Here is a 66,017-nt window from a genome sequence, read left to right as displayed (position 1 = left end):
CGAAACTAAAGTGATACAGCCCCAAAGACAGTTTTTAGCGAATTTCCCATATAGGGAATAAGCTATTACCGTAGTACTCACGGTAAGACCTGGACCCGGGACCGATTTTTTTTTCGTTTTGAGGTCCCTAGAGGTCAAAAACACCATCCGTTCAAATTCATATATATATATATGTGTGTGTGTGTGTGTGTGTGTGTGTCCGTTAGCGCGATAACTCGAGCAAAAATGATCCGATTTTGATGAAATTTGGTACAAACGTGTAAACCTACGTTTATTCGAACGAGTTCGCGAACCAGCATGATCGGACCATGGGAACGGGGGTTTATGGGGGCTTTTATGGGGTAAAAATGGGTTTTTCCCATTTTTGACCCAAACAACATAAAATTTTGCAATTTCTTTTGAAACTATTTTGTAGAGCTTAAAAAAACAAATAATTTAGTATATTGAAGCGTTGTAATGCGCCTAATGGTTACGGAGAAAATTCCAAAAAATTGTAAATTTAAAATTCCCATGTTATTCTTATGGAGAATAAGTAAACTGTTGTAGTTTGCTTGTTTCTAAACATATTTTGCCCAAATTTGGAAAATGTTTTTATTTCTTACTAAGTTAACTATTAACATTTTACATAAAAAACACTTTTACCCTCCCTGTTGCAGCAAACCTAAGTATGTTTTAAACTGATTCTATTTAAATAGGGAATAAATGTGATATTTTTAAGGAGACATTTTAGTGTAAATCCATTCAGGGAAATGGAAATTCGCTTAGTCTGCAGGTTTGCTGCGGCTGGGGTATTTTTTTGTCTTCTGACGCTAGGCACGAGCCTGGGATTGTTTTTCACATTACTTCAGGCTAGACCTAGGGTTTGCGGCATTATCACTCAGATAAAATAGCCGCATAGATAGTAACGAATATAAGTGTAATCTTATTAACCTGAGTCACATAGAGCGAACCCACCAACAGCATTAATTGCATAAAAAGTTAGTCGGCCGCTAAGCCAGTTTGCAGGGGTTGATGTTGATATGATTGGTTTACCATGAGTGCCCCTAGACCCTTGGCTGGAAACTCTGTTGTATCATATGTAACACTGTTACTGACCGTTGCGAACAAGTTCCAGATAATAGGTTACTACTAACAACTACAAACACATCATGCTCTAAAGGAAAAGTTGAGTATTAATTCAGTATATTAAGTGTTTAGTGTTTTAACGTCTATACCGTTTAAAATCACAAACAGATAACTCTTGGATTTGTGTAAATGCGTTTAATTTTTACGTTTAAGTGTTTATGGGTGTAGAAGTTCTTGAGTAAATATTGACATTTCTTTATAACGTAGACTTTTACACAAGAGAAGCCATATAATTGGTTAAATTCTGATTACAGCCATTTTTTTTCTTTTTTTCATTGTATTAGTTCAATCTACATCAAAGTGTTTTTATTCCTCGCGTCATTTTCCATTTACTCAATCGACTATAAAAATACTAATATGATGTAACATACAGTAATAACATTCCAAAAACCTAACTTTTTACAAAACCTTAACCTTCTCTAGAACAAGGGTAAGGTGATCTCACCGACTATTTTATGTAGGATTTTCCCTAATCAATAAACAAACACGTGTTCTCTGTTACATAAATCAATTAATTAAAAGTGGATACTTATTTATGATTAATTGTCTCACACTCACAAGTTTCAAGATTATCCTCATTCAACCAATTGTTCCATTTTTCATAGAGCATGAGAGAAATTTAAGAGTAAACTAAACATTCTTTCTTTCATAAGTAAGGTTAGGTTAGGTTAGGATAGGCTAGGTTAGGTTAGGTTATGTTAGGTAAAATTATTTAAACTATTGATACTTTTGGGAGAAAATGATAATATAACGAGTTTTAAAGCCCGCATGAAAGAAAGAATAAGAGGCTAAACATTGAGGCTAAATATAATCCATTTTCCAACAGTATGAGAGAAATTTAAGAGTAAACTAAACATTCTTTCTTTCATAAGTAAGGTTAGGTTAGGTTAGGTTAGGTTAGGTTAGGCTAGGTTAGGTTAGGTTAGGCTAGGTTAGGTTAGGTTAGGTTAGGTTAGGCTAGGTTGGGTTAGGTTAGGTTAGGTAAAACTATTTAAATTATTGATACTTTGAGGAGAATTATAATTTAACGAGTTTCAAAGTCCGCATGAAAGAAAAAATAAGAGGCTAAACATTGAGGCTATCTCTTTCGTCACCCCGACATTGTAAGGTGGGTAGCGTCTCACACGACAGGCAAGTCAGCTGATCAATACAAGCGTTTTAATCCAACCCTTTTTGAACGCCTCTCCGGGGGAGGGGGTCAGGAAAGGGTTGCTAATTGTGTTCTTGGACGCTGAGTGCTCTGTAATTGTCCCTATCTCACTAGGCCAAGACAACATAACAGGGTTACGTCACGGCTTTGAGCTCTAATAGGCCCAATAAGACACGCTGTTTCCTTAGGTGATAATTCGCTTAGAAAAAGCTACTTCTGCAAGGATTGGTAAGTTTGTTAGCTGGGGTGTAAGAGTAAAGTGGATCTTGTAGTACTAGGAAAACGTTTTGTTTCGGGATGTAGGAATTTGAGATTTGGGTTTGTACATGTTGTGGATAAGGGTGGGAAGTGATGAGACAAATCTTTTACAATTTATTACTTTGCAATTCAACTATACTTACAATTTACCATGCAATAAACTTTGGTGCAATGTATAAGTTAAAGTTACAAACAGCGAGAACAACGAGTTAAAATAGTCAAACAAAATATCTCTACACATAGATCTTACTAATGGAAAATCAATTGTCTCATGGAAATTATTTTATGTAATTTTATGTTAAATAAAATGGGTATTAAATAGAAGTCAGTCATCGAAATTCGAACCAAAAGCTATAAGTTTTTAACGAATATAACTAATTTACGAAGGATACTTTCAAATATTATCTATATTCTATATATATATATATAATCCAATGTATGTTTGTTTGTTTGTTTGTTTGTCCTTTACGGACTCCGAAACCGCTCGACAGATTGTAATGAAACTTTCAGGCATTATTAAGCATTATTAAAGGATGGTTTGTGTGAAGTGTGGTGCAGATCCGTCAAAAGGGCTCCGTCCCAGTGGTTCTGGAGTTTCCCATGTTAACCTTATGAGTACTCATATTTAAACGGAATCAAAGAATATTAACAGCTGGTTCAACTAAACAATTTGATTCTGTGATCTTCAATAGCATTAAAAAGTTAATAGGTTTACCAACAGGGTACAGCACTATTATTTTTTTAATTTATGACAATTGCTAATTTGCAACCAAAAGGTGAGTTAGCTTAGCGAACGAACTTCAACCTGGAGGTGAGTTAGCGTGGCGAAGGAGCTAACCTGAAGGCAAGTGTGCCCAGCGAACGAGCTCCAACCCAAAGGTGAGTGAGCGTAGCGAACGAACTTCGACCAGGACGTGATTGAGCCATGCGATCGAGCTCATCTTGAAAATGGACGAGCATGTGACATAAAACCACATAGGACAGGACGACGTCTGTCGGGCCAGCTAGTCTTAAATAAAATGTAAATGGTTGATCGGTTGTTAAAGTAAAGCGAAATATGCATAAAACAGATCTATAAGTATAACATTATTAAAAATAAGAACATAATGACTCCAGCAATTTCACATTGAAGCACTCTATTTGCCAATAAAGATGACAATCCTCCAATAAACCTTAAGATTTGTTTGCAACAATAAAAAAATATAAATTGCATTTATTACATTGGTTTGTGATCACGTTATTTACTTAACTATTTTTATTTTTTATAAAAACCCCTTACAAGGCCAAAAAATAACTATAACTGTTTTTTTAGCTTCTACAACAGCGAAGTAATAACAATTTATTTCCGAAAACCATTACAATGACAATATTTACCACTGGAGCCACAGTTTCAATATACATTAAAATACAATTTACAGCCCCAAGTTAATAGGATTAGATATTCACGGGGTATCGAGACACATTTGTTTGTCTTTGAAGGCACTTTACTTATGAAAAGTAGGCTGAATATTCAATAAAGGGTTGTTTAAACGCTATATAGACTCCGGGCACGTTTAAAAACATCCTTGCAGCGAGCGCGGCCGGCAAGCGAGACATTGAGGCAAGCCCCAATATTCATTTATCATAATTGCCAGAAGCCAGCGCCGTATGTGTGAGCTATGGCAACTTCATTGCACACACGCCGCGCGGGTCTTACTGCTCTTGAAGGGGCAATTCCGCTAAGCCAGGGAGGCTCTTCGTTTTCTCTTTAAAATTTGGATACAAATACGTTTTAGATCTAAAAAAAATTGAGAATGAAGGTTGTTGATTTATTAGCTTTGGTTATTGATAGAACCTGTTTGAATCAGTTTAAGTATTATGAATGAACGTAGTTGAAGTGAGTCACCAACAGAATGCGCTGATATCAATTACTAGTAGAGAATAAAAACTTTATACTCATCCCAATCTGATTTGACGACTTTTAGGCTATAGCGTCCAATAGTTAATGCTTCAAACATTAGATCCGCTCTCTCCATACTGAAACAATCAACTATGGGAGAAAATAGGAATTAGACAGTAGCCCACTCTGTATATATTGAGAGTATTATATTTGTATTGAGAGTGTATATTGTACATATTGCTCTACGAGGTGTACAAAATATGCTTCAGCTGGTCCATATAGATAGGATGTCTACTTCAATATCACAAAAGTAATGATATAGTTATTTGTGTAACTAGTGAGCAAAGTGGCACTTTGCTGCAAATGAGATAAATGTTATGCTTGTTAGGAATGGTTCGCGAGTACAGCAAAGGCCATTTGCGTTCGTGTTAAACATTTATTTTTTTACAGTCACTATAAAGCATATAAATAATTAGTCTTTCAAACACTATACGACACGTTTTTACTTTTTAGGTTGAAAGGTTAAATCAAAGCTTTGAACGGAATGGGAAACACTGCACCAGCCGATTGTAGTCGTAATATCTTTAGGTATTACTTATTTTCCAGAGTACACTTATTAACAGTAATAATCAGTATAAACACAATAAACGAGTAATTTTGTAACTTTCTTACTTACGCACAAAGAAGAATACAGTTCGTATGTTCGTTTATACTTCTTTCTTCATTTTTCAGGAAACAGGTTTAATGAATCATGATTTGCAGTTTGTGCTACATATGTCTTCTGGTGTAAACATATATATATTCACAATCACTGAGTTCATTATTCTCAAACATGTTAGGCCCACTTATAATTCTTCTTTCAAATACTACACTTTAGGTTATGTTCAAACCAAGCGTTGAACGAAAATAGTATAAAACACAAAATGGCAGGTTAAATCGTAGTGTCAATAGTCAATCAGCTGATCATATAAAAAGTATCTTTTAAGTGTTGCCAACCTATTTCCAAGTGTACTCGGATTACGTGCATAATAAAACCACGCTATTTTGTGTTGTTTGGTTAGAATACTGGTGTGCGCCAAAGTATAAACCGTGTGACAAAGTATAAACGGTGCGACAAAGTAAGTAAATGCAGCAATTAGCAGCTTTCTGTACTATTATCAGTGCAAGGAAGCCAACTTAGTCTGGTGACTGTAGGAAAAGTTCTTTGGTTCACCTTACGTTTTGGCGATTGTAAGTTTATATCTGCAACGATCACTTAAATTAAAACTTGTTTACAATGTAACACAAAAAAGTCAGAAATTAAAAATCTGTGATTTACAAACGTGAAAGTTGGCTCTAAAACCTGTTCAAGGAGCTTTCTAATTTAAACAAGGTTCGTAATTTGTATAATGTCCTTGTTTAAAATACTTGAGATTATTATTGTTCTGCCAATATTTTGTAGTTCTGTACAATTATTTTCTAGATTTTAAATCAGGAGCTCAATTGGATGGTTTTGCTAGCACAAATATTATTTATTTTACATGTAATCTCATTCAAATTAAAACTTAAAATTATATAGGCTTGCTCACGTTCTACAAAAGTTAAACATATTTGTAAATTTTTATATTTAGCATTTTCGCGTATGTCTTATTTAAGATTCATTGACGGAATTTCCTGTATCAAATGGTGTAGTCTTTATAACCATATTTTCGTGACAATATATTACAATTCGTCATCTGGACAAACTAAAGCCATAAATCTAAGGGTTTGTTTCTTAGGAACATGGAGATAAGAGATAAAGAAGAGTGTTCGTTGTGCATAGTAAGTGGTCACTCGTATGGTAGGAAGGGGGGGAGGTTGGTCATGTATACAATAATAACAGTATGCTCAAATAAATGTATCTTGGTCAACAAACGTCTATACAACTTTCTACCTTTAATCAAAATAGGAAAAATTCAAATTTTGGCTGCCTTTCACGAAAAATTCGAGATACTTCTTTAACTAATTCAAAATTCAGAATCCGGCAAAATTAACTTAAATTAAATTACTGCATGCAGATAAGCTCTAAGATTATTTTGTACTTAGTTACACACAAGCCAACAAGTTTAAAAAAATGATTTGTAAACTTTTGAAATGTGTCATTTGGGCATTGAAGTATCTAAAAACACTGTAACAATTAGGCCTAGACATAGAATATTATTTGTGTATTTTAGCACCACAATAATGTAGAATCCAATCGCTTTATGGTGTGCTCAAACACTTTTAAAACAACAGAATACTATTTACAGAAGAAGAAATGGATTAGTTTAGAACTAAAACTAAACATTGACTAATGCAAATTTTACAACCATAACCTACCTTAGGTATTGTTTACTGCCTGTTTTTGTTTCATGTCTAATTGTTTAAGATTATGTTGTTCTTCCAATAAATTACATAAAGCCTTAGAGTAAGATATATGTTTTTGGATGGAGTTTCTCTAATTTCAGAGTATAATATGGAAAGAAAAATTCGTATTGACAAAATAAATGTATAAACTGTAAAATTTTTCAATTTTAGTCATTTTTTACTTTAGCTCCGATGAGTTGACTGCAAATTTGGGACAATCGTCAATCTAATTACACTAAAACGTCATAAACATACCAAGTTTAATTCTGTAAATTGTCAAACCATGCAGTAAACATTAAATTAGTTTAAACAAGGGTCTACCCAATGTCAATGTCTTTTATACCTTCTCTTTCAAATTAGAGGTTAAAGTAAACATTTCAAATCACCAGAATCTAAAGCCTCTGTTGGTCCCACACAATCAAGAAGATGCAGCACATGTCAATTGTAATGATAATGACCATTAGTGTGGAATTGAAACGTCTCAGAAAACCGCTCAAAGACTCGACAACGTTCTTAATACCCACCTGGCCTTCCCAAGAGTTTAAAAAGATCCATCTTTGATGTTTTATAAACTGAATCGTAATTATTTATTTTCCCGAGAGTCGCTCGCAATGATTGCGCCCGATTCAGAGTTACACTTTTTTCAGTTCGGTTGAGTTAAGCAGTCTGCGTTTGATTCATCTCCGGAGCAATCGGCCGAGCTGGTTTATTTTTCTTCCACTCAGGCTCTTGCCGGCTTTCACAAGTTCTTTGTACAATCGATTACTTGCTAAGAAAAAGTTTAATGATTTACAGTTTAATATTTTACACGAGGAAAGTATACGAAGCAAAAATGTACATTTTAAAATCATGTATTAAAGATAAATAAGCATTCTTTATTCAAAGACATGCCATTGATTTTATTATCCATCCATCTATGTTACGAACAGATAAAACGTAGCTGTGTGGCTTGAATAGATCGGCTGATACGGAAAAAAGGGTTCACCTATAATAACAGAAGGTCAACTATTTGTTTATTCTTTTCTGATTTTATTGTTAGTTAGACCTTTCGGGTTGTTATTATGGTTTTAAGCAATCCATGGCGAAGCTTTGTGATGGTTAAAACTGGACCTAACTGTTCTTGATCATCGGGCTTTTTAAATGGTTCTGGCTAAAGCAACCGCTAATCTATTCGTAATTCAGAACTAATCTACTAAAGTCATCTCACGCTGTTCTAACCTAATCTTGCATTCATATTCATCTTGAAACGCATACTTTTTGTCCTGGGACCCTAGGCACGAGCCCGAGGTTCTTTTTCACACTACTTTAGGCTAGAGCTAGAAGTTGCGGCAATATAGATAAAATCCATTGGCGGGATTTTAACCCGGGACCTCAGGGACCAAAGTCACGCGCCCTACCACTAGACCAGATCGCTCCCCAATCTTGAAATACAAAAAATTACTGTGTAATAAAGCTATTAAGGCGAATGTATGCCTCACACTCGCACGAAAATATAATAACATTCGTAATGATCCCTTCATATCGTTTTAGGATGCAATAACTTAGAAACTCCCAAAATTACACTTCCTCAACAAATCCAATGCGATATAATTATCTAAAGTCTTTCGGCCAAGTCGCTACGAAGTATTTGTGAGACAAAAGTCTCGTAAACAAGCAAGTAAGTCCCAGAGGGCTAAAGCTTGGACCGAGACAACAAATAAATCCATAGAATATCTCACAAAGCGGACATGTATGTCATCCCTGATCCTGGCCTTAAATTAAACGTCGCGTCTGTCTGTCTGCGGTTCCCTAGGGACCCTGTCGTTGAGCTCTCCATGTTTTATCCCGTCCAACAATCTATTTCGACTCCCCCACAAGTGGTTTATGCTCATTATATATTTATGCTGGAGTTGGTTTTTATTAGTTTCCGTTTATCCTGGTAAGCTTTTTAACTAGGATGGTGGGTTTAAATTGGCTCAAAGTTAAGTAATTATGTATGGGTAGAGACTACACTTTATATAATTACTTATATAAAGTGATAGCAGACTTTATAGTCGTTTAGCACAATTTTGCACAATTTTCCGTCCAGTTCGTATGGTAACACTGATAATTTTGTGCTCTAAAGTGTTATTTTTCCTGTTTTTGTAATTAAATTTATATTTCGTGTGGTTTTAAGCATATTCATCACAAGATCCTTCCTCTAACAGCTGAAACCATAGGTTTGTGATCATGTAGGTAGCTAAAGGTAGAAGTTTTTCTGTATAAGGCAAAAACATCCATTAGAAATGGGTAAAAAAAATCAAACAGTGATAGACAAAAGTTTTACCCCACGCCTCTACTCCAGAATACACCCTTATGTGCGGTTTAAGAAATAATTCTTTTTTTATTTGACACTCCTAACTGTTGGATTGATCGTATCATCTCACCGTGTGCCTCAGTCACACAAGTGTAGGTATTTATTGTAATTTTTTGGCATTGAAGGGAATGGGAGGGATGTCGTCCTCATTTTCTGTTTAGAGTTCTTAACACAGTCCATTTCCATCAGTTCACACAAACCACACGCCTTATGTTTGATTATCAAAACATGCAACAGTTAACTGTACAATTGTCAGTGTTGCCAAAATAAAAATAAAACTGAAATTGTGTCGTTGTTTTTTAATTTTGAGGGAATAGAAAAGCAAATTAATATTAGTTTGTGGAATGTTATACAGATCAAAATATATTTTTAAATTGATCTGATATCCACGGATATCTATGAAACAACGTATTGAAATATTGTAATTGAAAGATCTTGTTTTAACTAGGACTATTTAAGCTTTTTTGATATGAATTATGACCAGAGATATTTTGTATTATTATACAACTGATAAAAAGCTATGGTCAGTTAACTTTTAATGACAAAGCAGAAATCTTATCTTTAACCCGTGACACCGTCCAGATATCTCCAAATAAATATGTCTAACTGTTTCATTTAGACTGGTAAAACGTTTTAATTTTTAATTTTTTTTGTGTATACTATACATGAGTAATGTCACCTTTGCGATTTCGGACGAAAATAAGATTGAACTTTCTTCTTGTAGGAATACATCCATTCAGTTATTAAAGTAATCAATAGATGAATTGGCACTTCTGCGACATTTCTGAACTCACAAATATCCATATTTTACCGATTATAATACTAGTTCTCTAAGTAATACTACAGAAAAAGCACATCAGTAGAGGCTGTCTTTTGTTACTTATGTAAGTTTAATTATACTGAAGAAGGTAGAATAGGCATACACAGAAAAAAAAATTGAAATAAAATGAATAGTTGGTAAAAGAATGAATTTATCAAAACGAATCAAATTGTAAAACTAGAATTCTGCATCACTTAGCTGATATCTGTATAATTATTACGTTGAATATTCTTTCTGAGAAGGTAACAATCTCGCAACTAAATACTTCTTCATCTCGAGAAGACCCGTTGCATATTAATCAACTGCTAATACTCTTCCCTTTTATGATATCACGTTTTTTCTCAACTCGGACGGAAAAGAAACATTTATATTGGCGGGCCATTCTCCGCCGGCAAACGACATTTTAATCTGTGGCAATTCTTAAGCCCTTGTCTTTCGACTTAAGCCCTCTGCCAAAGATCTTGAGGATTTTTCTTCTCTTTCTCGGGGAAATAAATGAACTAGGGTGAGGGAAGGGTGGGGTGTCTATTACAAACAGAACACACTTTGCTCCCTTCAGACGATGCTGATCGAGATCTCCATATTTTACGTTTTCTTTTATATTTTTCCTTTTTTGATGAGTTAAAGACTGTGGGCACAAATATAAAATGTCTGTGTGTCTGCAATTATGCTCCTTTTAGATATACTGTACTCTCATTCTCCCTATTGGAAAGTACTATCCTTTTAGCGAATTTCCCATAGGGAATAAGCTATTACCGTAGGTCTCATGGTAAGAACTGCACCCGGGACCGATTTACTTTTTCATTTTACCGTCCTCATAGGCCAAAAACACCATTCGTTCAAATTTGTATACGTCCGTAAACGCGATAACTTGAGTAATTTTTGTCCGATTTTGATAAAATTTGTTTTAAAGGTGTAAGGTAAGGTGTAAGGTGTACTTGAATGCGTTTGTGAACCAGAATGATCAGACCACGGGGTTTTATGAGGTAAAATGGTTTTTATAATTTTGGACCCTTAAAACATAAAATTTCCCAATTTTTCTCTAGACCTTTACGAAGAGCTTGAAAAACAAATAATTTAGTATATTAAAGTGTTTTGTACGGTTATTGGTTACGAAGAAATAACAAAATTGTAGATTTAAAATTTCCATGTTATTCTTATAGAAAATAAGTAAACTGTTCTGTAGTTTGCTTGTTTATGGATATATTATGATCAAACTTGGCAAATTTATTTATTTTATGCTAAGCTATTAATGTTTTACTAAAAAAAAAACACTTTATTACCCTCCCAGTAGCAGAAAACCTAAGTACTCGTTAAACCTAATGTTATTGAAATAGATTTAATTGAAAATCCATACGGACAAATGGAAATTCACTTAGTATGCAGGTTACTGCGGCGGGGGTATTTATTCGTAGTGCATTTAAGTAATCCAATTGTCTGCCTTATTTGCTTATGACATAAATAAGCTACATATTATGTTTCTGATAATAACAAGACCAATGTCTTTAGTCTGAGTTTACTACCTGCCCCAGTTCTGGACGAGAGAGATGGAAACTATATGTTTGTAACTAGATGATTTTACTCTCACCACTGTGAACGTAAAGTATTAAGTTCCTTTTAAGTTTAATAAGGTTGCTACTATTTGGTTTCCTTATCTTAAAAATAATTAGTATCACTATGAAATAAGTTTTTAATACTCCATATTTTGATTTGCTTTGAAGAATATATGGCTGTACTGTATTTTTATACTACTTTTACAAGCGAGTAGTTCGATAATTATTTCTATATATAAAACTTCTATGTAGTAACGCTATTCTTTACTCTACACTTTAAACATTTTGAATAAATCATTTCCAACTATGATCCCGCAAGACTCAAGTGAACCCCACATGTATAAGATTTCAATTTCATTGTGGCGTAGCATCTGTATAATTTTGAAACAATGAATAATATTAAATCATATTACGTTTTATCAAGAAATTCTTTTGAAGTAGTTAAATTGCCATATTGTCTCCTAGGCTCTGGATGGATTCATTTTCAAGTTCACATGGACATTACACAAGGCAATCCCCTTCAACAACGTGTGGAGATTTGTCGTACAAAACACAGACACAAAAACTTAATTTTAGTGCAACTTGTTTTTAATCGTGGCCACTCTGTGTATCATAGCAGTCGTAGGACCGTAGAAACCATGAAACGTTTTGGCTGCAGAGGGCCACGGCTAGCAGCCTCAGCGGGTCCTTCAACCAATAAAACAACACAATTAATTGCTCTGCGAACTTATTATAACCCGTCTTGTTTACACGCAATTTCATGTTATGAATGTGGATCAAACTATTCACAACGTTTTTCAATTCCACATGCTCAGTTTGTGATGATAAAGTTGATTATGTGTCTTAAAATAAGCATCAGTTATAAAATAAAATATTGTTATTTCAGTGATAAGTGATTTAAAGGTCAAAGGGTAAGACAAAAAACAGTATTTGGCCTCAGCATAACATGTTGATAGCTTAAAGTTAACAACGTTTTTTTAAATCCAAACATGATTCAACTGCTGAGTTTATATCAATGGTTTTACCTTCTTGTGATATTGTACCATAGATTAAAAGAAGTAGACGCTCCTTTTATCTATGATTGTACTAAAGTAGCATGACCTGTGCCTGGTCTAGCTTTGTTATGGACAGTAAACAACCATATTACCTCATATCAACAGAGATATAGGACATTAAGTGACAATCTCAATGCGTAGGCCTACTACATGTACCACTTATAACTTACTCAAAAGTCTAACTCAAAACTCAAGTCTCTTGCGGTTTGTCCAAGACGTTGTCTTACTCACAATCCCATAATCTGGGATAAGGCGCTTACTCACTACTCAGCCTAGATACCAGTGAACGATCCTTCTGGATACTCAGTCTTACATTTACACTTAACCCTTTACCCATTCAGCATTACCAAAGGTAACCCTTTATTCCTCACCAAGTGGGGATTGTGGAATAACTTCATGATTTGGTTCAAGGTTGCCGTGCGAGACAGTAGAAGATTTTTGAGCTTTCGCCTGAAAATTTGCTATCAGTGATTCGTATTCAAGCAGCAGAAGTTTGCTAAATGAAGAAGTTGTCTATTCTTTGTTGATGTGCCTGAGCATTCCAGTGGATATTTTCGTGGTAAATAGAATCTTTTGTGGTACTTACGTATTATACGGAGGCCACTTATTTTACAGCGCGCTGCGGTGGTTAGGTTATAGGTTGATCTATTATAAAACTTGTCTGCTTCGATTCATAACGAAAGTAGGAAAGTCCTACAAACATATTTATAATAGACCAACCTAACCTAACCACCGCAGCGCGCTGTAAAATAAGTGGCCTCCGTATAATACGTAAGTACCTATTTTGTTTTAAGACTTGCTGTAAAAACTGTAGAAAACTCTTACGTACATGATATTTGAAAAGCTTATCCAAAATAAAATGTCATTTTAAATAAATATGGGTACATCATAAAAATGGCATTGCATCTGCTGTCCCTAAAAAAACGAGATGAGAGAAGTACATTTAATCGGTCGAAACCAAACAAAATGAACATTTCAAAGGATAATTAATTGGTTAACATCAAAGGGGGATTTTTCTAAACCTCTTGTTAGTTCAGGTGCTCGAGTGGTGAAGATTCCAAGTTTCTTTTAAGTTCTAGTTACTTCTACTTTAGTTTACTTCTAGTTTTCTTAGACTTCTTTGGTTCATTTGTGGCGTCTTTTTTATGATTATAACGTCAGGATTTAGGTTGAAAAGTACCTATATTTAACCCTACCACGTGGAAATTAGTTTAAGATCTTCAAAATATTATTTAAAAAAAGATGTAACTAATATTTTACCAACTCCCTCTTCACTTATTCATGATAATTTAACCATGTAAGTTACTTCACGTTGTTTGACGGTGCTTCAATGTTCCAAGTACCTACATTTCATAGGGAGTATCTATCTATATATATAATACGTGAAGCCGTTTTTTGTTAACGCAACTCCTCCCTTATTTGTGGACCAATTCCAACGTTTAAGGTGTCAAAAGATTTGTCTCAATGTGTAGTTTTGCAATAAGGTTTTAGAATTTTGAAATTCTACTCTTAAGGGCGTGAGACCCTCTCAAAGGTCGAGTTTTCCCAATAAGAAATACACAGAACAAATTTAAAAATAAAAAACAGCTGTTTATAAAAAGAAACTCATTCATTAGCTTTTTGGGAGTTAATAATAATGTTTGTAATATTGAGTAGGTTTTGGGTTAAGACCAAGTTAAAAAGTTAATCAGTTTTGTAGGAAGAACAGAATATGTCTCAAGTTCAAAGAAGAAATATTGAAAACGGGAGTAGGAGACAATTAATAATAAGATATCTTAATGAGGAGAGTAGAAATAGAGAGGCCTGGTCTAAAAGACCCAGATACACATTCACTTAGTGAGATGAATAATATTTGACAGTTCTGATATACATCGATGGTTCTGCTATGCAACTCACTTTTGGAAGTGAAAAAATTTACGAAGCACATAGTGAGTGTTGTCCCGGTGGTAAAGTAAACTCGCCTAATGTCAGATCAAATGAATGCATGCAAGAAATGTTTACTTCTGACACTGACAGATCGAGATATTTCAAAACATTTAGTAGAAACTATAATAATGCCTTGACTATGATAAGTTCAAGTAGTAAGATTATACTAAATCTTGGCGGACCTTTTAGTTTTTATTGAAAATTTTTGTATTAGGTACTTGCTCTACTTCAATTGAGAAAAAAAACGCAAATGGATTGTTTACTTCCAGGTTTATGTTGCCAGTTCCTCGGAAAAACTTATACAAGGTTTTTTGACTGAAGTTACCAACACAATCCAGACATTTCAAGTCAAAAATAAGAAGTTTCAACAACTCATTTGCTATTGAAAGTTTTAGTGGCAATATTAGACCAAACATAAGTGAAGGAATTAGTTTTTATATATTCAACGATCGAGTTGTTACGGTCAATTTTATTTTTAAGATTTAGAAGAGGCAAATAATACGCTGTTCAAAAAGAGAACATGAAAATTGCTATCCAAATCGTATAACTACAAGAGTTATCCAACCTATGTCGACAAATGAATCCATACTTTCAAAACTTTGGGACAGGTATTTAGAGAAACTCCACTGAAGAACGTGACACTGACAGACAACACGTTAACATACGTTAACCAACTTTCAATGGCGTTGCTGCTTTAGCCTATTCAAAGCAGATTATGGCAGTCCAGTTGGTAACCCAGAGTTTGTGGGTAAAAAATGGAGCACATGAAATGGTTGATATCACCTCATTTTTCAGGATTCTCCACGGAGAAAATTCGTTTGATTAGAAGGATGTCTCAAATAAAAGAAATAAAATGACCCAACTTAAATTACTAAACACAGGTATATCAGTAAGGCAACAGTAATCTTTAATTCTCAATGCTGGAAAAACTTTGTTGCAACATGTTAACTCGAATTGAGGCAGATCGTTTAGCATTCATTAGAAGTTATCAATTAAAACTGAGAGCAGAAATAATGTAGGTGAACCTTGACGACATGCAAACAGAGATATTTAAAATTAGTTTCTAACAAGTGTTTAAACAACTCACTTAAGATGTAGCTAAAATTACTCTAATTTAAGCATAAAGTTTTCCTCGGCGTTATGTTTCATACTGTACTATGCGGCTCATTGAGCTGCACGGGTTCTCTAGTAGTGTATATTTCAAGAAGTAGATATTGCAGTGTGTATTGAGGTTCTTATTTTACTTTACAACGGATAATTTTTTTTGTTTACAAATTCGTCTACAGAAAGATAATATAATGCCAATATTCTTCATTGTTGTCTTAAACCGTCCCCTGCATTGTTAATCCTCTGGTGTAGGGTTTAGCTTATACCGAGGGTTTGGGGTGTGCTTCGTTATAACTTTTATTTAGACATTGATACTAAAATTGTTACCAACTGTATTTACAGTTGTTCAAATTGTGGGATGTGCAGCATACAGAATACGTCGGCATTGCCGAAAATTCTTAAGAGTTTTTCTCAAGAACACTTATTGTAACTAGTATAGTAGTTAGATTGCTGATCATCCTCCCGAAGGCCTTTAGCCAATCACCAACACATTTTATCTATGTAATAATACCTTGGTCCGTTGGTTCGGAGCCAACGTTAGCTACAGGTCAACTTACATGGAAAACATAAAGTATGTGTTTCAAATGAAAAAAAGAACTCGCTTAAACACATTGAAATAATTGTAGTGATACTATTTTTTTTATATATTAGCAATGTTCTATATGACTTCTGACATAAAAAAATGTACGACTACAAAAGAGAGTTTTATATTTTTAACTTGAAATAGAAAAGGTGTTTAGGCTACGCATAGGTTGAGCATAGTCACTGTGTAATTTTTTGTCTTATTTCACATTGTCATTCTTATATGTTTTTCATTCCTAGAACCAAAAGTGGATTTTTCAAAGCACACTCAATCCTAACGAGCAAATTTCACGTAGAACGAAGCCTAAGATGAGAATAATTGGAGTGTCTGATTTCGGTACAAGTTATGAACGATACTTTTCATCACACAAAAAGAATGACTTACCTCTGATTGAAAAATTTAGAGTAAGAGGTTTTTTGCTAGCTCTAACAAAAAGCTTTGGACACAATTATTTTCCTTGTTGCAAAATAGCTACTTTCCGTGCAGTGTGATGGAAATTTAATTTCCCCACACAAATCCAAGGTGCAGACGACATTTGCACAGAGTACAAACTATATAAACAATGCATGAATCAGATGCGATGAGGTAAACCGACCTGCTTAAACAGCTGAGACAATGCTTGGGATTCACTCAACAATCTGCACTCAACACTCAATGTAGATCTCGTGGTCCGTCCAAGACGTTGCCTTACCCACAATCCCCATAATCTTGGGTAAGGCGCTTACCCCGCCTCGATACCACTGATCGAGCACTCTAATGCATTACCATTACTTATAGGTTTAAAAGCTATTGAACATAGTCAGCTTCTAAGACATTGTCTTTGCAGGCGTCCACATCATGACTGTGCAATGAATGATCACGTATTTGGTCAACCCACTAATAATTCCAATGTCAACAACTCATTTGTTCACGGCATTTTATGTTTGAATTAATGTAAAATGTGAGGGTAGGTTTGTGCAACAATTAGTAATTTGTTTACAGTACATTAAATTGTTTTCCTAATCGTTCAATGCAGAGACTGAAAACCATGCAGAAAACAAACTGCAGAACTGCTGGTCTGATTGGAGGGGTGCTTTGGTACTATCATAGATTAAACATACATGTTTAATCTATGGTACTATACTCATCCTACACTCATCTCCATTCATACTTGGCTTAAAATACCTACTATGTATGGTCGCCATTTTATTGAAAAGTAAAGTATACGAAGGGGATATGGCAGTGAAATCATTATTTTTCTTTTAAAACATTTTTATTTTTATAGCTTATAGATTAAAAAATAATAAATGCTGTAAAAAATTTGGGGGGGGGTTTAGGCCTTATTAAAAAAAAAAACGGAATCTGGTTTTGAAAAAGTCGGTCGATCGACTTATTTCAACACATAACGTATTATATAACTTTAGTTGTAGTTGGAAGATTTTAATAATTTCAAAACTAGATTGTAGGGGTTAATTTTATAAACGTATTTGTGTAACATAACAACAATAGTCTTATGAACAATAAATTTTACAGATACTGTAATAAAATAAAAAAAACCCTATAGACTTATTATGCACTCCATAATTATTTTTTGTATGTCTTTATATGATCTTACATGAATAATTCCACCCAAATATGTAGATAATGATAGCCCAATCTTATTTTCAAAATGTCAACAATGCAGCTCAAATGGTTTTTGAGTTGTATCAATTTATCTAGCAAAAATATTTAAAATTGGAATTGCTTGGATTGCGTTGCAAACCACCTAAATCTGTTGTGAAAAAATTTTATATTTATGTAAATACAAACAAAACTATGCATTTTTTACACATATATTATAATTAAAACTAGGTAGGGCCTAATAGTATAAACGCCTGCCTTCAATGGTCAGCTGATTCACAAATAAACAAAATGAAACAGCTGCTTAAGTCTTTTTCAACGCGCAATTCCCAACAATGGGATTTTTTGCATTTTTCAATCTTAAAATAGATATAACTAAAAAAACTATTATTACCAAATCATTCAAATGTTTACTAATGGTTTCGGGTATTGTAATCTGTATATTTAGGTAGAACTGTTTATGTAATGCTAAAAGGAAAAAACTATGACTTTTTTTAGTGCCAAATCAAATTTTTAATCAGAAAAATTTTTTTGTAACAAATTCTATTTATGAAGATGTAGTTATAATTCTATCTAAATATTTTAAGGGAGTCATTAGCTACAAAATTATAGTCTATTTTCCAAAATCCAACAAAAAATTTGTAATAACAAAAAATCAAATAACACTTCCATATATATTTCCAAGTATTTTGGAAATATATATGGAAGTATACTGTTGACTCTCAAGGTGGTAAATACATAAGCAAATACACAAAAGATGGTAAGTTATGATCGATTTCGATTGGACACTCCAATCATCATCAGATAGGCGAATTACGTGTGCTTATTTTATCAAGCTCATTTTATTGGAAATATTTATAAAGTGGTTCTTATCCAATAGGAAAACCAATTTATTACAATTGGAATATTTTTTAGTTATTAGTTAAATATTCGTTAACAAATGTTCATAGCCAAATACCATTTCCATAAACAGGGCGGAATCTCTTCAGCTGATCGTAAAGATATACATTGCAAAATCCCATAATCCCATCTAAAAATAAACACCGAAGAGTAGTATTGACAGTGTCAAGATGTATATGGACTTAGTCATGATGAATATTCTGCGGAACTACACGTGATGCAAACTTTGCCATTTGCGAAGATCAGCTTGTAGGCGAGCAAAGTTTCCCGGAGTGCTGTCTGTGTAGGGCTGAGTGTCGGATCGGCTAACAGCCCTGAATATGCAGCGAGATTGGTAGGTTGACACAGTTAATGCTACGTAAAACTGGTAATTTCAACACAACATTGATTTATCTTAATTTACTTCATACTAGACGTGTTACCAAAGTATTTATGAAGGCTGCCTAGCACAGAGGACTATTTAATAAAGGATTACTGTAGTCTGCAAAACAAAATTGTTTTTTAATTTTTTTTATTGCTTAAACCACTCTATTTCTTATCCGTGCTACAGATTTCATCTGGGGCGGTGTTGATTGCTACAATACGATTCTGTAGAGCAGTCGGTCGGTTTTGAACCGCCAATGTTTCGAATCAGCTCAGGGCGTAAAACTTCGTGAGGGTCGTGAGAGTACTAGTGGCTTATTTTGGCCGAATTATATATAAGAAATGCGTTAGTACTATCAAAAAGTCATATTTTAACTTAGCTAGTCAGATGTGCTATCAAAAATTAGCTTATGTATAAAAGCACCTGTAAACCATGATGGTAGCTATGTTTAAAATGCTTTTCAAAAGACACATGCTAAAGTGGTCCCAAACTAAGACCTAAAAGGTGTTGGATCAGCCTACACCTTCTGCGCTAATGTAGTATCTTGAAATATACCGATACTACAAAACTGTATATACTTGTACATTTTATAAACTTAATAAAACACGTCGACATAATAAATAAATTCATATTTCACAAATATTAAACAAATGCATTTTCAAGTTATACTATTCAAAAGTAAATATTTTAAGATATTTACTGACAAACTAACTAGTTTCAACATAAACCCACTAGTGGTAAAACCACAGTCAATAAATTCCACTCAACTTTATAACGATATTGTATCACATCAGGGTACACACGCATTACATGTAATCAACCAATAACCACTCCGTACATTACTCTATGTAGTTTGTTTACCGGATAACAACAGCAGCGCGCCACGCGGCGGATCTGCCAATTAATTACAACCAGGCGCTGAGCGCTGAGCGGTCCTTTGAAGACTCAGTTATACATTGACCTCTCAAATGTGATTAGCTCGTCTGTTTTTACCAAAGGCAAACAGTTTATTATCAAATGGACGGCGAAGTAATTAATGTGAGCGAGATTAGAGGCGGCCATGTTTGTACGGTGCTCAAACGGAGGATAACTTGGGAAACTAATAACAAAATGTGATACTCCATAACCTGTCTCCACTTCAGTCTCTCAGGGCAAAGCCGTGGTCTGAGGGTGGTTTTATGATTGAATTATTTAATTTGTGTGGCTGTGTTACTTCTGGCGATCTTTCAAGGGAGTTTGAAGATTACAAGAACTTATATTTAACTTTCTCTCCCTATACCATATGGAGAAAGTATTGTTTTCGTAAACATTTTTTAGTTTGGGTTTTGAGTGAATATATCCGTTTTTGGTCCCCCTGGACCCAAAAAGGTGGTTTTCTAACTGATGTGTGTATGTATGTGTGTACAGAGCTACAGACCACACCTGTAGTCCGATTTTGATCAAATTTGGTATTTAGGTTCTAATCCATGGTATCTCCAGGCGTTTTTTTTATTTTTTTGAAATTTTGATTTTTAGTGTTGATTTTTCTATAAAACCCCATAAATTAACGGAAAAATAAGATTTTCTCAAAAACTGCCCGAACGATTTTGATACACATTTAGTATGTTGTAGCTTTGACTATTAATACAACAAGTCAATGGTTGTAGTCCTTTAAAATCTGTACAAAATGGTATCACTCCCACTTCTGTAAAAATTACGCTTCAAAAGTTATTGTAAATTATGTTATTTTCCTATAAAAAACCCATAAAATAACAAAAAATCTGATTTTTTTAGAAAGGCTGGTTTTGATCAAAATTAATATTTTATGGACCTTATAATTCTAAAAAAGTTGTACAACACCTATTACTGTAACAATTAAGATTCAAAAGTATTCGCAACTTTTGTGATTTTTAACTATATAATATCATATTTACTCTTACCGCTTACCCATGACGCTTACATCTTACGCTTACACCTTCTGTTGACGAGCTTATGGGAGAAAGTATGAGTCAGAATGCTGATACCGTTTATTTTTTTAATGTATGTGTTAAAATAAAATAATTTTTCATAATTTTTTAGGTTGGTTTACAAGTATCCAAAACCGTATCTATTCCAATGCAGCCTTGAGAACCTAAACCGAACAGCGATTTGGCATAATTAAATTCGTAATCGAAAGATTTAATAGCTGAAGCAGAAGAATTGTTTTCAGTCGAGAAGAAAATATTTTGTCCCGACCTAATCCCTGACCCAAGAATCGGAAAGGGTTTGTAATGACTTGCAGAATTAAGATGGCTTTTATAAGACAATTAATTCGATCCCAATGTTCATTTGGTGCGGCTTCGCCCAGATCACTCGGTTTTAAACTCGGGGTTTTATGTCTCAGAAGAAGTCAGACGAATTAATTAAAGTCAGCGTTTTCTTTAAGATGAATTAAGTTATTGAGATGAAGCGTCGCTGTTTTAATTAGATCTTTTTATTTTTACTCGGATCATTTCACGACCGGTTGTAAACAGATCTTACCAATGGAAGCAAAATAAATTAATTTATTGAGTACGGTTTATTCGAGTGATAGGGGTTTGTTACGTTTACTAATAAAAAGTAATATAATCCATAACATACAGCTTGATTTTATTTTCTCATTATAATAGTTTGACCTTTGCTTGCACAATATAAATTACGAAAACATGTTTCTTAAATTCTTTTTATTGTGGAATAAATGTAAAACTTTTCATACTCAATAATATAAAAATATCCAGGCCAACAATACAAAAAACAGCTTTGTACTTGAATTTTTAAAACTCATTTAGACATAAGAAATTATCCTAACATTGATTATAGTACCTATATCGTCAAAATGGAGTTCATCCTATACAGTATGTTCATTTTGGGCAGCGATGATATTTTAATATGAACGAAATAGCCTTTGGCGGATAACATAATACATTTATTTATACAATAATGGTTTGCATTTGACATATTTACATGCGAAATCGCTCGGGTTCCCCTAGTACATTTTAAACCAGGATTAAAATATATAATTCAAAACATATCTTGAGTTGATGAAATACTATATTTGAAGTTTAAGTAATATGAGTATAAAGCATACACATGTAATTTGTTTTAAAAATCTTAAAAATATTTAAGGTAAAAGTTAATTGAGCTCATATTCCACCAAAAGGTGAAAATACATTAAAATTTCTTGAATAAGAGATTACTTCAAGAGCTGTTTAATTTACATTGTAAAAATTTCGCTCATTGTCTCCGATCAAAAACTCTCCCAGCCTTTTAACGAACAAAAGCTAATGTCCCCAGAAACCTTGCAAGTGTCAAAGACTCTAAGGATAAAAGAAAATCCCTCAAAGTTTTACTAATTACCCAGTAATAGTCTTAGGGGCCAAAAGATCCAATGATCTTAAGATACGTAATCTTTATTGGCTATTGTCGTTAATGAACGCTTCGTCAAAGACGCAATTAATGGTCCTGACCTTACTCTAATCCCACTTCTTTGAAAAAACCCACTTAATATTTTCCTCCGTTTTCCATCACAAAAGACTCCTTAAACCCACCTTCCCGGTTTCATAATTAGAAGCGTGACTCTATTTTTCATGGCAGATCATATTTTAAAAGCAAAAAGAGCTTAAGCGCTCTATTAAAACGAGGAAGCCCGCCCCGATGGTACCCCCCTCCCCCCGCCAAAGAGGATTCCTCCCGACCCTTCTTCTTTGTCCTCTATGTCTTTAACTTCGCATTCCGACGAAGAGTCAATCATCCTGTCTTGACAAAGTTCCAGGACAATCTTACAGAGGTTCATCATTATCACCGTTTCGTGCTTTAAAAATCTTGATTTATGTCAAAATCTTGTTGGAAATTCTTATTTTGAACTTTTTAAGGACTGAAATCCTTTAAATTCTTTAGTTTGGTTAATGGTTACGATAAATTTGGTTGGACAAATCAGCTAAAAAAGTACATACGTATTATGTATAAGATTGACAGTGTTTACATGTTTTAACCGTGATTTCCGTATCCAACCAGGCTGGTACAGTAAGATTTTTAACACTTCACAAGTATTCAAGGTTATCTGTAATCTTTTATATTATCTAGTGCGTTGTAAAAACATGCATATAGCAAAACTCAATTAAAATCCCATAACAAAAATCTAGTTAACATTTGAATTTATTATTCACATTTATATAGCAATCAAGGGGATCCAGTAATCGTCTCTCAATTCAAATACTGTAAGTGAAATGTAAAGTTTTCAATAACTATTAGGCAGTTTACAGACTGTAATTTCAAATAAAATATGTAGTAGGTAACTTAATGTAGTATGTAGGCTCATTATAAAACATGTTCAACAGATTAAACACACACATTTATTCAACCTTTGAGCCCTTGAGGTTTTAAGTTTTGGTAATGGTGAGAATTATGTTATCTGAGACTTATTGCAGACAGTTTCTGCAATACAATGCAGAAAATGCATTTTAGCTTGCAATGGAATTGCAATAATCAAGTGGTTGAAAGTGTCCACAATGACCCCTTTCTTGGCTTATCTTGTGTTATCTCAAGTTCTTGAGCTACTTCTCTTCGGTTTGTGGGCATTGGGTTGTTTGATGTTAACTAGAAACATTATATAGCATTAAAGGAGGTTTTACCATGTTTTTTATACAACATTTAGTAAAAAAGTTTAGGAAGTAATAACACAATTTTTATTGAATCGTAGAAACTGTCTCATAGATTTCAGCGTTAAATAAAACACAGTTTAAACAATGCTCTAAAGTTTAACAAATGTTTGTAAACGTAGTAAATATGAATCAAATTGACATGTTTGGGGATACAATCAAAGGGTGGCTGGCTAGGGGAGGGTCGGGGACGCAATTGCCATTCACACGGTTTTTAACCCTACGGGGTAAGGGGCAAACCGCACAAGGGTTAGTGGCGTGTGGCCTACATTGTGTGGCTACTCATCTCGTATTAAAGAAGGCACTTGTAAAAAATTGCAAACGTACGTTATTGTGTTTCCTAAACTATTTTACTTTCCAATTAGATTGAAAAAATGGTATTACTGATCTTTGAAGAATAACTTCTTCATAAAAACGTACCGATTAGAAAAAAATTTAGAAAAATTCTGAATAACAACATTGTATTTAAGTAAATTGCAATAGGTACTCCGTTTGTAAACCATTCTTTTAATTGCTAAACGTCAAATATATGATGTGTGATTATTTTTGTTATTTTGTTTACAATCATATCTATATTCAGGGTGTCCCGTAAGTATACAGACAAACTCTGGGAATCGGTTTTATGGGTCAAAATAAAGAGAAAATCTAGAATAATGTTTTTTCCAAAGTCGCTTTCTTAACCAGATATCGGCCATTTTGTTTGTTTCATATAAACATTTTTATCTTTGAAATTATCCAACCGATCATTCATCCTATAAAAAAGTTCAAAATGGGGACAATTTTTATTTTTGAAATTGAAATTGCAAAAATATTGTTAATTTTATGAAAAAATGCCTATTACACTTTTAATTAGAATTTAATATTTCCTATTTCTTATTTAGTTTTATAATGATTATTGTGCTTGTTCTATTAATTATGAAGCGAATGATTCTTAGGTTTTACTAAACTATAAAAATCACTGTCAAACAATTAGAGATAGCTTCCTTAAAACACGAGATTATTATTCATTAAATACGCAGATCATTAAAAATTATAACAATCTTTTACATAGAAAGGTGTGTTAACAAAAATTCACACATGAGAGGCTTGTATCGTGTAACAATACAAATAAAAATAAAACAAATTTGGAATACAAAAAATGCCATCAACGAACCTTTTAGCCTATCAACGAAGTAACTATTAACTGCCTATTGGTTTTGAATAGAAAAAAGGGCAGTATTGTTCTGTGTTTACTATATATTTTAAAATTCGTAGGTTCCAAGTTTTAATTTATGTCTTTAAAGTAGGCTACAATGTGAAAAAAGGTTAGGGATTGTGAGGTACATAATTAAAAAAACCGTTCCTAGTTTCGTATTTTTATTATATTTTTATTTATTTATATACTGGGACGGGTGGCGTCGTCCTGTAATCCAGCTACTAGGAGGTCACGAATTGTGGATATTTATAGGCATGCACTGTGGATGCGATACTCCCTCGTGTGGATTAACGTCCGCACAAGTGAGTACTACAACTATCCGCAATACTATCATGATAATTAGGCCAATTCGTATATACTAAGGCAAAAATGTGGTTCGGATTCCACTATAAACTGTAGATCCCTTAGCTGCCATTAGCTGTACGGGCTATTAATTAACAGCTGTGACTAAGGAATATGTTGCCCTTAGTCACTAACAAGACTACAAGATCGCGCCACTCATCCTATACTCATCTCCATTCATACTTGGCTTAAAATACCTACTTTGTATGGTCGCCATTGAAATGAAAAGTATTAAAAAAAGTATTAAAGTATTGAGTAAACTATTATATTTTTTATCATATGCTAACGTCACATTCCTTCAGAGAATATATTAATTGACATAGGATATGTCAAAATAATGATATGTTATATCATTATGTGTAAATTATTGCATGAGGATTAATTTAATGCTAACCCAATAATCAATGTAATATGATTAAATTAAAACAACAATCTAATTACCAGACAAGTTATATACTATTTCACTTTCATGTTTTAGATGAGTATTACATTTTTAATTCATACCACAATAACTTTTTTTTATTTCCGCTATAGATTTTCTCCGACAATAAAATTAATAATTCTGAAAATGTCACTTACAGCATTGAGACTTGAACAATATCCACTAAGCTCATGAAAGACAGTAACTAAGACGTTGCAAAAAATTCTAATCAAAAGAGAATTTTTGAAGAGCCCCGCTAAGCCGGGACATTAGAAGAGCAAGCGGAGGACATTGTGATCACTGCCTTAATCACACCATCTGAATATTTGATCCCTAATGGAAATTGGGTTTAAAAGAACGGGGTCGGAAGGCGCCTTAAATATGCATTGGAATAAAAAGACGCAATTAGAAGAAAAGCCATCGAACGTCGCGCGGCGTCTCCATAGTATATAAATGAGCGAGCACGGCAGTGTATAATCCACGCTGTTAAGTCGAGATTACTGCATGTTGATATGCAAGGGGATAATACGGGGTTGAGGAGTAGTTGTTGGGTCTACCCTTAGCGTCTCCATGGTATATAAATGGGCGAGCACGGCAGTGTATAATCCACGCTGTTAAGACGAGATTACTGCATGTTGATATGCAAGGGGATAATACGGGGTTGAGGAGTAGTTGTTGGGTCTACCCTTAGCGTCTCCATGGTATATAAATGGGCGAGCACGGCAGTGTATAATCCACGCTGTTAAGACGAGATTACTGCATGTTGATATGCAAGGGGATAATACGGGGTTGAGGAGTAGTTGTTGGGTCTACCCTTAGCGTCTCCATGGTATATAAATGGGCGAGCACGGCAGTGTATAATCCACGCTGTTAAGACGAGATTACTGCATGTTGATATGCAAGGGGATAATACGGGGTTGAGGAGTAGTTGTTGGGTCTACCCTTACCCTCGGACGAAGGAGGTGTATTTTGGACAGTTTGTATGCGATGCGTTGGCAAAAAACCACATTTGAAATTACTAGCCGTGTGTTTTTTTTTTATTTTAGACCTTTCTAGGATTAGGAATGATGTTAGTATTGTAACGTTTAGTTACAAACGATGGTTAAATACATTTCACATTTCTCGGAGATTGAGTTTACTCAGTCTCCAACCTAGTTCGAACAAAATGCCTACGATATTTCATATGTAATATGGTAATATGGTACTCGAGTACCATATATTTTTCCTACAGTCTCCGGACAAAGTGGGCTTCATTGTACAGATTAGTACAGAAAGCCTTACTTTGGCGCACACCATTCTAACTAAACACAAAACAGCGTGATTTTATTATGCATACGTGTACACTTGAAAATAAGTTGGCAGCACTTAAAATATTACGACTACGATTAGCTGGTGCAGCGTTTTCCATTTCGTTCAATGTTCGGATTTAACCTAACCAAAAAACGTGTTGTACAGTGGTTGAAAGACTAATTATTTACATGATTTATAGTGACTGTATGAAAAATATTATGGGTAACACGAGTGTAAACTGCATTTGCTGCACTCGAGAAACTTTCCACACTCGTCTACAAGGTGTAGTTTCACAAATAACTATAGAAAACCTTTCACAGGTGTGCTACATGTATTTACATGCTCGGATTCTAAAAAAATCAACTAATTATCACACTGCATAAAAGACAAACACGGCGTTAATACAGCAATTAAAACGTATATCGTTTAACGTTTGCTAATTAAAATCGGCTAACCCATTCCCAATAATGGTAGATGCACTTTCAACACCAGCGTTATCCACCTGGTTGTTATAATTATATTCAGACAGACACGAAGTGCTGTGTGTTTTTACCTAAATGTGAATGAAATCATTTGTAAAATTCAATCTCCAATTGTTTGTTCTGCAGTTAGCGTACTTGACACTTGAGGTTGGGAGTAATGGATAGTCTGTAACAGATATTATGATGCAACAATCACTGGTTATCTCTGTGTAGCCACACAAGAGTACAACTGTCAGACTAGGTAAGTTATCTTATATTGTATTGTAAAATGATAATCGTTATACATTTTACCTACGACAGTTTTTAAAGTAGCTGTTTCAGTTCAGTTCTTAGAATTGAAAAGTTTCACATAACAGCATTATTTATTTACATAACAACATAGTTTTACCAACACGGGTAACGGACCAATGAGGCTCAAAGATTGAGAGAAAAGTAGTAAAATTGTAATGAATTGAACTTCAACTAATCAGCTGTTCTGGCCAGTTTAATTGTTAAGTGGTGCAATTAGTGATTGGTACAATGTTTCGTTGCATCACTGTCAGTGGCAATGAGAGGTTATAAACGAAAACATAACATCCCTTAGAAGTTATGAGTAGTGTTTTTTAGTATATTTAGTTATGAAAACACACTGTTGTAGGTAAAGTAGTGTACGCAACTCACGTAAATAGTCGTAACGACACTCGTAGTAACTTAGTTGTACTTTAGTTTGTACACTACTACTATTGTACTTTAGCTGTCCGCCTAGTGACAAATTCCGTATGGAATGTTGATAAAATTTAATAAGAAAAAGAAAATGTAATAAGAATGTTAACTAATCAGAATCGTGAATTCTACATTCTAACACAGATAATCTCACACTGACTCATTCTTCACTCATATTTGGGTTAAAAATACGCACATAGGTGTCGTCCCCATCTCAATTATGGATTGGTTGATTTTGTACAAAAAAAGGAAAAACACAAATAAAAATGTTGAAGGTCTAGTTATAAGTGAGTTGTCTAATATTTCCCCATAATTAAGATTGTCTGATAGCCGAATGCAGGAGTGATTTTCACTACGGCGACCCCGCTTCATCCCGCTGTACTTAAGGTCTTACCGAAGAGAATGTAATTTTTCATTTACGTGCCTGGATCAACTTTTCCGATTTCTTTGCTCTTTTTTATGTCGCTGCTAAGAACAAGGAAGGGGCTTGTCTTGAAACAGGGTCAATTTTAAAAATTCACTGTTAATCCCTGACTTAATTTCTGCTCTTAATTTTTTGCTCCCACTCCCCCTCGGAATACGAATACTTCTTTAAACCTTGGACAAATAAAACTTGAATTTTAAATCAGAGGGGGATTCTGGGATCTCATCATTTTTACGTTCGTTTACATTAATTGTTGATCTCCTTAAGAGAGCAAAAAATATGAAAGATTATTTCATAATAGCGCATCAAGCTTATTTAACATCATCTACGCAAGGTGGTTTACTTTTAAACACCCCTAAATTGTATACAGTATCATGTATATCCATTGTTTGATCAATGTATCACGGGGTTTGCGCTTTTGAGAGCAATGGAAATTGTACTTGATTATCTTAATAATATCAATAACATCACCCTACAATAACATATTCAAAACCTATGGAACACAAAAAGATTCTGGCCACTTCAACAGCACGTAAACTTTTAAGGAAGATAAATACCAGAATTTGTAGAAGTAAATATGTATTAGATACAGATTTCAATATATTGAATGACATTTTTAACTATGAAGTAAAGTTGGGGGTCAAATTGTATTAAATTCTCCAGATTTTCCCAATTTTACAACCCATTAACTTCTAGGAAGTAAAGATAATGTTACACTTGCTGTTATCAGTCGAGCCAATGTTAGCAGAACTACCAATACACTCGCTGATATGACACAAGGAGCTCAGCTCGGAAACGCTCAACAAAGGATGGATTTGGAAGCATTATCAGCGAATCAAGCAATTGGCACAGCAAGGCCGGAGGCTCAATTGAGGCTAAATCAGTGTCCTACTGTGTCGTGGTCCGTGGTCCTACCGTCCTGCTAGCCTCTAGCGCCAACCTCTGTACAGGTAAGTTATAGGATTGTTTACTTGGTCTAAGGCTCAAATGAGGCTAAAGTGTCCACTGTGTCGTGGTCCGTGGTCCTACCGTCCTGCTAGCCTCTAGCGCCAACCTCTGTACAGGTAAGTTATAGGATTGTTTACTTGGTCTAAGGCTCAAATGAGGCTAAAGTGTCCACTGTGTCGTGGTCCGTGGTCCTACCGTCCTGCTAGCCTCTAGCGCCAACCTCTGTACAGGTAAGTTATAGGATTGTTTACTTGGTCTAAGGCTCAAATGAGGCTAAAGTGTCCACTGTGTCGTGGTCCGTGGTCCTACCGTCCTGCTAGCCTCTAGCGCCAACCTCTGTACAGGTAAGTTATAGGATTGTTTACTTGGTCTAAGGCTCAAATGAGGCTAAAGTGTCCACTGTGTCGTGGTCCGTGGTCCTACCGTCCTGCTAGCCTCTAGCGCCAACCTCTGTACAGGTAAGTTATAGGTTTGTTTACTTGGTCTAAGGCTCAAATGAGGCTAAAGTGTCCTACTGTGTCGTGGTCCGTGGTCCTACCGTCCTGCTAGCCTCTAGCGCCAACCTCTGTACAGGTAAGTTATAGGTTTGTTTACTTGGTCTAAGGCTCAATTGAGGCTAAAGTGTCCTACTGTGTCGTGGACCGTGGTCCTACCGTCCTGCTAGCCTCTAGCGCCAACCTCTGTACAGGTAAGTTATAGGATTGTTTACTTGGTCTAAGGCTCAATTGAGGCTAAAGTGTCCTACTGTGTCGTGGTGTGGTCCTACCGTCCTGCTAGCCTAAATATAACATTGTAGCGTTTGTTTTACAGTTGTTTACATTGGCCTAAAGCCTAGTGATATTATTTGATATAAGATAATTGGAAACTATTGGTAAATGGATAACTCAATTTCCCCTATTTTTAGCGAATTTCCCATATAGGGAATAAGCTATTACCGTAGGTCTCATGGTAAGACCTAGACCCGGGACCGATTTACTTTTTTGTTTTGAGGTCCCCAGAGGCCAAAAACACCATCCGTTCAAATTCATATATATATATATTTATATATGTGTCCGTTAGCGCGATAACTCGAGCAAAATTGATCCGATTTTGATGAAATTTGGTACAAACATGTAAACCTACATTTATTCGAACGAGTTCGCGAACCAGCATAATCGGACCATGGGATCAGGGGTTTATGGGGGGTTTTATGGGGTAAAAATGGGTTTTTCTCATTTTTGACCCTAAAAACTTAAAATTTCTAAATTTCTCTCTAGATCATTTTGAAGAGCTTAAAAAAACTAATAATTTAGTATATTGAAGTGTTTTTGAATGTTCATTGACTACGGAGAAAATTTAAAAAATTGTAAATTTAAAATTCCCATGTTATTCTTATGGAGAATAAATAAACTGTTCTAGTTTGCTTGTTTATGGATATATTTTAATCAAATTTGGCAATTTGGTTTATTTCATACTAAGCTATCAATATTTCAATTGAAAAAACACATCTCAATATCTTCCCCGTAGCAGCAAACCTAACTACTAAAATTAATGTTATTTAAATAGGAAATAAATCTGAAAATTTATAGGGAATATTTTAGTAGAAATCAAGCCGGGTAAAAATGGAAATTCGCTTAGGATGCAGGTTTGCTGCGACGGGGGTATTTCGCGTTTTCTTTAGTATATCACCCTTAATTTATAAGATTCTGATTGCGTTATCTAAACTTTATTATGGTGTTTAGATTGTATATATTTTAATAAACATTTAAGAGATTTGGGTCAAGGTATGTGTTTTGGGTTTTGTTTACAACGCCGAGTACAAGTCCCAAGTATAACCAATAGTGTTTATCCTATCTCCCCGATCCTTTACTTAGTCAATGTTGTCAAATAAAGTTCTGTAGTTTCCTTCTATTTTATGCCATTGTATCTAACATCTCACGCACACAAACTTAACATACAAGAACTTACTGACATATAGGCTAACTTGTTATACGAAATCCCTAGAAGTGTCCTGATGATTGCACTGATCTCAAACTATTAAACAATTTAAAGCTGATGAAATGCAGACATTGAAGTTGAAGGTCTCCACCCTCTACTGTAGTTATTTGCCTACGTTGTCTAGCTGTGAACATCATTTCTCTAGAATTAGGTATTGAATGAATGAATGAATGAATGAAACAATGCTTTATTTACATGATCTAAGTACAAGTTTTACAATATTTCCATAGTATAACCAGTTCATGATTCACACAGCAGACTCGCATTTTTCCAACTTGGTCTTATAAGACCGTCAGCCGGGTTGGCAAACACATTGTAAATGCTAGATAAAACAAGTACAGTACATTTGTATACATTCAAATTACCTTTCTGGTGTACCATTAGGCCTATTTCAACTAAAAACATTTGTTTTTTTTATTTATTTTTTTAATGTTTTTTTTTAATTCTATACATTTATACATATATTTGTAACTTATAAATTTCTTAAAACTAGAGAGTGCTCAGAGCTTGAAAAAGGTTGAAAAAGAATTAGGTATTAGTACAAACAAGGCATGAAGAGGCAAACATGTTAGTTTTAATGACAGTCCTATATTTTTTTACAGCAATAACTTACGAAGTACGGGACTGTAGTTTAAATAAATAAATGTCTATGTTTTCATAAAAAGTAGTGGATAAAACTGCGTTACAGATTACATTTTTTACTTCTCATCTATTAAGGGAGGTTGGGGTTAGTTTTTTCTTAGGTACCGAAAATAGTAAAAAATCTAGAATTTGGTTTTTTAGCTCAATTTTTATTTAGATTTTCCTCTACAAGAAAACACAACAATTTGAGGTAAACATACATATTTCATGGAGAAAAAAACATTTCAAGTTGATCGTCATTTTTGACGAACTAATTATGAGGTCGGTTTTGTCGTTGGTTTTGTCAGTTGATAGTGTTGCCACTTTCAATATTCTAACTTGATGGGAAGTTACATAAAAAAAATATTATTTGTACAATTTAATATATTTTTACTATTTTAAATTAATTGTAAAAAAAAGTATTTTTAGTAGAGATATTTTTTTTAAGTGGTAGGGTATGTAACGACGATATACTTTTTAAAATAAAATAAAAATTATGGTGGTATTTATAGCTCTTTATTTTTTTGAAAAAATTACCTAAAGTTGGTAAATTTAACATGCTCGGGATAGGGACGTCCCGCTCCCCTTAAATGGACATTAATAAATAACAAATAACTAGGCCTAATGCAGTATAAAAATTGTAAAAACCAAATGTCATCAATTTTTGTATTAGTGACATGATTGGCAGAGTTACCTATACCAAGGTTTCACATGTTTCGCATGTGTAGTGGAGTTGTATTTTTAAAATCAATTTTAGCTGTTAAGTTAAGGGTTGCTGAATCATCAATGTGAAAATATTTTCGTTCTTAAAACCGTAATATTTTCACACTAAAACATTATTCGTGTTGTAATTGAATAAATAGTCAAAAGAATTACGAAGATTAAAACAATTTTAGTGAATGCCCAAGTTATGAAATGTAATGTAAAAAAGTATCAACTATATTTTACATATTGCTCTTCTATTTTTACGAAATTAATAGCTTAAAAAGTTTATTGACCCCGACGTGATTTGAACACGCAACCTTCTGATCTGGAGTCAGACGCGCTACCGTTGCGCCACGAGGTCTTATTATATACAGTGAACTAATGTTAAAGATTTTTGTAATTTGTTTAAAAATTTACAGCTGTTACAGCGCAGTCCATACGTTAGCTAAATTAAGTTTTTCTTCATTCCGCCTTTTTCCATATAGGGAATAGTCTTAGATAAATTAATTGACGAAATTTAGTATCTCATGAGCTAATACTTGATCTAAATAATGTTTATTGTATTTTCAGACTGTGTCAAAAATTTTTTGTTCAACCTCAACATGTGAATTTTCTGTTTAATCATCGGGCGAGTTTATATGAATATTTGTGACAGACTTTAAAGATATTCATAGTAGACTTTATGTAAGTTTGAGTACAGTACAATCTATGACAAAACAAAATATTAATCTCTTACGTATGAATGATAAACAATAAGCTTAGAATTGTATTCGTAAATAACATGCTGAAAGAAAGAAACGTGGAAATATTTTTGATTTTATATTATTAGAAAAATTAAACTGTCATAACTGTATTTTTATTAGTTTATGGCATAGTTTGATGTTTAGTGGAATCTTTCGAAATAGAAAAAAATTAAATTGTTATTGATTACATTTTAACCTGTCGGTACCGGTACTTCAAAATAGTATAAACACTTTTTAAAATGCAAAGAAACACTCCTATTTGTAAAAAATTTTGGTGTTTGGAATTTATTCAGCGATTTGAACCTAATTCTTCCCACACAGACTTATGATGCAACGTGGTCCGACCGGATACAAACGATTTGTACTAGTTGGCGGCTATTTATACTCTGGCCATGATTTGCACGTTATAAATAAAACCTCGTTCTATAAAAATAATCCTTAGCGTCAACTTGGTCACCCACTTGTGCTATCTTATTGTTTAAACTAGACTTGACAGTCTGGGCGTAGGTAAGCTGCTCCCCCGTGCCTGGGACGCCAGCGAGTGCGTCGTGCAAAATGCTTGTCTTGACTGTACTCTTCCATTTCTGACCTAATCTCTTAATCCCTTCCTTGCGGGTGTGAGTAAACTGTTCTCCCTTGGCTGTTGCATACATTTGATTTATGTTCACTAAACTATTGAGTTACAGACTAGTTAGAGTTCAATTGTGTAATAGAATGTAAGTAATAAGTTGAGGTAACAAATAAATTACAGCAACCCATTCTAGTTTCCAAACACTATGCTCCAATGATTGTCGTACCACTACGCAAATATAGTGCGTTATCAAATTTTGTTTTTGAGCCATGCCACACCGAAAGTTCCATGCCCGCGGCGGGAGTTTTGGAGTGATTTTCATCACAATTTGTTTTACATAATAATTACATCTTACCTAGGCCATGTAAAGTTTCTGTAGCAAACTGTTTTTAGAAGTAATTTAATTTTGTTATAGGTTTGAGAATAAACTATCCACTTTCACTTTTGTTTTCAACGTTATTTTTCGGTACACTACAAAGACTAATTACTTTTTAAATAAAAACATTCATTGGAATACTTAATTTCTTTAATCCAGTTACGAAAGCTTAAAAACTAATGACATTTTTTACCTAGGCCTTATATAACAAGTCCAAATTTACATTGATTGTACAGTTTTGGTTTTTGCTTATCGAAACTGTTTATAATTACAATTACAAATAATGTTTTTTTGTTTACGTCGACAACATAAAAAATATGATAGCAAACATTACATTTGCACCGTAAACATTCTTTTCGCATGGAAAACAATCATGCATATTTTATGTGATAACATAATACGAAAACAATTGATTTTGTGTGGTATATCTTGAGGTAAAACGTCCGTGCGCGGTACTCCCGCGGAAACAACTGACATACTAGAGCACAATCTACAGCATAATCATGACCCCGACGAAAGCAAATATTCAGTCCAAGCGATATCAAATAGCTGCAAAAGAAAAGCAACAGAACAGTTGTTTGAGAGAAACCCGAGAAAATCATTAAATTGGAATTAGAATTAAGTAGTGGAAAGGAAACAGTCACTGAAAAACATAGCTCGAAGGTCAGGAAGAATATTTACAATGCGAGAAGAAAATCTTTGCCACCTCTACCTAAAACTTTACTTCAAACTCAACTGGCGCTGGATAGCATGAACATTGAAACCGGCCGGGGAAAGAACTTTCTATTAGACAACGATAAGGAAAATAAAATTGTGATATTTGGAACAGAGAGAAATATAGAAATGCTAAGACAGTGAGACTTTGCTAATGGATAGAACCTTCGACTATTGCTGTGACAATTTCAAGCAGATGTTTACCATTTTTGCAGTGGAGAATGGACACTACATCCCACTTCTGTTTACCCTACTTCCTGATAAGAAGGAAACAACATATGAAGTTCTTTAAGAAAATTCAATCTGCAATGGGTGACCACTGTACTTATCTTTGGTTGCAGATTTCATCTGACTCAGAGTTGGTTACAAATTACCCTAATGGATCTAAAGTATTATGACCGTACCAACGGTAGTAGGACCGTAGATGCTGTGTTAACAGTTACTGTAAGTACGCGTGTATAACCTGTAATTTCGGTATCCTTAAAGGCAAAATTATTAACAACATTGATAAACACTATTGATTTTCATACCTACAAGATAATGAGCATACTATGATGATATACTCGATTTTGTTATAGAATATTTATATGTGTTTACCCTTTGTGAGTGAGCTGGTGTCATTCCAAGTATGTTAAGATCAATAATGTGCAAGACAAGCCACGGGAGAATGGAGGGAAACAGTACAGGAAGAGAAAAAACGAAGTAAACCTTGCAAGAGAACGTTATTTGAGTGGTGCGATTTCGCAGAAATACTTCGTTCAAATTGCTAGTAAGCAATTCGCAAAAAAATTACGGACTTCGTTCATGCTTCGTTCATGTGACAAACCTTAATCATTTTCAAGAGTTTATTTGGATATTTTACCTACGACAGTTTTTTAAATGCCGTTACGGTTCAGTTCTTAAAATTGAAAAGTTTCACATAACAGCATTGTTTACTTACATGACATCATAGTTTTAGTTAACTATGTACACGGGTAATGTATCAGTTTATTTTAGTTAACTACACGAGAACATTACTTGACCAATGAGGGTCAAGAATTAAGAGAAAAAGTAAAATAATTTAAAAAAGTTAAAGAATTATTGTAATGCTTCGAACTTTAACTAACCATCTCTTTGCCAATTTAAATGATAACGATAGGTGCATTTAGTGATTGGTACAACGAGTCGTCGCATCTCTGTCAGTGGCAATGAGGGATTATACATAAACGAAAACATAACCTCTTCTGGAAATCGGGTTTAGTGATTATTAGTAATTAAAAACCGGTCGTAGGTAAAGTATTCCAAGAAACTCGTGTAAATAGTATTATTTCTATATTGATACAGTAACTAGTATGTTTTTAATAATGAGTTTTTATTTTTTCATTTAGTATAATTGATTATAAAGAGGGTTTAATTATTTTCAAGGGTTTATTATAATATTAAAAAAAATTATTATTTCTATATTGTTAACTAGTATATTTTATTTTTTATAATGAGTTTTCAATTTTTCAAGTATATTATTGTTAACAAAGAGAGTTTAATTATTTTCAACAATTTATTTAAATATTTAAAAATATGATGTTTTTTATTGATAAGAAATCAATGTTTTTTAAGTTTGAGTTTTTCTATAGTTTGGATCTTTATTGATCATAAAGATCGTTTGATTATATTTATGATTGGTGTAAATGTATAGACTATTCATTAATATTTCAAGGATAAGACAAGGAAATACAACATTTTACCATTTAAAAACTTTTTCAATTATTTAATATATCCCTAAAACTTGTAAACTTTTGAACGTAAGTATTATAAGTGGAATGCTAATGCGTGCATTATTCAAGAGCAACACAAATTTGATAACGCAATATTTTTTATTTCAGTAGTTATACAATTTTAAGCAGTGTTCAATTTTTTTACTTTCTAAAGACTATCATTGGGCCATAGTGTTTGGAAACTAGAATGGGTTGCTGTAATTTATTTGTTGCCTCAACTTATTACTTACATACTTACATTCTATTACCATTACACAATTAAACTCTAACTAGTCTGTAACTCAATAGTTTAGTGAACATAAATCAAATGTATGTAACAGCCAAGGGAGAACAGTTTACTCACACCCGCAAAGAAGGGATTAAGAGATTAGGTCAGGAATGGAAGAGTACAGTCAAGACAAGCATTTTGCACGACGCACTCGCTGGCGTCCCAGGCACGGGGGAGCAGCTTACCAACTCCCGACAGTCTTCTTAGCCGGAAGCCATTCAGATGATACATGGGATTCTCGATTTCTCGACTACATTCATCGGTTTTTTTTATTTTCTTCGATCCTAATCTACAGGGTGTCCCGGAACTCTCTACCAATATTTTTGGGCATTGTTTCTGGGTAAGAAACATGTACCTATATCATATTTAAATTGTCCGGAAGCCCATAGTGGGCACAACCGCCATTTAGTTTTATGCATTTTGAAAATTTTCATTTGTTTCGTAGCTTTTTCTAGTTGTCAGAAATGTTTGTGCAAAGTTTCAATTTAGTATGTTTAACTAATTTTCAGAAAAAAAATTAAGTGAAAAAAAAACAAAATGGCGGCTGTGTGAGTAACTCTGGACTTCGATGTTTAGATATGTTACTTACCCAGGAACAATGCCCTAAAATATTGGTAGAGAGTTCCGGGACACCTTATATATTAATTGATCTTTAGTAGGCTACGAAGAGGTTTGGATTATTGAAAAAAATAGTATTGATTAACCCATATTGACTGTCAAAACTTAAGATGAGAGTTAAATAATCCAATAAATCTTATTAACCAAAACAAATAGGCTCATTTATCTGTGCCTAATTGACTATAGACTTATAGCTTTGCATTGGGCTAAGTCTTCAAATTAATTTAACATAATAGTAACAAAAACATTTTTTCTCAACAGAAAATCTTTGTAATGCTCATAAAATACAGTGTTAATATGAATGACTGTAGGCTAAAACAGTTCCCATAGTTATGCACAGTTTAAGTAGCTTGTGGTTCAAGTCAATCAAATTGTTTTAGAAGTCAACCAAATTGTTTTAGAACGTACATCGTAAGGAAATAATAGGATTACAAAGGATGCTATTTTTATTAATTTTTATTTCTCTTGACTTACCAGAGATTACAACAACTTCCACCAATTTACCATGGAATAAATACGAATTTACTCTTCTTTCACAATAAAATGTGGCTGGAATGTCCAAAAGTCAGGCTCAGGGAGTGACCTTTGCTTTATATTGCTGATAAAATGTTACTTTTAGGATCATTAGCCAGAAGCAGCCGACACTGTTATGACTGGTTTCTAATTTTGACTTTTGGTTGGTATTTTTTTTTTCAAATATCAATCCTCTGCAGGTATCCGTTTTTGTGCTAACTGTAATGTTATTACCTAATTTATGTGTTTTATTCAAACGTAAGGGGTTGGTTAAGAATTCTAATACAAGATTGCCAGTAAGAAAAAAAAATATCAGCTAAATTAGTGTAGCTAATAACAAATGTTTCTATTCAAAACCAATACAAAAATTAGTGATTGTTTTCTTTGACAGTAAAAATCATATATTAGAATAGCACATTTCTCTTCTAATAATCGAGGTAAAAAGGATATTTAAAAATAATTTATTTAATCATACAATGTTTTAAATAAATTTTTTTTTTAATTACGAATTGACTGGTTATGTTTTCATTACAAAGTCTCTATTTCCAAGAATTTTATGCTAATAGAACTATTGTAGCTATGCACATTATTACTTAACAATTTGCATAGGTCATAAACATCATAGTAGATTTATTTTATTATTTTACTCTCGTCAATCCTGTGAATACGATTCAACTATTAGAATTTAATATGATCGTTACTTTAGTTTTCTTGGAGTAGGCCGCGTAAAATGCCATTTGGGCCGTGACAGACAGCGGAATAATTCCTGTAAATGTTAGTTTAATGCAAGTAAAGTTCATTTTTTTAAGTTGTAAATTTGATAATCATTAATTCTACTTAAGTATGTAGTAAACATACATAAAGTATGTTCACATTAAGTATTTATGTATGAAATATTTTGTTGAGTACTTATTACAAAATTTATCAATTCAACACTTTATTATAATTTTATATCAGAATTTGTCATAAACATACAATTTTTCAATACTATTTATTGTCTATGTTTTGTCTGGCTCCGTTACATAATAGAGGCCTGTATATGTCTAGGTTTAGTCCTATATATCAAAGTTGAGCTAGGTTAACTTGGTTATATAAAAGATAAACCTACATTTAACTAAACATTATTCAAGGTGCATGACTGATAAGATAAAATAACTAACCTTTCTTTTACAGGAAGGTGGGAATGACCTTATAAGTCTGAAGCCGTTCTCAAACGAAGAAAATCTTCTAGTGTGTTATGCAGCGTACTTGAGTTCAATCTCAGTGATTAAAAATATATAATTAAACCAACGACTATTATTTTGGTGGTTTGTTAAGTAAAATTTTCTATTGAGTAAAAATGTAACTATTAAACTTTTTATATTTTTATCAAAGACTTTAAATATTTCTAAAAGTGTTTTACAATGAACCAAAAACCCGGACAGTCGGAAGAAAATGGAGGGGTTTCTCTGGCCGAGGAGGAACGGATGATACCTAAAAGAACAGCAGAGTTTCCGGACTTTAAGGACTTGCAGGATTCTCAGTCAGTTCACTTGGAGGAGAATGGCCATGTCAAAGGTACAGTATAGTCAGGATTTGGCTTTGTATAGACATAGACAATTTCTCAACATTATTTTGATCACTGTCAGAAAATAACAAAGTAAAAGTCTTCCAAACAACTTTGAAAAGAGATCTTCATATACTTTTTAGAAACCATTTAAAATATAACATTAAGATATATTACCTGTTCCTGTAGTTCAACTAGTTTGTCAAAAAAAAGGGAGACAGTACCAGTACTTATTTATCAATTTTATTTTTACCAAAGTAGTTTTTTTATTTGTTGACCCCACTAATTGAATTCTTTTAAAGGGGCAGGGGGCAAAACCTTGCTTCAGGGGTTGGCAAAAAGGGTCTTCCCATTTTTCTTCAGTGTGCGGTTATTTCACCCATAAAGACAAGAAGGTGACTATCCTACCTATTTAAAACAAATTAAAAAAAATTCTGAAAAAATAATGAGTTCAACATGAATGTCTCAGGTTCAGAAGCAGACAAGATGCTGCAGAGACAGAGGCGGCTGACTGAGTACATCGTACTCTCAGAAGACACAACCTGTGGCATAGGCTGCTGCAAGGGGAAACTGCTGCAGAGGTTCGCCAACAAGAAGGCTTACGTGATCCTCTATGGCATCCTCGGCTGCATCTTCTCTGCCTCATACAGCTACTTCAACGGCACAATCACCACCTTGGAGAAACGGTTTAAAATACCAAGCAAAACAACAGGTAAACTAATTTTGTCTTTTGCATTCATTTTACATTTTGAAGAATTTATACCTGAGTTTTCATCTATAAATTTTTTATATTCATCACAGAGAAGTTAGGAATAGAGGATACACTCTTACTCTATGGTACACTTATGTGGTATCTAGCGTCTAGGGCAAAGTCCAACACCACCCCTCTACTCTTTGATGGTTTGAAACTGGAGCCAGGTGTTCTTGATCATTGGGCTTTTAATAAATGTTCCTTACTAATGAAACAGCTGATACCATATAGTATTAGTCAGTAACAAAGCTACACAAGGCCTCACCTACACTCATCCTTCACTCATATTTGGGTTAAAATACGCACATAGGTGGTGTTCCCATCTCAAATGATAATAATTATAATGGGTAGGTAAAAATAATAATAACGCTCACAGTAAAGGAAGACTCTCTACCCTGTGCGATAGAAATTTCCGCATAGAGCTCGCTGCTCGGGCTCTTCCCTGCTTGTCACAAGTATATTTCCGGCTCAACACACCAGAGCTGAAAGCGCATGGTTGTCCCATAAACGTGTTTCCTCTGTATCTTACTTCTCTGAGTCGTCACTTAAAATGAAGAGTGAGGAAGAAACACTTCTGTGTGTTTGAATGCCCTCCAACTTGATGCGTCTTTTGCAGTTTATTATTGTGTATTTCTTTCATTGTTTTAGTTTCTCTGGCCTTAAATCGTCTTCTTCAATTTCCCTATGCTTTTTGATGCCATCTTCCAAGTATGTCCTTTGACTATTGATTATTGTCTTCATTAAAGTGTTTCTCTGGATGAATCTACAACCCAATGAATGCAATTTCTCTAAACTCTATGGCATACCTTGCTTTCTTATATCTTTCTTATCTTACATAGTCCTCTGTGTTTGCACAGGTATCATCACAGTAGGCAATGACATCAGCCAGCTGTTTGTCTCTGTGGTGCTCAGTTACTACGCAGGTAGAGGACATCGGCCTCGGTGGATCGCCCTGGGTGTCTACACTGTCGTGGTGTTCTGTCTCATGAATGCTCTGCCACATTTCCTGTACGGCCCAGGACTAGACGCATTGTCACTCACCGTGGAGTACGGGGGACACTATGACGATGGGAACACCACCGCTGCAGTTATCGGTAAACCTTGCTTTACTTACTTGATGGGGCGTTACAAATCTGGATTTTTTGCCTCGTAGATTTAGCCTTCATGAGAATATTTTTCAAAATATCTCCAAACCTTGCTTTATTGTAGATATTTAAAAAAATGTTCTCAAAGAAAACTTTTTTTATATAAGGCTACAAATTTTGTAAGATTGTCACTTTGATCGAAGTACTATACTGTACTCTTCATGCTGTACAGAACAATAAAAAATCGATACTTGCACATTTTAGGAGCCTCCACTAAAAACAGCTACCCAATTGATGGAGGCCAACCTCCCATTTAGATAGGTGGATTTTATCATGGGATTCTTCTCAAGGCTCACTTTTTAAGCTTTTTAATTTTCAGTGACACATTGTCATAAGTAGGTGGAATTAACTTTCCTCAGATCCAATAGACCTGAATAGTTTTGGACAGGGATTTTGTGTGGGAGTTGAAAGGGGACAGCCATATGATCAGATATGAATACTTAAGAGTAGGGTATAAATATCAACAGAAAAAAATGCCCCATCAGGTAAACAATAAGATTGTTGCAGAGAAGCAGAACCGCAAGATCCTGTGTCAGACGGCGGGGTCGGCGGGGTGTGATGTGGCGGAGGCTAACCTGGCCCCGCAGATCATACTGTTCACAGCACAGCTAGTGTCCGGGGTGGGGGGCTCACTGTACTACACGCTGGGAGTGTCGTACATGGATGACAACATCAAGAGGTCAAAGACTCCTGCACTAGTCAGTGAGTATAGATAAGTACAGTACTGGGAAATGTTAAACATTCTTGCCTCTAACACTCAGAAAATGAGAAGTTTGGTTTTATATTGCAGATTCAAATGTGATGCCAAAAGATAAACATACAGTTTTACACTTTTTAGAAGCATTTTAGATCATTTAAAAAAATAATGAAGTAGTAGTACTCATCTGATTAATTTATTTCCAGGTTTCTCCTACTTTCTCCGCATGTTGGGCCCAGCCATTGGATATGCGTTGGCTTCTTTTTGTTTGAAGCTCTATATTTCACCATCTCTGACTCCAACAATCAAAATGGGGGATCCTCGGTGGCTTGGGGCCTGGTGGCTAGGCAAGTATACAATTTGTAATTATTGCACACACGTGTTTTTACCTAATCAATAGTGCTTTTGGAAACATATTTTACATCAAACTAAGCAGTGGTATTAATAACATTTCCCCTTAAGAGAGGTCTGCTTTCCTGGTAGTCATCAGAGTTTATAACATAGGATCGAGCTTATCATAACAAGAAAGAAAGAAGCCCCCTAGAAAGAAGCCATAACACTATTTTGGATTATTGTTCCAAACATTTAAAAAATCCTAATCAATTAATGACTTTACTTATACTTAGTTAATTTACTAAATAACGGACTTAATTTGGATAAACAGCTTAAAAATATTAATTGTCTCTGTTGTATCTGTATCGGAAGCATAAACTGAAAACTTGATATCTTAGAGTTATAAATTTTAATGTTAATAAGTATACAAGTAAGGCATACAAAGTTAGATAGAATCAGCTCAAAATATTTTTTAGAATTTAATGTATCATGTTTTGTAAATAAGTTTATTTTTTCTATTTATTTCCAGGATGGCTGGTTCTAGCAGTATTGTTGTTCATGTTTGCCTCCCTGTTGGCGCTCTTCCCCAAAACACTACCGAGGGCTGCTGCCAGGAAAATGTTAGCAACTGAGAAGGCAGCTATAGAAGAACAGAAATCTGTGGAGCCTGAACTACCAGCTTCATTCCAAGGTTGGTTTGGCACAAAGAACCAATACATTGGGTATTATAAGTTAGGAAATTAAATCTACTTTCACAATCAACTGGTTATGCAAGCATAACTCGACAAAACTGTGCAAAACTTTTCTGACAAGTGCTGCAACCTAGAAGACTAAGTTTTTTGTTTTCTTTTTACCTCTAGGTACGAGCCCAGAATTGACCTAGGGGTTGCAGCATTATCACTTAAACAAAATCCACTGTTTATTTGGCGGGATTTGAATCCGGGACCTCAGGAAACTAAGTCCCGTGCACTAGACCAGCTCGCTCCCCTTAGAAGACAAGCTAACTAGTTAACATTGAGTTTACCATGTTAGTGCAGTAAACTTTCAGTCGTATTGAGTGGTCTAATGTGTTGTATTCCGAATCAGGAAACTGTGCAAGCTTGACTGTGCTAGAATTTCATTTTGGTGGTCTGTGTGTAGTTTATAAGGAGTTCAGTAGTCTGTGATGGCAGTTTGGTGGGAAAAGCCCACCTAAATGAAGGGTGAAAGCTGTCGGGACAGTTTTAAGTTTTGTGAGTTGTTCTAAATTAGGAATTTTTGCCCAGATACAAGAAAATAACAATATTAAAAATAAAGGTTAAATTGAAAAAAAATTACTACCCTGCAGGAAACGAGTCAAGCTCCAGACGTTTTCTGTGTATTTTACAAAAGAATTTACAAACAATTTACAAAATTAAAATTAAGAGTAAAGTTTTAAAAAATGAATTTAAAATTATTCTAATACATTTCAGATATGATGAAAACCTTCAAGAGACTCATGATGAACCCCACCTTGATGTGTAACAACTTTGCTGCCATCTTCTACTTCATGGGCTACATGCCATACTGGATCTTCATGCCAAAGTACATTGAAACTATGTACAAACAGTCGGCATCAGCTTCGAGCTTTATAACAGGTGAATGAACAAAATTGTTATGTCCCTCCAGTATTAAGCTTCCCACATTCAACTTTGTAAAACAACAATCTTAATTATACTAGAAAACTTATTTTATTCAGAATATATTAAGATATTCTGGTTAGTAAAGTTACTATTGTACAAAAGATCATCAGAGGCAGCCACTAAGATTATTAACTCTCCTTCCACCACAATTACTGTCATTCTTCTTCTCAGCCAACTTTTGAACAAGAGAAACTAGTAAAACAACACTCCAGCTCTAGTATTCTATGTACTGTTAAATTCAGTTTAAATTTTAGAAAATTTATCCGTAATCAGAGAATTCTATGAACGGGATTCCACTAAGCTCCCCTTCAGCTTTGCTAACAGGAACAGGTTTCTCAAAATAAAAAAATCCAGCTAACAAGGTAGTCCAGAAATATTTTAAGTAAGTTACCCTACTCACAAATAGTCTCAATTATTTTCTAAAAATATTTTATCTTTACTCATAGATTATACCATAGTCTTACACAGGGGAGTAAGCAGGTCAAGTTTATTCAGTGCTTATCACACGTAAACATTTTAAGTTGTTCCACTCACATGCTGACTCCCACAGGTACGGTCGGGCTGGTGTTTTCAGCCTTTGGAATCCTCATATCAGGTCTTGTCATCTCCAAGTACAAACCTCGTGCACGCTACCTCGCTGCCTGGAACGTGGTGGTCGGTGCCATCAGTGTCATGGGGATGATCTCCTACGCCTTTCTGGGCTGTCCTGTCAATGACACACAGGGCGCTATCACTTCTTCTGGCGAGTAAGTGCGTATCTTACTCTACCTCTTAGGCAAATAATATCATCCGAGTGATTATTGAATAATTGAGAATCTTAACTCTCTGGTAGATAGTAAACAAGTAAGGAAAGTAATGTTTTTGGGATAAGTAATTTGTATGTCAGTAACATAATTTAACCCTAGAGAACCCCTGATAATTTATGTGACGTGATGATGTGAAAGAAATGGAAATTAATGTATCTTGTATTTGTTCAATAGAAAAAAATGGTAATTTGTTTAAATTTATGGCGGATGTAATTAATTGGGAAAATACTCTCTTTTCTTAAAAACAATACCTACATAGCAATTTAAATTCAGATCTTAACTTTTTATATTCTGTCTTCCTCGACTAAAAATTAAACTCTATAATCAGTTTTTACTTTACGCAATTGAATTTGCAGTTTGTGATTTCAGACTGCAGACATCAGCGCCTTGCAATGAAGACTGTCATTGTGACTATGTCAAGTATTCCCCAGTCTGCTCTCCTGATGGGAGAACCTTCATCTCTCCATGTCATGCTGGATGTCGGTCCTACCAGACACTCGTCAATGGCTCCAAGGTAAGTAGTAAATAAATTCCATTTTATTTTATGTAGTGTATTTTTTGTTTCTTATATGTTTGCTACTCTGAAGAATGCTGCCTTAGTTGGACTGGTAAGGTGGTTACAGTGCTTGCTTGGTAAATAGGAGGTGGCAGGTTCGAACATATGAAAATTTTGGTAGGTTTTTGATGATTCCAACCTGAATCCGGTTGTCCATGATCATTATACTTTTACTAAAAAGTCCTGGAAAATGGGAAAACTGCTTTGAGTAATAAAGGTGCACAAGTCATCACTACTGCATTCTACCAAGTAGACCGTTTTTTAGAATGACATATTTCTTAATCATTTTGTTCAGACAAGTGTGTGTACACCTTGTCCACCTTGTTTCTTTACTTCCTAATTTTTTTTAAATTTTCTTTTGTCACTTAGATTCCTACTTTCTTTTGTTCCAATTTGTTTCTGTATTTTTTCAATGTTTTTTTAACAAAAAATGTTAACCTTGTTAGTAAAATTGTCAAGAATTATCCTTGATCAAAAACCATAAATTTAAAAGGGAATCTGGACCCAGAATTGCAGTTGGATAGCATTTAACGAAATTCTGATTTGAAGGAAAAAGTATGTTAAAACAGCTTTTGAATGGAGATTTTATTTTGTAATATTTCTTTGCTTTGTTGAGACTATGACTTACCTTAACTACCCTCTATTTTCACTTACACTACTTAGTCTCCCCACCATGTTCCAGGTGTACACGGACTGCTCCTGCGCCCCTCGCCCTCCCTTCCTGCCTACCCCGGACCCTCCTGTCTCCCTAGTGGAGGAGGGACTCCTGGGAGGTCCTGAGGGAGATGCAGAGGATGTCCCGTGGTACATCACTGCAGGACCGTGCCCCGTGGACTGCACCACCAAGTTCTACATGTTCCTTGCCGTCGTCTGCATGCTGAAGTTCAGTGGAGCTACAGGGAGAGCCTCAAATTTCCTTGTTTCAGTCAGGTACATTTTTTTGTTAGTGATGGTTATATATTGTAAGTAGGGTAGATTTTGTATGAGATAAAATGGGTAAGAATGGATAAAAAAGGTTTAAGGAGAAAAAGGGATTGAAAAGTGAACAGAATGGGGTTTGAAGTCTTAATTGAGTTTACAAGTTTACTTGATCTGAAGGTATAAAACGAGTTCTTAGGTAGAATAAAAAAGAGGAAAACAATCACAGCTACAAAGATTGCATTCTTAAATCCACAGAATGAATATGAAAGGGTTTTTCGCGTTTTGAATATTTTAAGTAGGTAATTAAAGTACATTAGCAATGTCTGTGCCAGTATTAGTAAAAACAGAAAAAAATATTCCATAGTATAGTATATCAGGAGTGTTAATGAATACTTAATAAATGAATAGCAATAGCTAATTATTGTTAACTGATTGATATTATTGTTATTGTTATTAGGTACTGATTGTTAACTGATCAGTCACCCATGGGATTTTATGTTCCAGATGTGTGGAGGAGAAAGATAAGCCAATTGCGATGGGGTTCGGCCTCATGCTTATGAGTATGTTTGCCTTCATACCTTCTCCCATACTTTTTGGCTATTTCATTGGTAAGTGTTACATCAATGCAATGCAGTGTTCAAAAGAGATTTCTTGGTTAATTGTGAGGTGTTTATTTTAAAGACATCTGGAACAAAATTATATCTTCTAGTTTCCCTTTCTGGTCCTTGATTGTCAGTCAAAACACCCATTTCAATATGGATGAAATATATTTTTTTTATCAGTAGCTTTATCCTTTATCCATGGAATGGAAAGAATGTAGAGAAGGTATATAGGTCTTTGAAGCAACTTAAGAAAACCTCTATCCACCACTCTGTAGAACCACAATATCGCACCACTCTCTTAGCTAAAGTAGTCCGTACACAAACTTTAGGCAGTTTAAGGCGAAGGTTTCCTGGATTTCATCACCACTTTTTCAAGATATGTATCAGCTGATCAGCTGTCGGCTGTGGATTCAAGGTTAGGGTTAGGTGAAGGGGATGGAATCGCTTCCCCTCAAACCGCATAAACTTTGTGGATGGAGTATATAATAGACATAAAATGAGGTTACTAACCTGTCGTCAATCAGTCCTATATTGTCGTGGATGACTATAGTTTCGGGTTTACAACCCCATTTTCAAATCTTCTCTTCAGTCATCATATGTCAAACATATTCTCTTGCACAAGCCATCGTCAAAATTACTTCACACATACACGTCATAACCAGATCAAAAACATGTATAATTACAAAATCATTTACATGCCCGTGAGGCCGACCAAGGACAAAACCAGACTGCAGTCTGGCAGTCTGGCAGGAGCAGAACACTATCCGTGTTTACACGAGGCCTGTAGGACAGACAGGACGGGACAGGTTACTTGTCTGTAGCGTATTCAAAGTTACCAGAAGCAGGTATAACTTACCCGCTCACTGGCTTTGTGTAATTGTGGCTAGAACCTTTCCAGACATAATAGAGATCAATTTTCCAAAGTTTAATACAATCGGACAAACAAACATTTGATTTTAAGGCTTATTATTATATTGACTTTCGACAATCAAATGGTGCAGTGGGTATGATATATGGTGTTGCAGACAAGACTTGCCTGGTGTGGGGAAAGACATGTTCAGGGACAGGCAACTGTTGGCTTTACAATGCCGAGTCCCTCAGGTTCCTGCTCAACTTCACGGCTACAGGTTAGTTGTATCAATATGTGTGTTCAGACAACACATGTCTTTCAGATTGTTATTAAATTTGATATAAGGGTGCCAATGTATAGTATCTCCAGGCAGTGGCGTAGCCAGGTTTGGAGTGCCCTGAAGCAGGGATGGTCGAAGTCGCCCCCCAGTGCCAGGGGACCTGTGGTGCCCCGCCCCCGAAAAAATTTTGAAAAATAACTGTTAACTAGTGTTTTTATGTAATCTAATTTTGTAGGCATAATTTTTAAAACATAAATTGGTATTTTAATTGGGTTTATTACATTTAACATATTTGACTAAGGTGCTCGAAAATAAAAACATGAATTTAAATTAAGTTCATTGGACAGAACTTATCCTTACTTCTCCTCAAATCTACTCAATCTAAATCTCCTCAAAAAAAGGATAGCTTTACCAAGTACAATATATTCTAAATGTAAAATGTATTTTCAGGCTTTGTGACAATAGGGACGCTTTTCGACGCTGGGGTCTGGTACTATGTAAAGGATTTGAAGATTTTCGATGAAGAAGTTGAAATGGAAATGGTTGCTCAAAGAGCGAAGACTCAAAGGAAGTGAAAAATGTCAATTTCTTCTCGGAAGTACTTAAAAGACCTCAAGAAAAGTGTATATAGTTAATTAATGTAAATCATCATTCATCAAACTTAGATTTTATATGATGGCTAAACAATGATGCTCTGGTTTCTGAAACAGCTTTGTGTTACCATTAAGGACACATGTGTGTTACCATAAGGATATAATTGGACATAGTTCTTACCATCATTATGTCTTTTCATCCATCTTTTCATCATAAAAAAAACATCACAAACCAAAATTTGTTTGTACAATTAACCTCTAAATCATTTGTTATGTATAGTGTCTAAATCAACCAAATTGTCATTTAAAGTCTACAGAAACAAAGAAGAAACACAGGCAGAGTTTGTCTATGTCTGCTGATTCCACAAACTAAATATTAATTAACGAGCTACAATTTAATTTACTATTTTTATGCTCGTTTTGTTAGTTTTTATCATTCAACATTTTTGGTTATTTTTTGGCTCTGTATATTCTTGTATTAAGGTACTTTATGTTTTTTTAAACTACAGTAGAGTCCTGCAAACTCGGCGTAATGTGGACTGGAAGGGTGCTGAATTTGTGAAATGCCGGGTAATCGGGAACTAGGGTTAAAAGTAAGAACAATACAATTTTAGCTGCCTTATTTACTGTATTTATATTTATATTACAAGTCAGTATTAAGTCATCAGATATCGTAAAATAAATCCTTGGTAGGAGTTGCCAATGGTTTGACTTGAGCCCCTGTTTAACTCGGACATAAAAATCACAAATTTTCTAATCCAGGTGATGGCCGAATTATCCAGACTGCCGGCTTATCGAGTGTTGAGTTTGCGGGACTCTACTGTAATAGTTAGTGTTAAAATTTCAGTACACATTTGTGCCTTGTAGCATTTTTGGTGGAATAAATCATAAATTTATAACCCAAAAATTACAAATCTCAGTCTAAATTTTTAAGTATTCAATTTTATCTATGAGCTGTATTGATTGCAGTGTAAAATTGTAAAAAAAAGGAAAAACCGCTAAAAATAAACATTACCTGAATTAATTTGTATTGTTCATCTGGGTCTATATAAATTGAAATCCTTCTCAAGTTTAACATTTTAAGCTGGGTTTTCCTAGACGCGGAGTCGGCCAGCGGAGAGCGGACAACGGAGAGCGGAATTGAAATTAACATGGCATTCCGCTCCGCTGCTAGGAAAACAGTAACATTAAATTACCTAAGACAAGCTGAGTCCGCTCTCCGTTGTCCGCTCTCCGCTGGCCGACTCCGCGTCTAGGAAAACCCAGCTTAAACTTTGAAATTAATGTATCGTAGCCATATTGTAGAAAGTAGATTTTAAAATATCAAATTTGTAAAATGTATTTTTAAATTTTACCAAGCAAATCTGTATTTTGAGTTAAATATTTTTTCAGCCAAATAATAGGTAGTTAGTTTTAATGATTTGGAAGGTGACCATTATTATTGTATTCTGTCTTTGTCGTGCCATATTGTGTAAATAGTTTAAAGCATTTTTATATTGACAATTTGATGAGGAGAAATTGTAACCAAAAGCTTTTTAGTCCATTTTGTATCAAATGCAGCTCAAACAGTGCAACTGTTTAACTTGGATGTTAAATATTTTCAATTTTGATTAATATAAATTCAATATATTTACAAATGTTTGATTTTATTTCCTTTATTCCTTCGAGAATTATTTATCCTCAAGAATAGCTGTGTGTTCGTTGTATAACCAACACTAGAGTATTATCTATTATATAACAGTTATGATGATTATATCTTTATATAACTATTGTTTAGGAATGAGGCACAGCTGGAATAATGGTTGTGATTTTCTGTACAGAAGAGATTATTTAAGGCAATGTTTTGAAGAATGACAAAAGGAAACTAAAAGACTAGACGCCATGAGGTTTCTAAACGTCTGGGAATAAGTTTAACTAGTTTCCAATAGTTTGGGTAGCAGTTAAGAGCTCACCTTCAAATCTAAAGGTTGCTTGGATATATTCTAAGCTCGATAATTTTCAGATTTAGATGCCATTTGTCATTGGGTTATGAGTAATCAATTATGCTATCTAACAAACAAAAAATTGTATCAATTATCATTTATTGAAATGGGGCACCACTTAGGTCTGTATTTTAACCCAAATATGAGTGAAAGATGAGTGAAGAATGGTATGTGATGATCTGTAAATAAGTGTTTTTACTTACTAAGATCAGCTGTTTCATCTGCTAGGATTATTAATTTATAGCCAAATGATCAGGAACAGCTGGGTCCAGTTTGGTCCAGCTGGAACCATAAAAAATGCATTCAATAAATGCTGTAGAAATCACAAAAAATTGGAAATAAAAAAATGTTATTTGCTCTATGAAATTGTGGTCCCACTTTAAGCTTAAGACTCCAACTACTGTATTTACAAAAATAAATAAATAAAAATAATAAATAGCCTACATGGGTTTCTTTTGTTGGGTAAATTGTTCCTTCCCATATTTGTCCTATGTCCTATGTCCCTATGTCATACTTTATAGAAGTGTTAAGTTTTTTCCAAAGCAAACAAAAAAGGTATGGTTATCACTGGAAGAACTTTTTCTCTTTTTCCTCTTCTTCAAATACATTTTCCTACTTGGTTGTGGACTTTCCATGACAAATAAAACTCATGTGGGGATCAAAACATTGCCTTCAATGATAGGCACATTTTAATACATTACTACATCTATAAGTTATGTGATGTTATGCATATATTTATTTACTTGTACAATATTTTCACTTCCTCCCGCTATTCGTTGTAATATGGGAAAACTGTTGTTTTCATCAATATTTTGCAGTTAGAGTTTTGGGTGGAAATATACTTTTCCGGTCCACCTGAACCTTAAAAGGTGGTTTTTGATGTGATGTCTGTGTTTGTGTGGATGTGTACAGAGCTACAGACGACACCTGTGATCCAATTTTGATAAATTTGGTATGTACCTACCAAATGTATAAAATCACATCAAAAATTTTATTTTTTTAAATTTTAGATTTTTAATGGTTATTTTTCTCATAATAATATGACTCTAAAATCAGATTTTCCCAAAAACGGCTAAAACCATTTTAATAAAATTTAGTGTGTCATGGTCCTTTTAACTCTAAAGAAAATGCTACAATTCTTACATTAATGCTGTAAAAATTACGGATCAAAAGTTGCAATTTTTGTGATGTTCTACATAAAATATCATAGTTACTACTACAACAGCCTACCCATTTTAAAGGTTGTTGAATAGCTAATGGGAGAAATTATGTGTCAGGTTGTAGAAGACGTTTATTTTTCCAAGATTTAGGTTGAAAAATAATTAGGTACTTACTGTTAAGATCTCCATGAAGGGTATAACTATTCAAGCTACTCCACTATTATGTTAAAACAGACCCTTTATGGTTCAGGTCTAAACTCAAATGCCAGATTAAACACAACCAAACAAAATCTTAAACAATAAAACTAGGTAAACAAGGATCTTATACAATATATGAACAAAAAGCCAACTCTGCTCTCAAAAAAAGGAATTTTGTTTTTCAGAATTTTGGAATGATGAGAGATGCAAATTTGCAGATCTTTTTATACATAAGAAAATTGAATTAAAACAAATATTTGATACCATACTAGAAGAATCAATTGAAAGTAGCCTACACCATATATAGATATTTTTTTCTCATAAAAATTATTTGTACCAATTTATTTTACATCAATACTAACTAAGATAATGAATCATTTAGTACAAAATTAAAGACTGCAACCATTTCATCAAGACACCATGACTCAGTCCATTATCAATGCATTTTGAAGCCAATTGTTTTTATGATTCTAATCGTTAAGACTTTTTTTTGTTTTTACTCTTGTCTTACTCTAAATGTATCAATTCCCTTAGACTGTTTCCCTGTTAGTATCTCCTATGATAGCCCCTGGTCATGGGGTCAACCTGCGTTATCGTAGTTACGTTATACAATAATGTTTACGCACCACTCCAGTTTCCCTTACACACTCTTAAAGATATCTACGTTTTTTTTTGTGAAAACACTTGTTTTGGTATTCTTGTATATGTTAAGATTGCTACACAATTGACATTTATCTATTTTAACTGGTAAGGTTAAAATATAATTTGAAATCCAAACGTTACAGAGAAAAGGACATGGATTGTAGGTCCGGAAATGCTTAAAGGTTTTTATTACATAAAGTGTCAAAACCTGTTAGTTTAGCTAAATTCCTAAATCCACCAAAATATATGACTATGATAAGATAAGAGACACAGTAGAACTCGTGGAGCAAACCTAATAGCCTTGTCCCAGGTCTTAAAGGGATCCTAGATTAAACAGAAGTGATAAAAGAAAAAAATCAAGGATTTTGTAAAGCTAATAGAAATATCAAAATTACGCCACTCCGTTTGCAGGCAATAGAGAAAGATGAGCTTCACATCTGGTCATTCGAAAGTGGGGTTTTTTACATTTTTAATCACAACAAAAGATTTTTAATTTTAAGTAACAACTTTGCTAGTAAAGCTCTCTAAGCTATTCAATTATTTTTATCAAACGTTTTTATATACTTTAAAATCATGGTGGCATCCGAGGAAAGTAATGAAAAAGTTAACGAAAATGGAACACCGAACCTTCCAGAGGAGGAACCCCTTCTGGATGAAACTCCGGATGTTCCGAATGGAAAAGGACCTCTCGAAGGGGAGAATGGAAACATCAAACCAGACAACGGGGTTGGAACTCCCCACGCAAAGGTTAGAAGACTCAGTGATATCGCTTTGGAACTGCAAGGATCGGACGAGATATCCTGTGGAATATGGTGCTTAAAGGGTTCCTTAATGCAGATGTTTGCAAACAAGAAGGTGTACGTGTTCTTTTATGGCTTAGTAGGGTGTGTCATGTCTTCCTCTTACGCCTACTTGAACGGAACCATCACCACAATTGAAAAACGGTTTAAAATTCCAACCACAAATACTGGTGAGTTTTTATAATGCTATTGTTTGTTAAGTTTTTGTCTAATAGATATTTTTCTTAACACAAACATGGAGTGCTCACATAGTTCAGCTGACATAGTTTGAGGTTTGAGTAGATTTTGTACTTACATTTTCCAATCATGCTCTCTCAAAAATTTCAAATCCAGTATGGACAGCAGCAATATTTGACAATAATTACTTGTTTCTGTAAGGTCTAAGAGACTAAAGCCAGGTTAAATTATATTCTACACAGTTCTTTATTTTTCAGCTAAACCATTATCTTTGGAAACTGCAAGTAGGCTATATTTCTCATACTATAAAATAGTGTGTGTATACTCAATGGTGTGTGTATTCCATGACAGATTCTGAGATACCCCATAAACATTTTATTGTAAAAGTTTGTAAAATAACCAACAACAAAAATGAAGCATTTAAGTTTAACCGCACTTAACATTCCTTAAAATGGATTGTCTCCAGCAATGTAAGAATGCAAAATCCATTGTCAAACTAAAAGGAAACTAAAAACCCATAAATTTAAATCCATAATTTATATTAGCCTTTGTTTTGATGCCATGACATTTTAGTTTGGGCATCCACAAACATAATTGCTATTAAAACTTCTATACATCAATCTGACATCTGAATAATGAACAATTTAAGGAAAATATCGTAATGATAGTAGTGTAAATTTCCAAATAGTGTACTATACAATTGTGAGTACTACGACTATGCATAGTGCTATCCTGATAATTAGACCAATTCGTTAATACCAAGGAAAAATATGTGGTTCGGATTCCGAAATAAACTGTAGGTCCCTCAGTTGCCATTGGCTGTATGGGCTATTAATTAACAGCTGTGCCTAAGGAATATGTCGGCCTTAGTCAGTAACAAGACTACAAGATTGCGCCACTCATCCCTACACTCATCTCCATTCATACTTGGCTTAAATTACCTACATTCCTTTGGTCGCCATTTCAAAGTAAAGTATCAACACGGAAAAAGTATCTAGTGCCGAGTTTGTGTCTGGACGTTTGGTATTGACTTGCCAAAAATTGAATCCTATATCTAATATTTCATAACATTCCATGAGTGTTTGCCTAGCTATGCTTTTTTGCCATAGCCACAATATTCCTCAGGAAAGTTCAAACGTTTCAAAGTTTCCTGTGTCATAATTAATGGTTTTTATCTGTCTCCAGGCATCATTATGGTGGGTTGTGACATAAGTCAGCTGTTTCTGTGTCTATTCCTCAACTACTACGGAGGCAAGGGCCACAGACCACGGTGGATGGCATTTGGAGTATACACAGTTGTGGCGTTCTGTTTGATGAACGCACTTCCACACTTCTTGTACGGTCCTGGAGAGAACGCACTCACACTTACAGAGGAATATGGATCCCACCATGATGCCAATACAACTGAATTCCTCATGGGTAAATGAACATGTAGCTGCTTAATTTGTGTATAATACTAGTACGTATTGGAGGGATACTGAGTTGATATGCCATACCATCTAACAAATTTTGACTGGCTGTAGCCACAAATTGTTCTAAGAAAACATAGTCTGCACATGGATAATGATACCCATAAATATGTTTAGATAGAAATAAAGGATTTTGAATTTGGATAGTTGAACAAGCGTGCTATTATCAAAAGCTTATTTTTTCTTTGATTTTTCAAAATGACATATGACTAAAAGATGGTCAGCTTACAATTAGTAAGCCATAAAATTTGATTTACTTTTGCCTATATAAACCTTCTACTCACAAAAATCCTCAAGAACACCTTTTCTGTTTTAAATTTCTTAGTGTCTAATTTGTTTATCTTTTCTTTGCTCAGATAAACAGAACCGCAAGTTGGTTTGCCAAAGTGACTCCCTTGGTCCGGAATGTGATGACAACTCAGGTAACCTGGCACCTCAAGCGATACTCTTCCTGGCACAGCTGATTAGTGGTGTTGGTGGTTCTCTGTACTACACTCTGGGAGTGTCTTACATGGACGACAACATCAAGAAGTCAAAGACCCCTGCACTTGTCAGTAAGTTGTTGAAGATTATTATTATAAGATTGTACAAATTGTTTTGAGTTGAAGATGTGAACCGTAAAGCCTTTGTAATCATAGTGAATCTGGAGTAGAATACAATTCTGAACTTGATAAGATTTTGATTATTTAATCTATTGTGTCACAGATTTTACTTAGAAATGCATAGCTATGGTATGATATGATGTATCAACTTTGCTGAGCACCTCTGCTAATAGTACAATCGGAAAGGTTGCCGGTTTGATCTTGAGACGAGTTATTAGTTATTGATGGTAAGAAACTGGAGCCAGCTATACTGTATATAGTCACTACTCCAGTGGGACTATGGAGCTAGAAGCGCTTTGCAAACGTAGCGTTTGAAATGGAAACTACAAGCGTCGCGTTTTGTCGACGTTGGTCCCATTTTGCAAGTGAACAATCCCATTTGTTCCTAGGTACTTGACTAACGCACGTTTGGCAAACGTGGCGCTCATGTAACCAGGGTGTAAGTCAGTGATAAATCTGCAAAAAGCATCTCGTTCATTTAACCCATCCTCCATCATATTTTAGTTACATCTCAGTTGTATCCCATCTCATTTGTGATTCAAGTGTTGATTTAAAGATTAAGGCTTTAAAGACTTTATTTGAATTGACAACTCCTTAGGATTTAAGCTGATCAAAACACATTGCATGTTAAGTTTCAATTTTAATCGCACTGAGAATGGTTGTTTAAGACGTTGTCCACAACTCCTTGTGCATGTTTCACGTGTATTTGTGTTACAGGTCTCTCCTACTTCTTGCGCATGTTGGGTCCAGCTATCGGCTACTCCTTAGCATCCGCTTGTCTTACCACATACATCTCCCCTTCTCTCACCCCCACCATCACTCCGTCCGACCCTCGCTGGCTGGGAGCGTGGTGGGCTGGTAAGTATATAGCTTCGAAAACGACTACATCACTTCTAAACCCTAATCACAATAGTTACAATAATATTATTGCCATTTTTATTTATCAATTAGTTGTAAATAATACAGAAAGCTTTTAATTTTATTTAAATTTATAGAGTTGTTCCTCTAACTTACAAAAAATAACAAATAAATGTAGGATTCTTATATACCGGGTGTCCGAAAAATATCTCCCTAGTTTTATCAAATTTCTGAGGACAGTATTCGTTAGAATGGACAAAAATAATTCTTTGGGCCTGTTGAGTATGCTCTTAAGTTTTAGTTTCGTACGTTGGTATTAAGGTTGGCACACCTGTTTGACCTTGAGCGTGTAGTTCCACCACGCGCCGCGCCGCCGCGCCGAGCGCTAGACTCGACTGTCTGACTGTCAGTCAGTGCAATGGCAACTCCACAGCAGAAAGCACAGTGTGTAATTTGGTTAGTGGAAACAAAATCTGTTACTACGGTGCAACGTAACTTCAGACGTGAGTATGGTGGCAGTGCACCTGATCCGAAATCAATTCGCAGTTGGTTAAAACAATTTAAGGAGACGGGAAGTGTTTTAAAAGGAAAACGACCGGGCAGGCCATCTGTTTCAGCGGAGAATGTAGAGAGAATCAGAGCCTCATGCCAACGCAGCCCTAAGACGTCACTAATGCGTCGTAGTCTACAATTGGGATTACCAAGATCTACTGTCTACGACGTGGTACGTAAAAGACTGAAATTACATGCGTACAAAATCCAACTGGTCCACGAAATAAAACCAAATGATAAACGCTTAAGGTTAGATTTTGCTGTGGACATTCTCAACAGAATTGATGAGAATCCAAACTACCTGAACAATGTTTTGTTCACTGATGAGTCAACGTTCCATGTTAACGGGGTTGTAAATCGCCACAACTGCCGAATTTGGGGGTCTGAGAAGCCACGAGAAATTGTTCAACACCAACGAGACTCGCCTAAGGTTAATGTGTGGTGCGGTTTAATGAACGATTGAATTGTTGGACCTTTTATTTTTTGTGAAAACACTATAAATGGCGATATCTACTGTGAAATGCTTGAACTGTACGTGTTTCCACAGGTGGATGACATCGAGGTGGAAAAAGGACTAGTAATATTCCAGCAAGACGGTGCGCCGCCCCATTACAAAAAACGTGTGCGCTCGGCCTTAAACGCTCGTTTCCCGGCAAGATGGATGGGGAGAGCTGGCCCGATCGCGTGGCCTCCAAGAAGCCCAGACATAACACCACTGGATTTTTTCCTCTGGGGTTACGTTAAGAACTTGGTTTATTCAGAAAAGATACGTGACATTGACCATCTTCGTCAAAGAATCGTAGCTGCAGTAGAATCAGTGACACCTGATATGTTAACTAAAACTTGGAGAGAGATCGAATAAGGGTTAGATATCTGTAGAGCTACAAATGGGTCACATATCGAGGTGTACTAATGTCAAAATAAACTTGAGTAAACCCTCTTTAATTTCATGTATTAGATATAAGAATATGTATTCTCTACAATAAACAATCGTTTATCAAAACTAGGGAGTTATTTTTCGGACACCCGGTATTTTACTTTTGGAAAACTTGAAGTTAGACACACTTGTATAAATGTAGCATGCTCTATTACTTTAGAGTACTTTGCTTGACAGCTTGATTGTCATAAGTAAGATTTTATAAGATCCATGTTTAAATAAATCAAGTATAAAAATATGTTTGATTATTTTGGGAAAAAATGGAAGAAGGTTCATGAATTAGTTTCTCATCACTGGTTTGTAATGGAAAATGTAAGTAAATTTATGTAAACATATAATTAAAATATTTTCTTAAGGGTGTATAACACTTACGTAAAAGTGTCTACAAATTGAAGTATTGGTTTTTTATATTATATTCTTGCATGTAGGTTGGTTGGTCATCGGTGCAGCTCTGTTTATTTCCGCTTCAATACTCGCTTTATTCCCCAAGTCTCTGCCACGGGCCGCAGCTCGGAGGATACAGGCTTCCGAGCGTCGCAAAGCAGGCGTCACCGCAGACCCTGATGACAGTCCTGAGGAAACACACTCATCATTCAAAGGTACATAATTGAACATTACCTCAACTACTACGGAGGCAAGGGCCACAGACCACAGTCCTGAAACCCAATTACTAGCGTAATACTAGAACACAAAACCCCCCTTAAGTAGTGTGTGCGTCGATGCCACATCCACTCCATGGATAGAGAGTTTGTGTTAATTTAGATTGGTTGATTAATTATTAATCGATTGATTGGTATTTGTGATTGGTTTGATTTTTAAGGTATCTTTTCTGATTTTCTACCTATCAGAATGATCAAATTGCATTGGAAACTAAGTTTTATGGGTTAAAGACTGTTGATTCAACCCCCTTAAGTAGTGTGTGCGCCGATGCCACATCCACTCTATGGATAGAGAGTTTGGTTCATAGTGGTTCAAAGTGCAGTATTTGATGTTATTTCAAGTATATATCAAATGTTGAGGATACTTAAACATATACCCTCTACTTGTACTACGGTTATTATATTTTTTCTTTGTTTTGACTGTTTATACATTTCTCTATGTTTTTTTGTTTGTAATTTTCTAGTTTTAAATAGGATTGAACACTAATTTTTCTATGTTTTAGGCATCTTCTCACCTAACCAGATCAGATTCTAGATTTCAAAACATAGTGAAACATTTTTTTATACTAATTGTAATGAAACAAACTGCAATGATCCTTCAAATTTGATTAATTATGATATATTGATTATTTCAGATATGAAAATTACATTTCTCAGGCTCCTGAAAAACAAGACTTTGATGTGCAACAATTTTGCTTCTGTTTTCTACTTTATGGGATACATGCCTTATTGGATTTTCATGCCCAAGTACATAGAGACCATTTACAAACAGACTGCATCCTTCGCTTCCTTTATTACAGGTATTGGATTCAGCATCACAGTTTTTAGTGTACCATTTAATTATATATGGAAGATCAATAAATGATATATACTTTTTTTATTGTATAAAGGCGGCTCCAGACAAGCGCCATCCGCCAAGCACAAAATATTTTATGTTCGGCAATCTAGTTGTCTTGCTTTTCGTAATGGGGAGCCGGCTTAAGACTTTTCACTTTGTGATGCTTTTCAACCCTGCTGTTCAGCTTTTCCACTAACATAAGTAACACAAATTCCAGGTGCCATCGGACTCGTGTGCTCAGCCCTGGGAATATTGTTTGCTGGTGCTTTCATCTCCAAAGTAAGGCCAAGTGCAAGGTTCTTGGCTGCATGGAACGTCGTTGTTGGAGCCATCAGTGTATTAGGAATCATCTCTTACGCCTTTCTGGGTTGTCCAGTCAATGACCGTCAAGGGGCCATCTTAGCTTCTGGACAGTAAGTGACAAAAGACATGACACATGATTGGGACATTTTACTTTTGGTGGGTGATGGCAATGAGGAAAATTGGTGAAGAACCTAAGTCAGACTTCATTTAAGATTTAAATATAAGTTAACAGGATTCAGAGGCTTGTGAGATATATTATGCATCTCTTGGGAATCTGAGAAATATATCTCCAATCAAGGAATTCTTATTATTATATCCCTGCATTATTGGAACATCCATAACTTTATACACCCACCTCATTTACAAAGGAGGAAGCTATTCACTAACTGGTACTGTGGATTCTAAAACCATCCACAGAAACGTAATTTATAATTGGTTTTGATTATCAATAATTTGATATTGGTTGTCAATTTATTATTTTCTGTTGTAGAATGGACACAACAACACCTTGCAACGCAGACTGCAACTGTGAGTATGTCAAGTATTCCCCAGTTTGCTCTCCTGACGGAAGAACCTTCATCTCTCCATGTCACGCAGGCTGTAAGGACTATGAAATCACTGCCAATGGGTCAAAGGTATTACATATTTTAATAATTTAATCAGGGTAGTAAGGTATTTGTGACATGAAGGTAGATTTACTAAAGAATCTGGTAGGCAAGTTCTTGTGAGGAGACAAGAAGTGTTAGGATGGACCTTGTTAACCAAGCTTAACACTAAAACACCACCTTCATGCAAGCCATACAAAATTTAATCTAATCATATAATAGCCTTCTTTGAAATTAGTGCAAGTATTTAAATTCTAACTATCGGTATTTTTTTTACAAAATTGACTACTAGTATAATAACTAGTTCCCATGATACTAACCAATTCACATGGAAAACTGAAATAAGTATATTTATCAAAATATGCTTAGTAAATCAGACAACATAAATATTTTAAATAGAATCAATAATTCAATAAACGTCCAGACTTTATGGGATCTTTAAAGTTCAAATTACTGATCTTGACCTATTTTCTCAAAATATTATTTTTCCTTATAAGATAATACTAGCTGTAACCTGCGGGCTTTGCCCCGTTTAACTTTTTAATTTTTCAAGATTAGCCTATCTCGTTCGCATGGCTCAATCACGTCCTGGTTGAAGTTTGTTCACTACGCTCACTCACCTTTAGGTTGGAGCTCGTTCGCTACGCTCACTCACCTTTAGGTTGGAGCTCGTTCGCTGCGCTCACTTGCTGCCTTCAGGTTAGCTCGTTCGCTACGCTAACTCGTCTCCAGGTTGAAGTTCGTTTGCTACGCTCACTCACCTTTTGGTTGCAAATTAGCTGTTGTCATAAATGTAAAAGAAATAATAGTGCTGCACCCTGTTGGTAATCCTTGTAACTTTAATGCTATTGAACATCATAGAACAGAACCAACTTGTTTAATTGAAACAGCTGTTAAGATTCAATAATTCCATTTCTCATAAGGTTATCATGGGAAACTCCAGAGCCACTGGGGCAGAGCCCGAAAGGATTTTTGAAATAAGAATATGCCTATATGTTAATCGGGAATGTGAGCTATCATCATGCCAAATTTCAGCCCAATCCGACCAGTATTTTTCGCATTCACTTGTCACAAACATACATCCATACATCCATCCATACATCCATACATCCAAACTTTCTCATTTATAATATTAGTAGGATGAAGCCCAGGTTTGGAATAGTTTGATTGCTTTGAAATTCCTAGTTTGTTAGATTATGAACTAAAGATTTGTAGAGATACATCATTCTGTAGTTCTATGTTTGATCCGCTTTTCCTGTCCAAGTCTAACTCTTTCTATTACGACCATAAAAATATTATTTACCCTCTACCTTTTTTTTCCTATGACGCTGGGCACGAGCCCTGGATTGTTTTTCACATTACTTCAGGCTAGACCTATGGGTTGCGGCATTATCACTTAGATAAAATCCATTGGTGATTGGCGGGATTTGAACCCGAGGCCTCAGGAACCAAAGTCTTGCGCTCTAACCACTAGATCTGCTCGCTCCCCAATATATGATTATTGTAAATATTATGGCTGACATATATAAAATGACAATTGTGTTTCAGGTGTACACTAACTGTGCCTGTGTACCTCGACCTCCAAGACCTCTCATGGACTCTGACTCCAACCTGACCCTTGACTCCCTGGAGGTCCTGGGTGGAGCCCTGGAGGACCCAGAGGAACCCTGGGTACTCACCGAGGGGCTCTGCCCTGTGGACTGCTCCTCACACTTCCTCATATTCCTGATAGTCATGTGTATCCTGAAATTCAGCGGAGGCACCGGTCGAACATCAAATTTCCTAGTTTCCGTCAGGTACTTGGTTTGAACTACAACAGCAGGGGGTTCACTTTGATTTGATCCTTTACTAAAATATAAATTTAAAACATTTAAATCTTTGTATGTGTGGGTTTAGTTGTGATTTTAATTCCTACTTTTATTTTCAATCACAGTTTTTCACAGTTAGCTTACTTCATACTTATCATTTTAGAAATCTAACAATTAAAGTTTAAATTTGTCTTATTTTTCAGATGTGTTGATGAAAAGGACAAGACAGTAGCTATGGGGCTGGGTTTAGCATTTCTCAGCTTGTTTGCTTTCATTCCTTCACCAATCCTGTTTGGCTACTTCATTGGTAAGATTTTGTCCCTTCCTTGGTTGAAAATGCTATCAGTATAACAATCCTTTGTTTATACAATATAAAGTGTTTAGTTTCTTCAGACTCTTGCCCATTCAGGCAAGCCTGATGCCTTCGCATAAATCTGTAAAACCTACAATGTGCTCTATAATACATCATAAACCAATATTTAGGCGGTCGACACGGGAAGACTGAAACCCAACTAAAGTTGAACCAACTTTTTTGTGACGCGATTACGGTTGCAGTTGCGTTGGTTAAATCCGCACACGGGCGCGACTGTAGTTGAGTTGAGACAGTAAATGAGTTCTAATTTGGTTATAACGATACTGTGTACTGTGTATGGTGTTTGAAGTGGGTGGTAGTGATTAAGAAGCCCTGGTGTTTTATAGACAATCAAGAACGTAGAAGGTAGTGAAAATTGGGTACATCCTTATGTTAAAACAAATATTAAATGTAGGCTCTTTGTAGCTGCCGCTGAATTAAAAGAAACAGACGCAAAATTTCAGTCTATGAACAGGATGTCAAAAAGTACTTACGAAGAGTTATCGCAGTTGGTATGCCCGATCCCTGAAAAGCGCAATACAAATATGCGAAAAGTTGTTCAAACCAGGCGACTGAAATCACCTAGCAACCGGCAGGTCCGGTTGCTTAACGACTGATCGCCGACTGGTCCTCAACTGGTCGCATCGCAGTCGCACCGTGTGTACTGTCCCACCTAACTACATTGGTCGGGACGCTGGCGACTAGTTTGTCCAACTAGTTGCCAATTTCAGTTGGAAAACAGTCTTCCCGTGTGTCGACGGCCTAAGTGTTATATTTGATTGTATGGGGTAACATGTTGTATTTTGTAGACTTGTGCTGCATGGTGTGGGGCAAGACATGCTCTGGTACCGGCAATTGTTGGTTATACAATGCTGAGATGTTGAGGTATCTCATGAACTTCACTGCTGCAGGTATGTATAGACAGTTTTATTGACCATCATACACTACCATAGAACTTATTTGCAGTTCAACACATAGCTTTTATTTCATTTTTATACCGTTTACAACTAACTAAGCTGAAAAATTACTGTTGATCCGTTACGGTTTTGAAACCTTTGCCATTATATAAGTGTTATTTTAAACTAGGCTATTAAGATTTCTTATAGACCTCAATTTGTTTTGAAGTGAAATATTGAAAATAAAGTATTCTCTAGAACCGCAGTTAAATGTGTTCAAACTGTATATTTAGTAGGTCTAATACATTTTTGATTGAGTTTTGATCATTGAAGCAATTTAAACATAGATATAAGTAATTTGTAAGAGATTAAACTACTACAAAATGTTGTTCACATATTGTTCTTTACATTGATGTTGGTACAACACTATGTGGAAAATTCTTTTTATTACGATACATCAACTGTCCTTTCAGTATATTTCAAGTAAATAAATTAACAAGTACAATTTGTCAAAATACAATATCTTCACACAAAAATACCTATCACACTAGAATCTTTTTTAAAGTAATTATTTATTTATTATTCTGAAATGTTTCCAGGTTTTGTCACGATTGGAACAATGTTTGATTTTGGAGTCTGGTACTACGTCAAACACTTGAAGATCTTTGATGAGGAAGTTGAACTGGAAATTGCACCCCAGAGACAGAAAACGCAAAGAAAATAACGTCTAAGAAAAAATACTCTAAATAAACGGATGTTGAAATTGAAAAAACAATTGCTACCATTACAATATGCATACTTAATGTGTTACATTGTAGCTTAAAAATAAATTAAGTATAAACATCTAGAACTAGAATGTTTCTTACCTACTAGGACTGATCTTGATAAAATATAAAAATGCTGAAAACTGTTAATACTATCTTACTTATTTCTGTTAAATATTTATAGTTATTCTAAAGGTTCTATACATGTATTAAGGAAGTTATTTTGTATTTATACACATGGCAAAACAAATACTTCATCAGTTTTTACGATACTACACGAACTTCGGTTCTGCTGAAATATTATATCCTCCATTTTAACTTTTTGATGAAACTCAACTGTATGGGTGTGTCATTGAAAATGTCTTCCTGGATAAAAATATACTAACCAAGGAACAGCAGAATAAAAAAATCTATTGTTTAAATTACAACTTCAAACAAAGCTATCTCTAAAAAGGTTTCCCATTGAGATTCTTTCTTGTGATTTTTTTTAGGATATGCCTTAAAAGTATCATGAAGTATTAAAGGTTTATAATTCCACACAAACAGCTTACAAAGATTGTATGAACCTTTCCAATGATACAACCTTACTTACTCTTCAATAGTTTGAAGGTACTCAGTTAATTCAGCATAGTTATTCTCCCAGGGCCGGATTTCCCAATAGGCCCGGTAGGCCCGGGCCTATGGGCGCGAGCTCCCAGAGGGCGCAAGGCCGAGAGGAATTTTTTTTAATATCTAAAAATAAATAGTCAAGTTGATAAAGAAAAACTCTGGCTAATAAAGCATTCTGATTCTGAAGTTCATTAGAAGAAATAATTGTTAGAAGATTTAAACTATTTTTCAGAATTACGCATCAATTTCGTTACAACATTGGTAACGAACATTGGTACGGGGGAGTAGGTTGTAGGGATGTTGACGAGCGCCCGAGCGGTATGCATCGTGTTGCCACTGCACTGCCACTAGCTGCTTGTGCTACTCAACTCATCTGAGTGATTAGGGGTGCATGCGTGCTAGACACTGTTACCACCAAACACAAAAAACAAATAACTCACAAAACAAAAGTTATTGACTAATCTTTTGATTAGTTTACAACAATCTGCAGGATCAAGTTAAAATATATAATACGTTGCGTTGAATATTTAGAAAAATTATTAATTTATCTTTAAAATTAACGAAAAAATATTAATCTCAGTTTGCAAAAGGATTTCGACAAACTCAATACCCTCCAAAGCACCATTAATCCTGTAATTTTCTCCTCAGACCTAAGGATCGATATGGTTGGCCGGAATATTGCTCTGTTTTGCTTTGGAAATATAACCTAGATGCAGTACCACTATAGATTA

The 66,017-nt window shown here is 34.8% G+C and overlaps 2 protein-coding genes and 1 non-coding gene across 4 annotated transcripts; 2 read left to right on the top strand and 1 right to left on the bottom strand.

Annotated features, from left to right (window-relative positions):
* Window positions 1–29,985: 29,985 nt before the first annotated feature.
* On the top strand, window positions 29,986–50,152 carry LOC128989564 (solute carrier organic anion transporter family member 74D-like). 2 transcript variants are annotated; one of them, XM_054411464.1, is made up of 14 exons: window positions 29,986–30,050; window positions 39,508–39,891; window positions 40,350–40,592; window positions 41,489–41,725; window positions 42,284–42,478; window positions 42,680–42,820; window positions 43,336–43,497; window positions 44,258–44,422; window positions 45,018–45,213; window positions 45,643–45,787; window positions 46,512–46,759; window positions 47,255–47,358; window positions 48,378–48,479; window positions 48,933–50,152. In XM_054411464.1, the coding sequence occupies exons 2-14, from the start codon at window positions 39,738–39,740 to the stop codon at window positions 49,055–49,057; spliced, it is 2,217 nt and encodes a 738-aa protein (XP_054267439.1). In that variant the 5' UTR covers window positions 29,986–30,050; window positions 39,508–39,737; the 3' UTR covers window positions 49,058–50,152. The 2 variants fall into 2 exon arrangements, with proteins under 2 accessions (XP_054267439.1, XP_054267438.1); XM_054411463.1 differs by lacking the exon at window positions 29,986–30,050 and adding an exon at window positions 30,119–30,165.
* Trnaw-cca (transfer RNA tryptophan (anticodon CCA)) lies at window positions 33,070–33,141 on the bottom strand. The gene has a single exon. It is a non-coding gene; the product is annotated as a tRNA-Trp (tRNA).
* Window positions 50,153–53,630: 3,478 nt separating the features above from the next.
* LOC128989534 (solute carrier organic anion transporter family member 74D-like) lies at window positions 53,631–64,732 on the top strand. The gene is made up of 12 exons (XM_054411431.1): window positions 53,631–54,027; window positions 55,220–55,453; window positions 55,860–56,057; window positions 56,823–56,963; window positions 58,881–59,051; window positions 59,747–59,911; window positions 60,167–60,362; window positions 60,743–60,887; window positions 62,406–62,653; window positions 62,869–62,972; window positions 63,827–63,928; window positions 64,513–64,732. Exons 1-12 carry the CDS (start codon window positions 53,631–53,633, stop codon window positions 64,635–64,637), a joined length of 2,226 nt encoding a protein of 741 aa, XP_054267406.1. The 3' UTR covers window positions 64,638–64,732.
* The last annotated feature ends 1,285 nt before the right edge of the window (window positions 64,733–66,017 follow it).

The sequence above is a fragment of the Macrosteles quadrilineatus genome, unplaced genomic scaffold (genome assembly GCF_028750875.1).
Source record: "Macrosteles quadrilineatus isolate MER2022 unplaced genomic scaffold, UCM_ALF_1.0 Scaffold_3__2_contigs__length_128488019, whole genome shotgun sequence".
Taxonomy (NCBI): domain Eukaryota; kingdom Metazoa; phylum Arthropoda; class Insecta; order Hemiptera; family Cicadellidae; genus Macrosteles; species Macrosteles quadrilineatus.
This window is presented reverse-complemented; position numbering and strand designations above follow the sequence as displayed.

What these genes read in the sequence shown, in the direction of transcription:
- LOC128989564 (XM_054411464.1), top strand. Translation starts at nt 39,738, where the DNA reads ATGAACCAAAAACCCGGACAGTCGGAAGAAAATGGAGGGGTTTCTCTG. An exon ending in GGAGAATGGCCATGTCAAAG is followed by an intron (nt 39,892 to 40,349) that starts GTACAGTATAGT and finishes TGAATGTCTCAG; the next exon opens with GTTCAGAAGCAGACAAGATG. An exon ending in GCTCAACTTCACGGCTACAG is followed by an intron (nt 48,480 to 48,932) that starts GTTAGTTGTATC and finishes ATGTATTTTCAG; the next exon opens with GCTTTGTGACAATAGGGACG.
- LOC128989534 (XM_054411431.1), top strand. Translation starts at nt 53,631, where the DNA reads ATGGTGGCATCCGAGGAAAGTAATGAAAAAGTTAACGAAAATGGAACA. An exon ending in GCTGGGAGCGTGGTGGGCTG is followed by an intron (nt 56,964 to 58,880) that starts GTAAGTATATAG and finishes TCTTGCATGTAG; the next exon opens with GTTGGTTGGTCATCGGTGCA. An exon ending in CATGAACTTCACTGCTGCAG is followed by an intron (nt 63,929 to 64,512) that starts GTATGTATAGAC and finishes AAATGTTTCCAG; the next exon opens with GTTTTGTCACGATTGGAACA.